The sequence below is a fragment of the Ambystoma mexicanum genome, chromosome 2q, assembly GCF_040938575.1.
Source record: "Ambystoma mexicanum isolate Mex_15411 chromosome 2q, UKY_AmexF1_1, whole genome shotgun sequence".
NCBI classification, from domain to species: Eukaryota; Metazoa; Chordata; class Amphibia; order Caudata; family Ambystomatidae; genus Ambystoma; species Ambystoma mexicanum.
The window spans coordinates 285,631,654-285,703,742 of NC_090924.1; positions in this window are offsets into that span (position 1 = coordinate 285,631,654).

The window sequence follows — 72,089 nt, forward strand, 5'->3', positions numbered from 1 at the left end:
TGCTGTGTCTGTCTCCTGTTGCCCCCCACTCCCCCTGCTCATTCCCCGTGTCTGTCTCCTGTTCTCCCCACCCCCCGCTCATGACCCGTGTCTGTGTCCGGTTCCCCCCACCCCACGCTCATGCCCCGTGTCTATTTCCTGTTGCCCACACCCCCCCGCTCATGCCCCGTGTCTGTCTCCTGTTCCCCCCACCCGCTCATGCCCTGTGTCTGTCTCCTGTTCCCCCACCCGCTCATGCCACGTGTCTCTCTCTTGTTGCCCCCACCACCCCGCTCATGCCCCGTGTCTGTCTCCTGTTCTCCCACCCCCCCGCTTATGCCCCGTGTCTGTCTCCTGTTCCTCCCACTCCCCCTGCTCATGCCACGTGTCTGTTCTCCCCACCCCCCGCTCATGCCCCGTGTCTGTTCTTCCCCCCACCCCCCACTCATGCCCCGTGTCTGTCTCCTGTTGCCCCACCCCTCGCTCATGCCCCGTGTCTCTCCTGTTGCCCCCCACCCCCTGCTCATGCCCCGTGTCTGTCTCCTGTTGCCCCCCACCCCCTGCTCATGCCCCGTGTCTGTCTCCTGTTCTCCCCACCCCACGCTCATGCTCCGTGTCTGTCTCCTGTTCCCCCTACCCCCCGCTCATGCCCCGTGTCTGTCTCCTGTTGCCCCCCACCCCCTGCTCATGCCCTGTGTCTGTCTCCTGTTGCCCCCCACCCCCGGCTCATGCCCCGTGTCTGTCTCCTGTTGCCCCCCACCCCCTGCTCATGCCCCGTGTCTGTCTCTTTTGTTCCCCCCACCCCCCGCTCATGCCCCGTGTCTGTCTTCTGTTCCCCCCACCCCCCGCTCACGCCCCGTGTCTCTCTCCTGTACCCGCCCACCCCCCGCTCATGCCCTGTGTCTGTCTCCTGTACCCCCCACCCCCAGCTCATGCCCTGTGTCTTTCTCCTGTTCCCCCACCCACTCATGCCCCGTGTCTCTCTCCTGTTGTCCCCCGCTCATGCCCCGTGTCTGTCTCCTGTTCCCCCCACCCGCTCATGCCCCGTGTCTCTCTCCTGTTGCCCCCCACCCCCTGCTCATGCCCCGTGTCTGTCTCCTGTACCCCCCACCCCCTGCTCATGCCCCGTGTCTGTCTCCTCTACCCCCGCCACCCCCCGCTCATGCCCCATGTCTCTCTCCCGTTGCCCCCCACCCCCGCTCATGCCCCGTGTCTGTCTTCTGTTCCCCCCACCCTCCGCTCATCCCCCATGTCTGTCTCCTATTCCCCCACCCACCGCTCATGCCCCGTGTCTGTCTCCTGTTGCCCCCACCCATGCCCCGTGTCTGTCTCCTGTACCCCCCCACTCCGCACTCATGCCCCATGTCTCTCTCCTGTTGCCCCCACCCCCGCTCATGCCCCGTGTCTCTCTCCTGTAGCCCCCCACCCCCCGCTCATGCCCCGTGTCTGTCTCCTGTTGCCCCCCACACCCTGCTCATGCCCCATGTCTGTCTCCTGTTCCCCCATCCCGCACTCATGCCCCGTGTCTGTCTCCTGTTCTCCCCACCCCCCTCTCATGCCCCGTGTCTGTCTCCTGTTCTCCCCACCCCCCGCTCATGCCCTGTGTCTCTCTAGTGTTGGCCCTACCCCCGCTCATGCCCTGTGTCTGTCTCCTGTTGCCCCCCACTCCCCGCACATGCCCCGTGTCTTCCTCGTGTTCCCCCCACCCCCCGCTCATGCCCCGTGTTTCCCTAGTATTACCCCCCACCCCGCCGCTCATGCCCCATGTCTCCCTCATGATCCCCCCACCCCCGCTCATGCCCCTTGTCTCTCTCCTTTCCCCCCCACCCCCGCTCATGTCCCATGTGTGCCCTGTACCCCCCGCTCATGCCCTGTGTCTCCCTCGTGTTCCTCCCCACCCCCGCTCATACCCCGTGTCTCCCTCATGTTCCTCCCCACCCGCTGCTCATGCCCCGTGTCTCTCTCGTGTTCCCCCCACCACCGCTCATGCCCCATGTTTCCTTCCTTTCCCCCCCACCCCCTGCTCATGCCCCGTTTGTACCCTGTTCCCTCTCACCCCCGCTCATGCCCATGTGTCTCCCCTGTTCCCTCCCAACCCCCGCTCATGCCCTGTTGTGTTCTTTATACACCCCGCCTTCCCTTTCCATGGTGGCCATCTTGGTAAAAGATTTTCCTTCCTAGGAAGGAAAATCTTTTTGTTTTTTTTCTACCACCCAGCGTTCCCGCTTTGAGGACATAAGCTGTTAGTGGTCTTCATCTATTGAAAAGGATGTTATGGTGACGTAGCACTAATAAAAACCTTTAAAATTTAGTTAAAAAAAAATGTTACAGGGATGTTATGGTTAAGTTGCGCTACTAAAAACCTATGAAATTCAGTGAAAAAACTTTGTCAAAGGGACGTTATGGTTCCAAGTAAAACCGAAAAAAAACCCTTGAAATTCGCCAGTAATGGTAAGCTAAGCAACCATAACTCGCACCACTACCATGCACTGCTAAGACTAACACCCAGGACATCAAAGATGACATCACAAATGTCATTGATGACATCACATGTCTGGCTCACTCTTTTTTCTTTTGCTGACATATCTAGGCCACATGGTTTTCTTCAGTAACAGTCAGAAACTAAAAATGTTATTTTATTTGTAGACGTATCCTTCAAGTAGGTTCTTACAGTAATTCCCTTAGTGTCCAGTCACATCATATGAAACATATACATACGGGAAGACACAAGCTTGAAAGACAGCAATCCTTTTTGTGCATAAAGATAATCAATAGACTTATGAGCACTTTCTGATAGTTCTGTTGTTTTTTTTTATGGCTGTACTTTCCCTGTTTATGGTCATATTTGTATACATTGTACTCACACTACTTTCCTTAGGGTCCAATCACATCAAGTGATACATATACCTAGGGTAAATAGCAGCTTTGAAACAGAGCAATCATTTATTTGCATGAAAATAATCAGTTAAATTATGAATTGTTTCTGCTACTACTTGTGCTTTTTTGCTAACTTCACTTTCCCTGTACATACCCATATTGGTATGTGTTCTTGTGTCTTTGTGTTTTGTCTACAGTAATGCAATTATGTAATACATGTGTTTTATTAGCTACTTATTACTTATTTCACAGTACACAAAAATATATTAAGAAAACAATTATCATTTCATTATTCAACATATTAACATTATGAATATTATACCTTCATCTTGTACACTGCACACAATGTTATGTTTCTGTATGAGTAGCTTAGTACACTTCTGCATACTGTGAAACATATACTAAGTAAGTAATAATGCATCACTTACTACATACTTGTACTACTACACACAAAACATTAAGAGAGCACAATTTATACAAATATGGGGATTATACAGGGAGAGTAAAATAAGTAAACATGAGGCAGTATCATGAGCCACTGTGTATAACCGACATGATTATCTTTACGCATAGAAATGATTGCTGTTTTTCAGGCCTTCTTCTTCCCCTATGTATGTGCATCATAAAATGCAATTGAATTCTAAGGAAAGTACTGTAAGAACAGAGAATAGCAACGTCTACAAATGTAATACTTATTGAATTTTAAGTTTTTAACTGTCAGTGAATAAACTCACCTGGCCTAGATTTGTCAGTGAACAAAAAAAGAAGGGGCTAGACATGTGATGTCATCAGAGATGTCATCAATCATATTTGCAATGTCATCTTTGATGGCATTGGTGTTATTCTTAGCAGTGCACAGTGGTGGCGTGAGTTATGGTTGCTTAGCTTACCATAACTGGTGAATTTCAGGGGTTTTTCGGTTTTGCTTGTAACCATAACGTCCCTTCAACAAGGTTTTTCACGGAATTTCATAGGTTTTTAGTAGTGCAACTTAACATAACGTCCCTTTAACAAAGTTTTTTCATTGAATTTCATAGGTTTTTTATTAGTGCAACTTAACCATAATGTCCCCTTACAATGTTTTTTCATTGAATTTCATAGGTTTTTATTACTGCAATTTAACCATAATATCCCCTTAACAAAGTGTTTTCATGGAATTTTATAGGTTTTTATTAGTACAACTTAACCATAATGTCTCCTTAACAATGTTTTTTCATTGAATTTCATAGGTTTTTATTACTGCAACTTAACCATAACATTCCCTTAACAAAGTGTTTTCATGGAATTTGATAGGTTTTTATTAGTGCAACCTAACCATAAAGTCCCCTTAACTAAGTTTTTTCATTGAATTTCATAGGTTTTTATTAGTCCAACTTAACCATAACATCCCTTTAACAAACTTTGTTCAGTGAATTTCATGGGTTTGTACCAGTGCATGCTATTTTCCTACAATTTACTAATATCATATTTACCCACATAGCAATAGTCTTTTGTCCGTTTTACATATTGTCACCTTAAAACATTTTCATTTCCCACCTTCTAGAATCATTGTTAACACTTTTGCAATATTTTCAACTAGTTTTGCATCCGTAGACGTCTACGAACATGACTTCATTGCAGACCTTCCGTACAGTGCCACATGACCGACCATACGCTGGCGCGCGGCATGATGACATGTCCGAGAACCCATCCGTACTTCACGATAAAATCCGTACTTCGTGGACAGTTAGGAACTGCATTTGCTACTGATCTAGGAACTTTCAACTTCAAAATGTCCCTTGCACAGCTCCAACACCTATTCCTATTCATCCATTAACAATCTAGTACACAGTACATACTTTTAACAAAACTGCTATTTATCTTACAATGGAATCAGCTAATGCAATCCCTCCTCCCCAACAGACACCACCACTTCTGTAATTAAGGAGCATGAGAAACACTGCCCTCTACCTTAGAAATAACACACACGCAACATGTTCCCCTGTCCACCTGCCCCTCCATATTAGTGTTTGGTGCCTCTTCCCTCATTTCCCTCCCCACCTTTCATTCTAAGCTCTCCGGCAAAAAAAATAAAAAATACATCCAAAAAGAAAAAAAGAAATGAAACACCTTTCACAGTTAAAACATGGACCTAAAAAAAAAACGTATAGACTCCATCTACTTTATATTTCTCAGTAAAGTACATACACTCAATAAGATTTTCCAACATTTCCATTTGCATTTTGTGTTATGCTAATGGGAATATTGTGGTGTTTATCCCCCGTTCCAGCGACTTGAATGATGTATATCTGCCTGGCAGCCCAAGTTATCAGCCCAAGCGAAGTGAGGGTGGATAACGAGGTCTCCGGACCATTATCCCCCCATTCCAGCCCCTGCAATGGGGGATGAAGGCCATTAGCACCCTAAGCTCCCAAAGCGGAAACCGGGGGTGCTAAAACAAAGATTTTTCTTCCTACACCGTCGCGGTGTAGGAAGGAAAATCCTTTTCCAGGATGGCCACCATGGAAAGGGAAGGCGGGGTTCCGTACAGGATCCCTCTTCCCTTTCCATGGCAGCCTGAAAAAGGCGAAAAGAGAACCCTATGATCATATTACCACAATTACATTTTTCTTCCCTTTCAAACCTATCCCAATTTCTAATAACTTTACCACAAAGCCAGTCCCAGGTGGACATGGCCACTTTAACCCCATGTGTTGTCCGTCGTGGTCTTGGCCAGTAGCCAGATTGTCCGGATCATTACCTTATTCCATGATCCAAACAATCTGGCCACTGCCCATGGCCATAGGCTACACCGCATTTACCAAAGGTATATCACTATTTTTTGTACCTGCATTGTGAGACTTGTCAAAAAATAAAACATGGGCACATTTGCAAAACCATGCTTTCAGGTCCTTGCCAATGTTCCTTACACAAGTTTGCTGGAAATCCACCCACATTTTTCAAAAGTGTCAAATGTATGCACATACAATAGTCATATAAACTAGCCCCCACTTGACAAAATCTATTCTGACTTTACAAAAACATTTATATCTAGATCTATGATCTTCTTGCAAACCTTTATGTAGATTTGTCAAATGGCACCTCATTTATAAGCTTTTACAATATTTTGGGACCCCCTCTAATTTTACCCCCGCTTGGCAAAATCCCAACAAACCTTGCAAAAACATTTATATCTAGATCTATTATCAATTTGCCAAAGTAAGTATAGATTTGTCAAATGGCACCTCATTTATAAGCTTTTACATTATTTTGGGACCCCCCCTCTAATTTTGCCCCCTCTTCACAGAATCCCACCAAACTTTACAAACTCATTCGGATGTCGGTCGGGAATCAAATTGCAAAATATCATGCAGTTTCATTAAAGAAGTACTCCGATCAAAAATATTATTGTCCCAAGCGTGCATGTGTATTTAAGCATACGTTGAGGATCATAAAAACTTTTCATGTGCATCTTACCGTGGTTTTCCTCACTTTTACATATGAAAAATCAGGCAGCAGGGCACGGACATTTTCTGCTAATCTTATCTGTTGGCGTATCGCCCTAACCTCAAGTGCCCTTTCGGCACTAAAGCATAGTACCTGCCCCTGAAGCTGACATCATCATTCCTAGCGATATTCTCCACCTATTTCCATGACAGTACTGTGCAGAGTTGCCAAATGCAGGCAATCATCACCTACGTCCAGACGTCAGTTGACGCAGAACCGGAATATCAACACACATCCTTTCACAGCACAGCGCGTGCCAATTCTGAATACAAAACACTATCTTTAACAAAACCGCAATACTCTGCAATTTAGAATGTGCTTTTATTTCACAATAAATGCTCTGAGAATATCCGCCAATTTCCATATTCAACCAAATCTTTTGTTTCTTTCTTTGTTCTCAATACACAAAGGTTTATCGTGAGTCACACGGTGTTCCTTTGGGTATAAGCTCATTGGATGGAGGCAATGTGATTCGCAAGGCTTCGGCATCAGCTTGTTGCTACACCACCGTAAACAATGTCAAAGTACTCCTTATTTCTGTTACCACGAAAGGGCATATGGGCCCGGGGCGGTCATCCCAAAACAACATCATGGTCATCCAACCATTGAGGTGTATCATCAACTGGTGGCTGAAGAAGCCATCAATTGGTATCTGGAAATTATGACATGTGCAATAGGGCAGGATGTGGCTATGTAGAAGACATAACAGAAATGTGTCTCATTAGCCGTTCTTAAATCTATTCTAATTGATCCATTACTTATGCACTGTGTGAAAAGTAAGGATGAACACAAACGATAAACAGTGCAAACACAGAGAAACCAACGTGCAATGTTGGAGTCAATGATGTGATTGAGAGGTTAATGCTATGCAGTGTGTTTAGCTCGCAATGGGAGGCCGATGCAGAAGTTGACTGAAGAATTCGAATAATACATAAACAGCAATTTAACGTAACATTAGCCTAGAATTGGGCATTGGTGGGACCTGTGCGTACACAGCCGTGGACTCTAAGCATTTCGGTGCTGGACTGCTCACGTGCGGTGGGAAAAATACAAGTACACACCAGTTGTTTCTGAGTCTCCTCACCAATTGGAAAAACCAACAAGCCATTGCAATGTTAGCCAGCCATCCATACCGGTCATAAAATGAAACCTTGACTCCTTTGTCTACAAATTTGTCTACAGTAAAACTTACATAATAATCAGCATTTCCATTCTCTTGGCGTAATGCGGGGTGTCTGTTCAGATCAACGATTTTTCATCAAATGAAATGAAATGTTACTGTCTAGTTTTCGAATGGTGGCCCTTATCATTTGTGAAGTTTTTGCATACATCACCCCATTCCTTTCCTTTCCTTTCGAAAACTCCCTTTATTTCCAAGGACAAAAAACAATAGGGGCTTATGCCTAGCTTGCTTTTGGTAAATGGAAGCGACAAATTAGCTCGGCAGGACGCAAGGGAGTAGGCAGCTCAAGGCATTGAACTTGAGGCCCACGGTATCGATTCCCGCGTGCACCACTGTAGCATTAGGAATATTTATGAAAAAAAAACAAATTGTTTGCTTGCATACACCATTGCCATGCAAAATTTCCAGAGATTTACTCATTTTATGAAAACACTCGGAATTCATAATCCACCTGTCAGCATTTTATATTTTGGGGACCTTGAACCTTCAGACCCTACCCCCGCACCACCTCAAAATCACCTCCCATATACCTAATATGGAGTGCTCAAACTGGCACCTCTTGCAAAAGAAAATGACAAACAGGGTACATCTGGACTGACATTTTTGGTACGCTTTATTTGGAGAATTTATACTTTTGATAGATTTGATATTCAAGTTACATATGTTTACCATTGGTCATGAACTGTGTATCAAAATTGTTGAAGATACAAATAGCTGAAAGTCATTTGTATCGGGATGCAAACTGTTCCACGAGTTGTGATTTTGGTGGACAGGGCACGTTTGCTATGTTTTGTGGCAATGTATGTGTCCCAGGAACCAAACCACAAATGATTCCATGAGTATGCATGTCCAAAACAGTAAAAATCAGATCTTTCACGGAATTGAATTCCATTTGCTGTTATGTTAGCTTGACCACCCACTTTTTGGTTCTTTTTGCAAAGGCCATTTCGTTTCGAAGCATCCCAAATTTGCCAGCGTTCTAGATTGTTGTCTGCGTATGTTCTCGTTATGCGCTAATAACACTAGTATTGTGCAAGATTTCATATCCTGTATAAAGAAATGCAATCTTGTGTGCCGGTATTTTAGGCACATATTGTGGAACATCTCCAAATCTCCTTTGTGACAGAATTCTGTGAGTCCCTTCAGATCTTTTGATAGAGTTTTATCAAACACGATCTTCTCAAGAGCTTTGTGTGCAGGTGAAGATGGACCCCAACCACTTTTTCTTGCATTCCTGCTCCTCCATTAAAGGTCCATGTTCACATTTGTGAAAATGTTGGTTTATGTCCATGAGTGAACATTGGAGCAGTGGTGCATCAATAGGCACCATTTTTCAATTCGAATTTCCAACCGCTTTTCACCAACCCTGTAATGCTGAGGTGTCTGTGACCTTCTCAGGACTGTTAGCGGACTTTCGCGGTGAAAAACACCTGTGTTTTGCTTCTTGCAGCCGTATCCCATCCCATCCTCATCACCCATCACCTCCCCAGAGATTGTTTGATAAGTTTGACAAGTGCAATGTTTTGTTTTTTAATATGTCCTACCGCAATGTCCGTAGACAGCTGTCACTGTCCATGGATCCAAGATGGCAAGCGTTCCAAAAATCAGACACACTTCACGCTTTTCACCATCCAATCAATGGTGAGTCCGATGCCTGCGGACACCCCGTTGTCTTCTAAGCAAATCGGTGTCCTGTCCAAGGAACGAACAGGGAAGTGTGTCCGCCAAGTGGACATAGATATCACAAATATTTTGAGACCCACTCTTTGGTCATTTTTAAAAAATGATTGGATGGATTTTCACCAAATGTACAAGCTGCCGCTCCTGCCGCAAATTTGCTTCAAATCCGTCCAGCTGTTTGGGCTGTAGGCGTGCGCAAAATTATTTGTCCATTCAGTCTATGGGGAAAAAAAAATTGGGACCCCCCTACAACTTTCCCCCCTTTCACCAAACCTCACCAAATTTAGCAAAAATATTCAGAGTGGGCCATATACTTTTGTTGCAAAGGTTGGTGAGGATCTGTCCAAGGGGGGGCAAAGTTATAAACCGCCCAAAAAGTGTTCTTCCTATGGGTTTGGCAACTTAACCATAACTACATGACCGCTAGCGCAGGCCATGTAATATATATATATATATATGTAGTTATGGTAAAGTTGCTCAACTCATAGGAATAACATTTTTTGGGTGGCTTATAACTTCACTCCCCCTGGACGAATCCTCACCAAACATTGCAGAAAAAGCATATGGCCCACCCTGAAGTAGTTAGGTAAGTTTGATGAGGTTTTGTCAAGAGGGGGCAAAGTTATAGGGAGTCCCCATTTTTTTTCCATAGACTGAATGGACAAAAAACTTTGCTCACGCCTATAGCTCAAACTGCTGGATGGATTTTCACCAAATTAGTGATATCTGGCTCTGTTCCGCTGACCCAATCCTGGTTGGCTCCACGGACCGGACTCTGATTGACCTGGAGGGCCGTGTCATGTTCGTGGACATCCAATGTGCCCGCTGTTTGGCAGAAGGGAAGTGTGATGTGCGTCACATTTTTCTGAAACACCTGCCATGTTGTATCGGCAGATATCTGTGGATAGCGTGGTGGCAAAAATGGCTGGAAAACATGTTTTGGGCCATCTGGTGTTGGGTAGAGGGGCTGAAAAGGGTGGGGGAGTGAAAGATGGTTCATATGATGTCTTTTCTTAGGCGGAAGAATACTGTGTTGTATCCGTGATGTCTGTGGACACCGAGGCAGTTCGCGGGTCAGTCCTCTGGCGAGCAGGATATGTGGTGACTTCAGGCAGGCTTCATTAGGGTAGGGTAGTAGAATGTAGATGATATAAGGATGTTTGTATAGGCTGTATTATGCTGTGGTGTTTGTGGCCAGGTACTAGACTGTTGGGTGCATGGCAAGAAATTGAAGTACTGGTTGAAGTACTGTAATAGCATGTGTAGAGAAGTGTAAAGGGCCATAAGCGGTTTAGGGTAGGGGAGTCAAATGTGAATGGTTGCAAGTACTGCAATAGTATGTGTATAGAAGTGGACAAGGCCTGTGGTGGTTGCCTTATGTGTGTGGGTTGTGGCCAGTGTACGGTGCATATCTGTATTATGCTGTGGTGGTTGTGACCAGCTACTAGAGTCTCGGATGCAAGAGTCTTCCCACTGGCTGCAAGTAGTGTAATATGTGTACAAAAGTGGACAGGGTGTGTGGCAGCTGGCTTATTGGACTGCCCAGTGGGTTGTGGCCCTGGGCAGATTTTGGGGTGCATGTTGTATGGCCATGCACCCAAGGGTCTGCCCACTGGCTGCAAGTAGTGTAATAGTATGTGCACAGTAGTGGACTGGGTGTGTGGCAGGTGGCTTGTTGGACTGTCCCGAGATTCTTGGGTGTATCATAGTCTATGCAGTGGGAGGTAATTGTGGCCAGCTACTCAAGAGTCCAAGAGTCTTCCCACTGGTTGAAGTACTGTAATAGTATGTGTAGATAAGTGCACAGGGCCTCAGGTGGCTGGCTTAATGCACCCAAGAGTGTGCTGACTGATGCAAATACTGGAATACTATGTGTACAGAAGTGGACAGGGTCTCAGGTGGCTGGCCTATGTATGTGGGTTGTTGCCAGTGTACAGATTGTTTGCTGCATTGCTGTATTATGCTGTGGTGATTGTGACTATCTACTAGAGTCTTGAGTGCATGGCCTTAGGCCATGCACCCAAAGGTCTGCCCACTGGCTGCAAGTAGTGTAATAGTATGTGTACAGAAGTGGACAGGGTGTGTGGAAGCTGCTTTATTGGACTGCCCAGAGGGTTTTAGTGACTGGACAGATTATTGGGTGCATGGGCAGCTGGCTTATTGCAACCAAGAGTGTGCTGACTGGTTGCACATTTTGCAATACTATGTTGACAGATGTGGACAGAGTCTCAAGCAGCTGGTGTATGTGCGTGGGTCATGGCCAGTGTACAGATTGTTGGGTGCATGGCTGTATTATGCTGTGGTAATTGAGGCCAGCTACTACACTTTTGGGTGCATAGCCGGAGGGCATGCCCCCAAGAGTCTGCCTACTGGCTGCAAGTAGTGTAACAGTATCTGTACAGAAGTGGACTGGTTGTGTGGCAGGTGGCTTATTGGAGTGGCCCAGGACTTTTGGGTGTATGATAGTCTGTGCAGTGGGTGTCAATTGTGGGCAGCTACTACAGTCTTGGGTGCATGGCCACAGGCTGGCTTATGTGTGTGGGTTATGGCCAGTGTACAGATTGTTGGGAGCATGGCTGTATTATGCTCTGGTGATTGTGACCAGCTACTAGACTCTTGGGTGCATGCCCAGAGGCCATGCACGCTAAGAGTCTGCCCACTGGCTGCAAGTAGTGTAATAGTATGTGTACAGAAGTGGACAGGGTCTGTGGCAGGTGGCTTGCTGGACTGCCCCGAGATTCTTGGGTATATGATAGTCTATGCATTAGGAGGTAATTCTGGCCTAACCAATACAGCATAATACAATAAAGTACCTAAGAATCTGCCCAGTGGCCACAAGCCACACACATAAGGCATCCACCTAAAGCCCAGTCCACTTCAGTTCACATACTATTACATTACTCGCACCCACTGCACAGACTATGATACACCCAAGAATCACAGGACAGTCCAACAAGCCACCTGCCACACACCCTGTCCAAGGGATCAGGGAATGTATTGATCTATTTAAAAGATCTTTATGAAATACTAAAAAAGTGTCTTTATTTAAAAGGGCACCAGAAAGATTTGAAGAGACTTTGAAAATAATTGCGAGTTTTAAACACAGCAGACACAAGATAACGTTGCCACTGATGAATGTCCAACATTTATGTGTATGAATTGGACAGAAACTTGTACAAGTAGGCCTCCCATAAGGATAAGAGGAAAAGCACAACGAATATACTAAAAGAAAAAGGCCCCAGTGTGAAGTTTCACACGCAGGATATGTTGTACTGTATCAACAGGAATTACATATGTTGATTCACTTGTGTTGTTTTTTAAATGATGCTTTATGTTATGTGATCATTTTATGATTGTGTTTTATGATGAATACAATTTGTATTATTATGAATTCATGACAATTGTTTGATAGATTGAGTTATTTTTCTGGCTCCTATTCAGTAGAGGCACTCTACTCACAGTATTATATTTCAAACTGCAATTGCACATTGAACGCAACAGATTGTATTTCTCTTTTTCGCGCTGGCTGAATAATGTTGTTGTTACAAAAGAGGATGTACCTGATAGCAGGGCCCCACTGTAATATGAAATTAGAAGGCATTAACAGGGTAATTCATAGAATTTCGCACAAAAGTGGCGCACGCGGCTGGCGCACAGTGTGCGTGTGCGAATGTCTGTGCCAGCCGCGTGCGCTAAAATCGATATCTGTGCACAGCGTATTCATGGATTTCAACCTCCAAAACCAGCCGTGGCGCAGAGTGGCGCAGCGACCATGCAGCTGTGCCAGTTACGCCCCCAAGAACGCCCTCGCGCAAGGAAAAGCCATCAAAATTCACAATTCATCGCAAAGGGCTGCGCTAACCCTGGACCAGTATACAGGGCTGCCAAACAGCAAACGACGAGCGGGGAACGTGTATTACTGGGGTGTGCGGGAAGTTCCACACGCGATTTCAGCAGGGTACGTGTATTACTGGGGTGCGGGGAATTTTTACATGTGATTTCAGCAGGGTACCAGTATTACTGGGGTGCGCAGGAAGTTCCACACGCGATTTCAGCAGGGTACGTGTATTTCTGGGGTGCGGGGAAGTTTAACACGCAATTTCAGCAGGGTAGGTGTCTTACTGGTGTGCGCGGGAAGTTACACACATGATTTCAGCAGGGTACGTGCATTTCTGGGGTGCGGGGAAGTTTGACATTCGATTTCAGCAGGGCACGTGTATTACAGGGGTGCGCGGGAAGTTACACACGTGATTTCAGCAGGGTACCTGTATTTCTGGGGTGCGGGGAAGTTCAACACGCGATTACAGCAGGGTACGTGTATTACAGGGGTGCGCGGGAAGTCCCACATGCGATTCCAGCAGGGTACGTGTATTTCTGGGGTGCAGGGAAGTTCAACACGCAATTACAGCAGGGTACGTGTATTACAGGGGTGCGCGGGAAGTTCCACACGCGATTCCAGCAGGGTACGTGTATTACTGGGGTGCGGGGAATTTCTACACGGGATTTCAGCAAGGTACCAGTATTACTGGGGTGCGCAGGAAGTTCCACACGCGATTTCAGCAGGATACGTGTATTTCTGGGGTGCGGGAAGTTTAACACGCAATTTCAGCAGGGTACGTGCATTTCTGGGGTGCGGGGAAGTTTGACACTCGATTTCAGCAGGGCACGTGTATTACAGGGGTGCGTGGGAAGTTACACACGTGATTTCAGCAGGGTACCTGTATTTCTGGGGTGCGGGGAAGTTCAACACGCGATTACAGCAGGGTATGTGTATTACAGGGGTGCGCGGGAAGTCCCACACGCGATTCCAGCAGGGTACGTGTATTTCTGGGGTGCAGGGAAGTTTCACACGTGATTACAGCAGGGTACGTGTATTTCTGGGGTGCGTGGAAGTGTAACACGCGATCACAGCAGGGTACCTGTATTACTGGGATGCGAGGGAAGTCCCAAACGCGATTCCAGCAGGGTACATGTATTTGTGGGGTGCGGGGAAGTTTCACACGTGATTTCAGCAGGGTACCTATATTACTGGGGTGCGCGGGAAGTTCCACACGCAATTACAGCAGGGTACGTGTATTACTGGGGTGCGGGCAAGTTTAACACGGGATAGGCCCTGTGCGAGTGGGGTACGTGTATTCCGGGGTGCAGGGGACTCCTACACGTGAATTGGCAGTGTGGGTCCTCCCAGGTGTTCCGTCTACACCCTCCACGGCCCCTGCAGTCAGACCACACCACAGCGGACTACCCTGCACCCCTGGTCATGTCCCGCAGGCAGCCCATCCACCATGGGCATGTCCACCCAGCCAAGCCACAAGTCACCTTGCACTAGTGATCACCAACGCATTACCCCCTTGGACCCCCACCACACAGCAGTGCAGGGCACCTGCCAGCAGGCACACACTCATCTCCCCCAGCACCCCCACCCCCCAGCAGTGTGGGGCACCTGCCAGCAGGCCCCCTCTCATGTCCCACCCATGTCCCCTTGCACCCCCACCCCCCAGCAGTGCAGGGCACCTGCCAGCAGGCCCCCACTCATGTCCCACTAATGTCCCCTTGCAGCACCACCCCCAGCAGTGCACGGCACCTGCCAGCAGGCCCCCACTCATGTCCCCTTGCACACCCACCGCAGCACTGAGGGGCACCTGCCAGCAGGCCCCCACTCATGTCCCCTTGCACACCCACCCCCCAGCAGTGCGGGGCACCTGCCAGCAGGCACCCACTCATGTCCCACTCATGTCCCCTTGCACCCCCACCCCCCAGCAGCGTGGTGCACCTGCCAGCAGGCCCCCACTCATGTCACACCCATGTCCCCTTGCAACCCCATCCCCCAGCAGTGCAGGGCACCTGCAAGCAGGCCCCCACTCATGTCCCCTTGCACCACCACCCCCCAGCACTGAGGTGCATCTGCCAGAAGGCCCCCACTCTTGTCCCCTTGCACACCCACCCCCAAGCAGTGCGGGGCACCTGCCAGCAGGCCCACACTCATGTCCCCTTGCACCCCCACCCCCAGCAGTGTGGGGCACCTGCCAGCAGGCCCCCACTCATGTCCCACTCATGTCCCCTTGCACCCCCACCCCCCAGCAGTGCAGGGCACCTGCCAGCAGGCCCCCACTCATGTCCCCTTGCACCCCCATCCCCCAGCACTGAGGGCCACCTGCCAGCAGGCCCCCACACATGTCTCCTTGCACTCCCAGCACTGAGGGGCACCTCCCAGCAGGCCCCCACTCATGTCCCACTCATGCCCCCCTGCACCCCCACCCCCCAGCAGTGCGGGGCATCTGCCAGTGGCCCCCACTCATGTCCCACTCATGTTCCCCTGCACCCCCACCCCCCAGCAATATGGGGCACCTGCCAGCAGGCCCCCACTCATGTCCCCTTACGCCCCCACCCCCCAACAGTGCAGGGCACTGCCATCAGGCCCCCACTCATGTCCCACTCATGTCCCCCTGCACCCCCACCTCCCAGCAGTGCGGGGCACCTGCCAGAAGGCCCCCACTCATGTCCCCTGCACCCCCACCCCCCAGCAGTGCGGGGCACCTGCCAGCAGGCCCCCACTCATGTCCCCCAGCACCCCCACCCCCCAGCAGTGCAGGTCACCTGCCAGCAGGCCCTGACACATGTCCCCCAGCCAACACATCATCACAATCTAGATCCCTGGCCCTTATTGCCAGCCTCCACATGCCAAAGACCCACCCAAGTATTGCACCCACCCACATAGAAATGCCAATTACATGACACAACCCCAATGGCAAGTATGTAAATGAAGACATGTCCCTCACACACACACAATGGGTGCAAGTGAATCTCAAAACCTATATCATGACATGCATGAAACCAATGAGATAATACCACACATCGAAGTTTGAAGAATTTTTTTTATTAAAATCAACATGAATGGAATTAAAATCAAACAAATGACAATGGAAATTAAAAAAGAAAAGCTGCATGTCTGTAAAATAATGAAAAACAACAAATCATAATCCAAAGGAAAGGTGTCCAAAGTCACAGTTCCAAAAATGAAATCCAAGGGAAAAACAAAAGTGAAAACCATTGCTCCATGGGGAAATCCAAAAAAAAAAAGTAGAATCCAACAGTCAACTATACACAGATGAACAATCCAGGGTCCATGATCCAAACTGAAGAAATTAAACCTATCAAAAACTCCTACCTAATAAAAAAAACTATATACAAAAATGTTGTCCATTGTCCAAAAGGTCCAAAATAAAGAAAAAACAAAGGAAACCTAATACTAACTAAATAACTATTTACAAGTGCAGCGGGCAAGTCCAACGGCTCACATGTTGATGTTCTGGGCCAGGGCATCATCGAACTCCTGCTCGATGTCCCGGAGGTGGTCGTCTTCCATGGCCCTGAGGGTTCGCAGGGACGATGACATCTGGAATTCCAGGTCCCTGCGAATGGCCTCGAGGCACTCGGCCCGCCTCAGGGCCCTACGCATGGAGTTCTCCGCCCTGACCATCGTGAGCCATGCCTCTTCTGCCCGCTGCCGCTCTGCATCTATCGCATGGCCTAACCGCTGCCACATGGAAGACACTTCCCGTCCAGGGTCCTCCTGCCCTCCGGCTGATGCCTGCCCCTCCGATGATGAAGGCCCCGAGCCATCATGGCTCCCACCTTGTTGTTGCTGCTGCTGTGCCACTGCCTGTGCCCTGGCTCCTGCTGCCTGCACATCCTCCTCCAGCTGGGGTGCAGTTGTTGAGGTGCCCACCCCTGCTGGACGTCCGACTCCCGACTGTGGCAGGGATGTCTCCTCCACCAGCCTGGCCGCAGGGTCAGAGGCAGCTCCACAGGGCACCCAGGTGACACATGGGTGGGAAGATGGCACGGAGGATGACTGGCGCATATGGGGTTCAGTTGAGGAGGGGGTCGGAACAAGGTCCACAAAACGGAGGAATCCGCCGGATAGCCACGTCCGCAGGGAGAGGAAGGCCAGTTGGTGTAAGCCAATCCCCTCCTTGAGAACGGGTCTGGACGTAGGTATCCCTGCTGGTGCAAGAGGATGCAGTCACAGGATCGGGGACAGGATTACACACAGGCACCTCCACGGCGGCCTGTGCTGCCTCCTGTCCCTGCCCCTGCACTGCACCACTAGCACCAGTGGAATCCCCACCTCCAGACCCCGTCTCTGTCCCTTGCATGGCCTCCTCCTCCACCAAACCCCCCACCAACCTGGATGACTCCATGCCATCTTCCTCCGTTGGGCCCTGTGGGCTCTCAGCTGCCCCTTCGGATGCCGAGGAGTCCAACTCCAACCTCCGCCTCTTGGACCTCCCCTCGGCAGCTGCGACCTGGGACGCGGCACCGGACTCCTCACTCCCCAACGAGATGACAACCTGGGAGCGGAGTCAGGCCTTGCGTCTCCGGCTGGCGGTGCGATCCCTGCCACTGTGCTCCACAGCACATTCTCCGTCCTCTTCATCAGTTGACGCTGCAGACAGGGAGAGATAGGAGACAGGCATCAGGACACTGTACAATGGACTCATACACACATGACAGTTGTACATGAGTGGCATTGTCAAACTTCAGACATGGCATCACAATCCCCAACACACATGTCATTGCAACTCACACACACAAGCTATTCCACAGCCATATTGCAACAGCCAGCACCATCCATACACATACAAACAGCATGAGCAGCCAAAGGTGAGCCAGACATCACATGAAACACAGGGAGTGCACTAGACATGCACAAACGCCACCACAATTACATGCATGTGTACACCTCCGCCAACTGTTGCAGTGATGGGATGGGCATCCATGTCACATCTGGCAATCAGTCTTCTACATATCAGTCTCACATGCATCCATGTTGCATCACTGTTGCACCCATGTCAAATACACACACATGCACATGTACACGGTGCAGATACATGCATCTGGAACCAACATCCATGTGTGACACCACAACCATGCCAACTTACATACACAGTAATCAAAACATGTGTGCTCACACATCTGCATTTGGCCTGCATGCTTACCCACACATACACCATCCATGTGTCTCACAAGTGAAAGGACTTGCATGTGTCAGCCTCACAGCCCTGTACATACACATCCATGCATGGCCCTACAAATCCACATGTACAACCTGCACACTACTGGCACACCACCACACGCACAGCTTCCAATCAGTATGCATGTACACTTACCGCTCGAATCCAGACAGGTCTGCCTCTCAAGGACCTGGATGTGGAGCGCTGGGCGTATGCGTTCCAGGACCCTCATCTGATGTTCCGACAGGTGGCCCTGGCGCCCCTTAGCATCTACTGCCTTCAATAGGCGCTGGGCCTTGTTGAGGGTCCTGGACCTAAAGTCCTCCCAGCGCTTCCTGACATGTTGGAACTCGTGGACTGCCACCCCCTCCGCGTTGATGGCAGTCATGATGTCCGTCCAGGTCCGATTCCGTCCTTCCTTGTCGTCGGCCGACCTTCCTAAGAGGGCATCATACTGCCCCAGGACTTGCTCCACCAGGACACCAACTTCGGTGGCAATGAAGCTGGTGGCCCTCTGCCTCTCTAGCTGGGGGTTGTCAGTGGTGCCAGATGGTGTAGTGCCCGACATGGCAACCCCAGAGGCAGGTGTGGGTGGGCAACTGGGCCCTGGGGCTGGGCTATGGAGCGATGGAATAGCAGTCGGGAGTCTTTGGTTCCAGCAGGGGTGGTCACAGCAACAGCACCCCGGGCTGACGTGCAGGCAGCAAATGGCAGGGCACGTGGGCAGCAGGCAATCAGGCAGCAGCAGATGGCAGGTGGGATCGTGCTCGGGGGTCTGGGGGGCAGTAATTCGGCCTTCTGGGCAGAAGCGTGGTCTTCCGTGTGTGAACGCATGGCCAGCTTGATACGGAGTGATTTAGCACGTGAAAATCTAGCACGTCAGCGTGTAATTCGAGGAAAGGCCCTTAGCGCGTAAGCGCGTCTGTGACATGCGCGCGCGGGCATTTCCCTGAACCGGGGTGCATGTTACACGTCCATGAACTGCACGTCCGAGTGTCAGCTCATGTAATTGGAGGTTAGGGCCTTAGCGCGTATACGCGGAAGTGACGTTACACGTGTGGGCCAGTTCAAAAGGCACGTGTAGGACGTCATTTCCTTGTACGTGCTTTTTGCGGAGAGCGAGTGGGTGAATTCTGTACTTCTTGTCGGTTCACACACGATTTACTTCACCGCGTTTCCAGTTCGTACTCCCTGTTACCTCTGACAGCTTTTTTCGGATTTTCTGTTGGGCCTGTTTCCTCAAACAGCGTTCACTTCTTCTTTTGTCCTGTCTCCTCAGACAGTGTACAATTCATCTTTTGGCAGGGGTGTTGCCAACGTGCACACGCGCCTATTTTTCACGCACATTTTCCAGGCAGACGGTGAGTCGCGCACGTATTTACCAACTGTGCTTGCCCCGTGTGTCGCATACCCCTTCAGAGGTCATTGTAGGCTGCGTGTAACACGCATACTTTAATTTTTGTGTTTCTGGGTGCCACAGCGTAGTGCGGGTTCATTTTTCCACGCACGTGGTCTACGAGGGGTTGCGTGCATGTTATTTTCTGTTTTTGGGGTGCCTGTGCGTTGCGTGACCCGTCATCTTTCCCCAGGGGTCACATACAGCCTTGCTAGAGCACTAGGGTACGAATTCCATCTAGTACCCTACCCCTTTGACACCCAATTGCCCAGGACAATAGTTTACTGCAACTCCCATATGCACAACAACATCAGTGCCATTGTTGGGAGGCGACCAAGCGGTAAGGGTGGCAAAGGTGGCCGAGCCTCAAGAAGTGGCCGTGGTGGGCGCGGTAGCGGATGTAGCCGGGATTTGCAGGGTACCCCTAGTCCCCCATGTGTGGAGGACCAGTCAGGGACACCCATGGCCCCCCCATAGTTGAGGGAAACGTGGCTGACACCATCTCTGCTCAGCCCTTGTTGGACCGGCCCACTGTAGCACCTGACCTGGCAGAGGGTGACTCCCAGGCTGACTTCCAGGTCGCCAAGTCTAGGCCACGTGTGGCGGTGCAAGTTGGTGTCACCAGGCCACGTGGATCAGGAGCAGCTATATCATCTGCCGCCCCGAGTTGGCAGGGTGGGGAGGCTGCAGGGGCAGCTACAGCTCCATCCACCCCAGCTCTGACTCTCCCAGCCAGGGCAGTGTTGGTCCCAGTCCATCTTGCTAACGTTCCCCCTGACTACGTAACACTTCAGCCAATGCCTGCACCAAGTCCCATGCTCAGGGTGCATTCCCACACTCCAACTACCCAGTCCACCGGTGCTCCTGCCCCTAGTGGCCAGAGCGGCGTAGGCCACTCAGGATCCCCACCACCTTCCAAAAAAAAGAGGAAGAGTGCTCGTCCACTACAGGCTGATACCCCAGACACGACTACGCAGTTCGGCACGCAAAGGAAGCCTAGCTTCAATGATGCCGAACGTGATGCACTTGTGCAGTATGTGTCCGCACATGACAGCGAAATGTTGATCACTTCAGGGTGCAAGACCACACCTGCTCGATGTCAGGCACACTGGCAGACCGTCGCGGACATCATAAGTGCCCTTGGATCAGTGAGGCGCACAGCTGGTGAGTGCTAAAAGCGCTAGAATGACCTTAAGCGCAGGGCAAAGAAAAAGCTGGCCCCAAGTCATGCTGCTACTCTGGTGACTGGAGGTGGGTCTCCACAAGAGGACATTGAACTCACTGTACATGAGTCTGTTGCTGGGACCTACGTCACAGAGGAACAGATCCAAGGTGTGGGAGATCTGCCAGATTACGAGGCATTGTCCGGTGAGTGCACATGCATGTGTGTATGATCCATGTGTATGTTGTGTGTGTGAAGGGTTCTGATTGAGTGCCAGGTGAGGGTGTGTGTGCCTGAGTGGTTTGGGTCACCCATGTGCTTCATCCAAAACATTCTGCGCCCCTGGATTTGGGTATTACAGTATCCCTTCTGCCCACAGTATACTTTTTGTGCAACATCACGCCAGTAGCCCTTGAAGTGGCATCTTGCAACAACATTGTTCAGTATTTCTCATTGTTCATTCAGGCTGATTGTTTCGATCCCCCCACTTTCACTACGCATTTCTCAGCCCTATTGTCAAACGATATGTGACATGCCTATGGTACATACCATCTGTGTGATGGCATGTGTCATGTATGTGGATTGGACATGCCACTCACAGGCCAATGTGTGATGGCTCTGCTAGCCAGCACGCAGGTAATGTGTTTCTCTTCCATCTTGGTGTCATCCGTGTCTGACATTTTCCTCCCCTTCAGACTCAGTGACAGTGCATGCATGGGAGGGTTATAGTCATGTGGGACATGTGTCAATCAAGTACTGGTTCTGTAGCTTGTGAGGCCTAATTGTGTGCCATGGTGCTAATGCCTGTTTCCATTTTTTGTCTTTCATGTTTCTGCAGGGGATGACGCACTTGATGCTGTTGAGGGTGAGGAGATGGTGCAGACCCAGGAGGGATCTCAGGCACGACCGGGCACCAGTGGGGGACTGGGTGTAGTGGTGGGTGATAACCCACTCTTGCTGCAGACCGTTCTCTCCAGGGGTGTCTCTGGGTGCACCTCCCCAGACCACTTTTCTGGGATTGATTCGGATGATGAGACCTATGTGGCTTCGCATGTAGGTGTTTCTGGGAGGGATTCTGTTCTGTCCGACCCACCTGCACCAAGAGTACAGCCCACTATGGGGATGCCAGTGTTGGTAGGTCCGCCTTTGGTGGTTACGGATGCAGGGCCACACTCCGCAACATCTGATCCTGTTCCTGGGCCAGCAGATCAGAGGGGGAATGCAGTCCTGCAGCCTCAGGCAGTGCCGACACAGCAAGGCACAGTTCGCCTTGCCCCAGACAGGTGTGGTGCCCGCCAACGTGGTGGCCGTACACCGCCAGGCAATACCGCATGGGAGAAATCCATATACGGTATGGCAAACCAACAGGCAGCAGCATCTGAGATGATGGCTCAAGCTGTGGAGAGGGTGGCCACTTCCATTGTCCCCCCAGAAAGGCAGGTGGAGCAACTACAGCAGGCAACAAACTCCATTTGCCAATCACTCAGGGAGGACATGTTGGCATCCAACAGGGACAGACGGGTGGCCCTGGACACTCTGCGGGAAGCCATTTCTTTAGAGTCCCAGGCCCAGAGGAAAGCCCTGAGGGTAGAAGTCCGTCACCTCAGGCAGACTCTTGTGGAGCTTGAGGCTTCCACTGTCACAAGGACAGAACAGCTGCTGGAGCGGGTCACACGTATGCTCTCAGCAGAGATGCAGGCAACTCAGGAGGAGGTCCGGGAATCACGTCAGGTGGTGCATGGGGATCTTTGCACCATATTCCTCCAGAACGAGACCTTCCACACGCATGCTTGCTGCCATGGAGGACCAGACTAGGGCTTTGCGTGGGCTGCCTCCCATAGCACCACCACCTCCTGTGGCGGCAGCAGCACAGGGTGATGAGAGCGACCACAGCGATTCTGAATCTCTCACGATAGCATAGCCGTGCAGGCCATGAGCCCATGGAGGTGTTTTTTTTTTCGCAACATCCACACAGGTGGGTTTTGGTGTGCACCTTGTCCTCGGATCTCCTGGGTGGCCTCCCCCACATCCCCTGGCCCCCACATGGCCATTTTTGGTTTTTGATTTTTGAGTTTTTGTTACAGTGTGTTGCCTTGTGTGGCTCCCGTGGGCATCCACTGTATTCCGGCTGGGCACATGCAGGCTTGTCCTGAGTTTGGGTTAGATGCTTGGGTTCATGAGACACACACCCCTCCTGCTTCCCGTTACTATGGGCTTGCAAAGGGTGTGCCCAAGTGACAGTAACTTACACAGTGACGTTGGACTCCCATGACATGTGTGGGCAGTCTGTAGTCAATACTTTGTATACATTCCTAGTGCATATTGTTGTAGTATTGTACACTGCATGGTGTATTGATGTGTGCTTGTGCATTCATGTCTCCCTCCTAATTTGCAGGTTCATTCCTCATGTCTTCACAAGGCAATCTACTTTGGAGATGGAGTTCATGTTGTAAGCAGTGCACTTCCAGATTTGCGTGGCACCAACACTGTACAGTTGGAAGTGGTCGATGTGCTAGCATCACCAGGTTGTAAGTCTACGTATCCTTTAACTGTTAGGCGGAAACCTGTGCAGTTCCCTCTGGGACCACTGCAAAAGATTTAGGACTACAGGCGTTGGCGTGAACCCACTTGGTAGCAGTCTACACCACACAGATTCACGTGGTAGCTGTGGCTGAGCAGTCAGACTTCTCTCAAGAAAAGTTGAGCAGTATGTGGAGTATACAACATAGGGCAATTCTTCACAGCAAGACAAGCAAACACGCAACGAGGCTTAGTGTAAAGATATTAAGGTATTTATTTATAACAAAATGTCTATGAAAAACACTAAGGCAAATCACGGCAAACAAATCAAACACAATTACTCTACGGAGTAGACGATCAATCCCCCTAGCAATATCGACAACTCTATGTTCTACTGGTACCACTTATTTTCAGACAGAGGTGTATACCTCAACCCAGATGACACTCGAATATTAGTTAGGACGGGAGAGAAAAAAATAGGCAGGTTACGAAATCAACACAGTTCGATCCTATCGGATAAAATGCAAGGCAGGAAGGCAAGAATCACAATAGATCGTAAAGTTCAGAGGCTAGGCCCACTCGGAGAGAGGCAAGGCGCGATGTCCCAAAAAGTCTCTAGTGGAGATGCATTCAAGTCTGTATTGCAAATTGTTATCGGTGGATAGAACCAGTTCAGAACAACCAGTGAGAAAAGCTTGGAGGCGACCCAACGGAACGGGGAGGATTCAGACACCTCACTCGAACTGATCGAAAGGGAAGCCAGGCGGACACGGTACCTTGTTGTGGAGGGCAGCTCCGGCGGGGGCAGTTGTTCCTGGTGGTGGATGCACGTTGGTTCTTTGCCAAGAGTAGAGATGATCTCGTCGTCGAAGAAAATGAAGTACGGTGCACCACCAGGGAAGAGACCAGCCGCGGAGTGCTCCGTCACAAGGCACCACCTTTTGGTCGCGGTTCAGGGGTAGTGGCTATCCGGTTGCCGAGGTGCTTCTGCATGGGCAATTCGACCACCGCGTCCTGAGGCGAATAAAAAGCAAAGGGGGCTGGTTGTTCCCACCAGCCAGGGGAAGAGACTCTCCGGCAGGGAGATTTCCTCTGTCGTCGGAAAGTGGTGAGTCGGTTCCGCAGGGCTCCACCGGAGATGTCGTCGTGCAGGTCGGCTCAGCGTTACCCTCGTCGGATTCTTAGGTCCTGTGGCGACTTCTGAAGATCCAGTCCCAAAAGCCCTGCTTTTATGCAGAAAACCCCCATTCATTCAGCCTAGCTGTCAATCAACACATGCTAAGTGGTGAGCGGGAAAGCTCACCACCTGGGCCAATCACTCCAGAGTGCGACCGGAGTTGGCAAGGCAACTCGGTCCAGGGTGCCTAAACCCCCTCCCACACCCTTGTGGTAACCCAGACAGAATGGCACCACTTTGGAGGGCCTCTGTACAGAGGCCCGCCAAAAGTGGAACAAAGGGCTCAACCTTTGGTTTAGGAGTCACAGAGACGAACACAGACGCCATTTTACAAACCGAGTTCTGTCAGAAAATACCACTCGATAAACCTATTTAAGATAAGTAGATCGGTGGTACGTCAGAGATTAATGAGAAAAAGTATCAATCTCCAACAATGGGACGAGTCCCATAGGGTTATGCTCGGGGACGAACATAACAAGTAGTTTCCACTGCCACCAGCCAAAACTCGACGAGGGGGGACGGGACAGTGCCCCCTCGAGTAACAGATCCAGGAGTAATCGAATTACCCCTACTAGTACGTCCACAATAAGATGGTTTGTACTAGTTCTGTTAGTAAATTTAGGTCTAGTAAAGCCAATGGTGACTTTACATGCCCGGGGAGACAGTAGTCAGTCCCCGGGTATGGAGTGTATGGTGGGGGACCCGCTAGGGCACCCCCGTGTTACGGCACGTAGGGTGCGGTGTAACACGCATAGAAAAACATATGAGACCCTATGGAGTAAAGGACCCCATAGCCCATCGAACACATTGACATTTCAACAGGAATTACATACATACATGTCCAAGAGTGGGAGAAAAGAGTCTCACTCTTGGCAGGATGGAAAAAACAAACTCCAGAAATCCAGCAAAGTTGCTGGGGGACTCACTAGGTTAGGAAATTCAGCCTAAACAGAGAATTCTCCCTAAAACTCGCCCCCCCCCAGACTAAGGGACAGGAGGATTTAATCCACTCCTGGATGAATCTCAAGCCTCTAGTCGATGACATACATCCTAGAGAGAACATCAGCATTTTGGTGGTGACATCCTGACCTGTGCTCAATGGTGAAATCAAACCCTTGTAGGCAGATTGACCATCTCAGTAGTTTTGGGTTTTCCCCTTTCATTTGCATTAACCATCTCAAGGGTTGGTGGTCAGTCTGAATGACGAAAGTAGAACCATACAAGTACGGCCTAAACTTTTTCAGAGCCCACAAGATAGCAAAGCACTCTCTTTCGATTGTTGCCCACCTTGTTTCAGGATCCTTCAGCTTGCGGCTGATGAAGCAAACGGTGTGCTCCCTACCCTTCCCATCCAGTTGACTGAGTACGGCACCTATTCCTACATTTGAAGCATCTGTCTGCACAATGAAGTGTTGGCGGTAATCAGGAGTTCTGAGTACTGGGGCTTGGCAAAGAGCCTTTTTCAGGTTTTCAAAAGCCTGATTGCACTCATCGTTCCATTTAACCTTTTTAGGGAATTTGGGCGAGGAGATGACATTCAGTGGAGAAGCTATGGTCCCATAGTTCTCTATGAAATTCCTGTAATACCCGGTGAGGCCTAGGAAGGCTCTCACCTGGGTTTGAGTAGTCAGTGTTGTCCAATTTTGCACAGCTTCAATCTTACTGAGCAAAGGCCTTATTTCTCCACCGCCTACCTCATGCCCAAGATAGACTACCTTACTCTGTCCAATTTGGCATTTACTTGCCTTTATGGTCAGATTGGCTCGTCCAAGAGCCTGCAAAACATCTCTCAGGTGGGTTACATGTTCTTCCCAGGAATTGCTGAACACTGCAATGTCATCCAAGTATGCCATGCAGAGGTCCTCCATCCCATTTAGAACCTGGTTTACCATCCGTTGAAACGTAGCAGGTGCATTCTTCAGTCCGAAAGGCATTACCTTAAACTGGTATAAGCCAACGGGGGTAGAAAATGTAGTTTTCTCCTTGGCATGGTCTGTCAGGGCTATTTGCCAATAGCCTGACGTCAAGTCAAATGTGCTGAGGAACTTGGCGGCGCCAAGTTTATCCACCAACTCATCTGTTCTTGGCAAAGGGTGGGCATCAGTCTTGGTGACTGCATTAAGAGCTCTATAGTCCACGCAGAATCTAAGCTCCTTAGATCCGGCCTTTGGTACTAACACAACTGGGCTAGACCATGGACTAGTAGAGGGCTCTATTACCCCGAGATCGAGCATCTTGCTGACCTCGCCTTTGATGTGGGTTCGTACGTTTTCTGACATGCGGTATCCTCTGCTTTTGACTGGCAGACAGTCACCAGCGATTATGTCGTGCTGGCCCCAAGGGGTCAAGCCTGGTGAAAGCGAGAACAGGGAGGCAAACTGATTGAACATAGATTTGCACTCTTCTTGTTGCTCGGGTGTCAGATTGGAGGAGAGATTCACTCCTTCAATTTTTTCATCTAAAGGTAAGCCTCTGAGGAGATCCGGAAGAGCTTCACTCTCTTCTTCTTCCTCGGATGACGCTAGAAGCAACGCTCCTACATCAGGTCGCGAGACATATGCTTTAAGTCGGTTGGTGTGAAAGACTGTCGGAGCCTCCTTGGGATTGCCCAAGTCCACCAGATAGTTAACCTCTCCGAGTTTACCCACTACTCGGAAGGGTCCCATCCACTTATCTTGCAAGGCCCTCTGCCTTGTTGGGATCATAACGAGAACTAGCTGGTCTTGAGCGAACTCAACCATGTTAGCCTTTTGATCGTGCCAGTGCTTGACCAATGCTTGTCCAGCTTTCAAGTTATCGCTTGCTTCCGTCATCATGTGCGCCATTCTCCTCCGGAGACCTATCACGTAGTCAGTCACTCTGACTGGCTTGTGGGAAGGAGCACTCTCCAACCCCTCCTTAATCAGGGCCAATGGACCTCTGACGGGATGACCATAGAGTAGTTCGAAGGGAGAGTAACCTACTCCCTCCTGAGGGACTTCTCTATAAGCAAAGAGAAGGCATGGCAGTAGAAGGTCCCACTTACGCTTAAGGGGTTCCTCTAAAGCACCTATCATGCTCTTCATGGTTCGGTTGAACCGTTCTATCAACCCATTGGTTTGTGGGTGGTAAGCTGTTGAGAACTTGTAAGTAACTCCACAGAATTTCCACATGGCTTTCATGTAGTGGGACATAAAGTTTGACCCCCTGTCAGAGATTACTTCCTTAGGAAACCCGACCCTAGTAAAAATACCAAGGAGGGCCTTAGCCACAGCCGAGCTGTAACAGTACTCATAGGAATTGCCTCAGGATACCTAGTAGCATGGTCTACTAGAACAAGTATAAACCTGTTGCCTGAGGAGGTTGGAGGATCAAGGGGACCAACAATGTCAATCCCTACTCTCTCAAATGGGACTCCCACAACTGGGAGAGGCACTAACGGTGCAACATTCTTGGATACAACCTTACCAGAGATCTGGCAGGTGTGGCAGCTCCTGCAGTGCTTTTCTACTTCGGCCCCCATCTTTGGCCAATAGAAGTAGAGCGAGAGCCTTTCCTTAGTCTTCTTGAAACTCAAGTGACCAGCCAAAGGAATCTCGTGGGCTAACTGCAAGAACTGTGGTCTGTTCTCTTGGGGTACTACAAGTCGTTTGTAGTCTCCAGGTGCAGACTCGGTCGGTTCACTGTAGAAGAGGCCATCTTCCCAGTGCAACCTGTATTTCCCAGGCTCTTGCCCTTCAGCCTGAGCTTCTACCTGGTGGCGAAGACCTTCCAGAGTTGGACATTCTCTCTGTCCCTTACTGAAGTCTGCCCTGTTGGGTCCACCTTCTGCCAGTAAAGACTGCAGCTCAGGATGGTCAACAGGTTCCAGATCTCCAATGAGTTCCTGGCCTTCCATTAGCTCTTCCTCAGAGTCTAATTCTACCACACAGGGTTGTACCTCCCTCTCAGCCTCGGCTGGAGGTAGAGTTACGGGTGTAACTTTGGACAACCGAGGGGAAGTCCGTATTGGCTGCACTGGAATGCTGGCTGCTGGTTTCGGGATAGAAGTCTTAGGTTTCCCTTTCGCTTCTGATTTCTTGGAGACAGCGGCCGACAATTCCAGTGGCGCAGGAGTGATATCTTTCTTCATCATCCCCTGGAGAGTTCCGCGCATGGTCCTCTCTCTTGCGGGTCTGGTTAGCTCCTGTAACCGTTTACTAGGAGGTCTGGGAGTATGCGATACAACTCCGAGAGTTTTCAAATCGTTACCCAACAGTACGCGTCCTGGTACCTCACTCTGTATGCTGACAGGTATCTTCACAGTCATGTTGTTACACTGGATGAGAACTGGTAATTGGGGAAGCATCTGCACAGGCCCTCCAGCTAACTTGGTGAGGCGTTTGGGTGCCTTAGCAACATCCTCGGCCTGAAAAAACAATTTATCCACCACAGTTATGCTGGCCCCAGTGTCCCTAATGGCAGGAGTCTCCTGACCATTCACCTGGACACTGTCCTTATAATACTCTTTAGTATTATCGGGGATAGAATTATAGACATCTAAATTCTGTTGTTCACACAACTCTAGAGATACTAAAGAAACGCTGGCTAAGACTCCAATGGGTTCGTCAGCTAGCAGTAGAAAGTTTCCACTTGCCATTTGGACTTCCTCCTCTGGAGCGAAGGCTAAGGAGACAAGCTGGACCCCTGAAGGTTTACCCTTACATCTGGGATCTCCTTTCACGTGATCAGTCGAGCCACAAACAAAGCATTTACCGAATGCTTTCTGGAATGATGGCTTGTTCTGACCTCCTTCCGGTTTGGCACCAGAAGACACACTATTCTGCGGTGGTTTTCCTGGTGGCTTACCCTTCTGGTTTTGTTTGGGGCCCTCTTTGGAATGTGAGTTATTCGAATTCTCTTTTGAGTCTTTTTTAGGCTGTTTTCCCTCATCCTTTTTCTGAGTTGCCCCAGAATCCTTAGGAGTAGCCCTGTTGGCAACCCACAAGTCAGCAGCCTTAGCTAGCTCCCTGGAATCCAATTCCTTCGAATCAGCCAAGTGCTGTCTGAGCTCAGGAGAACAGGCATCATAAATAGACTCCAACATAAAAAGATTTCTCATACCCTCATAAGTGTTCACTTTGTAACCCTTAATACATCCCTCTAAGTTTTTCAACCCTTCACTCACCCAGGTAGCCCAAGGGGTACCATCATGCTTTTTGAGGGTTCTAAACCTCTTAAGATACTGGGAAGAGGTCTTCCCAAATCTAGCTATTAAAGCTAGTTTCACACTTTCGTAATCCGTCTTATCCGCCTCCCCCAACTCCATTACCACATCAGTCGCAACAGGAGGGAGCCTAGAGAACAACCAGGGGAGCAACGCATTCCCTGTGATGTCCTGGAGCCCATGATTGTATTCAAACAGTTTCAACCAATCCAGCACATCCAATCTCGGTTCATACATACCCACTAATTCCTTCGGCATCCGGGGTCTTTTGGGACTGGAGCTCCTAGAGGAACCAGAGGAGAGAGAAGCATTTTCCATAGACAACTTTTTCATCTCTAACTCGTGATTAAGTTCTATTTCTCTGAGTCTTAACTCAGCTTGCTTCTGCTCAGCCTGGGCATTCATCCGTCTGAACTCGAGCTCTTGGTTTCGTTCAGATTGAGCCAAGAACCGTTTATATTCTAGTTCGAGCTTCATTTTTTCAAGTTCAAAATAAGCAGGGTTACTTGTGGGACCTGGTATGGGCCCTGTAGGCACAGATGGTAAGGCAGGTAGAGGAGCAGGGGAGACAGTTTCGTTAGCCTCTCCGTCCTCGTCAGCCTCTTCATCGCTATCATCAGAATCACGATTCAGATCAACACCATTACTGTTTTCTACAGTTGCTGGAGAGATTGGTTCCTCTGAACCAGTACCCAGACATTGGTTCGCCAGCAATCTCTCGATTAGTTCTAACTTCTTGCCTCTTACAGGAAGATTCTCTTGCCTACAGAGAGCTCGCAGACTCTCAGTATTTTCACTTGACAAAGACTCTTGACTGTAAGTTTCCATCATAGACATGTTTTTTGAAAGTTGCTTTTTGTGCAAAGTTTTGTGGTTAGTTATCCTACAGTGTGGAAAAGCACTCTAAACTGTATACTCAATACAAATCCCACCGCTGCCACCAGTGTTAGGCGGAAACCTGTGCAGTTCCCTCTGGGACCACTGCAAAAGATTTAGGACTACAGGCGTTGGCGGTGAACCCACTTGGTAGCAGTCTGCACCACACAGATTCACGTGGTAGCTGTGGCTGAGCAGTCAGACTTCTCTCAAGAAAAGTTGAGCAGTATGTGGAGTATACAACAAAGGGCAATTCTTCACAGCAAGACAAGCAAACACGCAACGAGGCTTAGTGTAAAGATATTAAGGTATTTATTTATAACAAAATGTCTATGAAAAACACTAAGGCAAATCACGGCAAACAAATCAAACACAATTACTCTACGGAGTAGACGATCAATCCCCCTAGCAATATCGACAACTCTAGGTTCTACTGGTACCACTTATTTTCAGACAGAGGTGTATACCTAAACCCAGATGACACTCGAATATTAGTTAGGACGGGAGAGAAAAAGATAGGTAGGTTACGAAATCAACACAGTTCGATCCTATCGGATAAAATGCAAGGCAGGAAGGCAAGAATCACAATAGATCGTAAAGTTCAGAGGCCAGGCCCACTCGGAGAGAGGCAAGGCGCGATGTCCCAAAAAGTCTCTAGTGGAGATGCATTCAAGTCTGTATTGCAAATTGTTATCGGTGGATAGAACCAGTTCAGAACAACGAGTGAGAAAAGCTTGGAGGCGACCCAACGGAACGGGGAGGATTAAGACACCTCACTCGAACCGATCGAAAGGGAAGCCAGGCGGACACGGTACCTTGTTGTGGAGGGCAGCTCCGGCGGGGGCAGTTGTTCCTGGTGGTGGATGCACGTTGGTTCTTTGCCAAGAGTAGAGATGATCTCGTCATCGAAGAAAAGGAAGTCCGGTGCACCACCAGGGAAGAGACCAGCCGCGGAGTGCTCCGTCACAAGGCACCACCTTTTGGTCGCGGTTCAGGGGTAGTGGCTATCCGGTTGCCGAGGTGCTTCTGCACGGGCAATTCGACCACCGCGTCCTGAGGCGAATAAAAAGCAAAGGGGGCTGGTCGGGAAGTGGTGAGTCGGTTCCGCAGGGCTCCACCGGAGGTGTCGTCGTGCAGGTCGGCTCAGCGTTACCCTCGTCGGATTCTTAGGTCCTGTGGCGACTTCTGAAGATCCAGTCCCAAAAGCCCTGCTTTTATGCAGAAAACCCCCATTCATTCAGCCTAGCTGTCAATCAATACATGCTAAGTGGTGAGCGGGAAGGCTCACCACCTGGGCCAATCACTCCAGAGTGCGACCGGAGTTGGCAAGGCAACTCGGTCCAGGGTGCCTAAACCCCCTCCCACACCCCTGTGGTAACCCAGACAGAATGGCACCACTTTGGAGGGCCTCTGTACAGAGGCCCGCCAAAAGTGGAACAAAGGGCTCAACCTTTGGTTTAGGAGTCACAGAGACGAACACAGATGCCATTTTACAAACCGAGTTCTGGCAGAAAATACCACTCGATAAACCTATTTAAGATAAGTAGATCGGTGGTACGTCAGAGATTAATGAGAAAAAGTATCAATCTCCACCAATGGGACGAGTCCCATAGGGTTATGCTCGGGGACGAACATAACAAGTAGTTTCCACTGCCACCAGCCAAAACTCGACGAGGGGGGACGGGACAGTGCCCCCTCGAGTAACAGATCCAGGAATAATCGAATTACCCCTACTAGTACGTCCACAATAAGATGGTTTGTACTAGTTCTGTTAGTAAATTTAGGTCTAGTAAAGCCAATGGTGACTTTACATGCCCGGGGAGACAGTAGTCAGTCCCCGGGTATGGAGTGTATGGTGGGGGACCCGCTAGGGCGCCCCCGTGTTACGGCACGTAGGGTGCGGTGTAACACACATAGAAAAACATATGAGACCCTATGGAGTAAAGGACCCCATAGCCCATCGAACACATTGACATTTCAAAAGGAATTACACACATACATGTCCAAGAGTGGGAGAAAAGAGTCTCACTCTTGGCAGGATGGAAAAAACAAACTCCAGAAATCCAGCAAAGCTGCTGGGGGACTCACTAGGTTAGGAAATTCAGCCTAAACAGAGAATTCTCCCCAACATTAACTTAGTACTGTCATGTGAATGCTATGTTTGGGGTGGCTAGCTGCATTGTATTGTGGTCAGTCTTTGGTCATGTGTGTTGTCAGTTCTACATTAATGGGAGCATATTGTGTGTGGCCATTTTCCATTCGGGACACTGTACTTTGTGACACTTGTGTCATGTTTTGGGGATTCCTTTGTTTGCTCTCACATAGCATGACATGCCATGGTGTGTTGGGTAGCGGTGCTGGGGAGGTGTTGGGTGACATGGCACTGTTTTCATGTTGCATCTTGCAAGGGGGTAATGATTTTAGCAGCATAGAAGTGTGTATTTTGATGACACAGCATTGGTGGTGTTTGTGTAGGTAGGTGAACAATCTCAGGCTGGTATGGTTGTGACAGTTGACTGTCACTTGACTCATCATCCTTGATAGTCAGCTGGTATGTGCCAGGGCTGTGTGCACTCCACAGGGGTGTGATTTTAGGTGAAGTAATTAGCCACCAGCTGCGTACGGGCTGCCTCACCCCGTGCCCTTTCCCCTCCCATGCGCAGCAGGCGTGCATGTGGTTGGGGATGTGGGGGCACCACCATATCCACGGGCAGGCCCCGACATGTTGCAACGTTGTGCAGGACACATGCTGCCACTATGATCCTGCACTACTGGAGGAGCGTATAACAGTTGCCCGCCAGAATGGTCAAGGGAGCCAAAGCGTGACTTGAGCACTCCGAATGTGCGCTCCACTATGCCCCAGGTTGCAATATGGGCTGTGTTGTATCTTACCTCGGGTGGCGTGGTGGGGTTCCGAATTGGCGTCATCATGTGGGTGCTCAGAGGGTAGGCACTGTCCCCTGGGGAGGTGGTGATGGGTATCATTAGTGGGGTTGTGACATTACTCAGTATCTGACATGCATGCATGTGCTGTGGCATTTATACTCACCAATCAGCCATGTATCACCATGCCGACCAGCTTCTAGGTCCCGGTTTAGGGTTGACATTCTGTAAATGAAACTGTCGTGGGTGGACCCTGGATAGTTGGCATATACTGAGGTGATGATTCCCTTGGCATCACATACTACCTGGATGTTGATGGAATGCCAGTGCTTGCGGTTTCTATAGATGTGCTCAGATGCCCTGGGGGGACGTAGAGCCACATGGGTGCCGCCAATGGCACCTAGCACTTTAGGGAAGTGTGCCACCCCGTAAAAATCCTGGATGACAGCCTGCCTTTCTGCAGGTGTTCTGGGCAGGTATATGTGCCTGCGTACTGATGGGCATGCAGTCATGATGGCCAAGACCTGGTGCAGGCAGCGTGACTGCGTGGCCTGTGACACCCCCCCCCCACTATGGCACTTGTCCGCTGAAATGATCCAGTGGCCAAGAAGTGCAGTACATTAAGGACCTTCACCAAGGGGCTGAGTGCTTTGGAGCAGAGGGTGGGTGATGTGAGGTCATCCTCCCACTCACTGACCAGGTCGAGTATTATGTGAGGTGGAAACCTGTACCTCCCATACACGTGGTCATCAGGCATCCCAAAAAGGCTGGTTCTGGGTGTAAAAATTCTGGCCCTGACTATCCTCCTCCTCCTCTTGTGGTATCCCTGCCACTGCTGCTAGGAACGGTATATTCATCCTGGCGTCTGAGGTTGTTTGTTGTTTGCACGCACTTTTATGCTGCGCGGGTCGACGTACGCCTGCTTCCTGCTTGCATACCTGTTTCCGGATTAGCGCGTCTTTATTGGCGTGTGCGTGTGGGCGTTCTGCGCATTTGCCTCCTGTACTTCCACGCCCACCACAGTAATACACGTACCCCGCTCGCCCAGGCCCAATCGCTTGTGAAACTTCCCGCGAGCCCCGAAAGTACACGTACCCCGCTTGCCCAGGCCCAATCATGTGTAAAACTTCCCGCGAGCACCTGAAGTACACGTACCCCACTCGCCCAGGCACTATCGCGTGTAAAACTTCCCACGAGCCCCTGAATTACACGTAACCCGCTCGCCCAGGCACAATCGCGTGTGAAATTTCCCGCGCACCCCCGAAATACACGCTATTTTTGACACAGCGGGTGTCCATGTTTGTTGCGTACCCCTTTGCACGTCATTTGTCCTAGAGGGCCACAGTATGGGACATTCATCGGAGCTGTATATACGGCTTTTTGTTAGCGCACATTTTTTTAATGCGCAGGGACGCTACCGCCTGCCTTCGTGTGGCAGACATGTGTTGATGTACATAGTTGACTTTTGGTTTGTGTCGTGGGATCGCCATTTCACTGCTGGGGGTGGGTGTGCAAGGGGACATGAGTGGGGGCCTGCTGGCAGGTGCCCTGCACTGCTGGGGGGTGGGTGTGCAAGGGGACATGAGTGGGGACCTGCTGGCAGGTGCCCCGCACTGCTGGGGGGTGGGTGTGCAAGGGGACATGAGTGGGGGCCTGCTGGCAGGTGCCCCGCACTGCTGGGGGGTGGGTGTGCAAGGGGACATGAGTGGGGGCCTGCTGGCAGGTGCCCCACACTGCTGGGGGGTGGATGTGCAAGGGGACATCAGTGGGGGCCTGCTGGCAAGTGCCCTGCACTGCTGGGGGTGGGAGTGCAGGGGGACATGAGTGGGACATGAGTGTGGGCCTGCTGGCAGGTGCCCCGCACTGCTGGGGGGTGGGGGTGCAAGGGGACATGAGTGGGGGCCTGCTGGCAGGTGCCCCGCACTGCTGGGGGGTGGGTGTGCAAGGGGACATGAGTGGGTACCTGCTGGCAAGTGCCCCGCACTGCTGGGGGGTGGGTGTACAAGGGGACATGAGTGGGGGCCTGCTGGCAGGTGCCCCGCACTGCCTGGGGGGTGGGTGTGCAAGGGGACATGAGTGTGGGCCTGCTGGCAGGTGCCCCGCACTGCTGGGGGGTGGGTGTGCAAGGGGACACGAGTGGGGGCCTGCTGGCAGGTGCCCTGCACTGCTGGCGGGTGGGGGCGCAGGGGGACATGAGTGGGGGCCTGCTGGCAGGTGCCCTGCACTGCTGGGGGGTGGGGTTGCAAGGGGACATGAGTAGGACATGAGTGGGGGCCTGCTGGCAGGTGCCCTGCACTGCTGAGGGGTGGGGGTGCAAGGGGACATGAGTGGGGGCCTGCTGGCAGGTGCCCCGCACTGCCGGGTGGTGGGTGTGCAAGGGGACATGAGTGGGGGCCTGCTGGCAGGTGCCCCGCACTGCTGGGGGGTGGGGGTGCAAGGGGACATGAGTGGGGGCCTACTGGCAGGTGCCCCGCACTGCCTGGGGGGGGGTGCAAGAGGACATGAGTGGGGGCCTGCTGGCAGGTGCCCCACACTGCTGGGGGGTGGATGTGCAAGGGGACATCAGTGGGGGCCTGCTGGCAAGTGCCCTGCACTGCTGGGGGTGGGAGTGCAGGGGGACATGAGTGGGACATGAGTGTGGGCCTGCTGGCAGGTGCCCCGCACTGCTGGGGGGTGGGGGTGCAAGGGGACATGAGTGGGGGCCTGCTGGCAGGTGCCCCGCACTGCTGGGGGGTGGGTGTGCAAGGGGACATGAGTGGGTACCTGCTGGCAGGTGCCCCGCACTGCTGGGGGGTGGGTGTACAAGGGGACATGAGTGGGGGCCTGCTGGCAGGTGCCCCGCACTGCCTGGGGGGTGGGTGTGCAAGGGGACATGAGAGGGGGCCTGCTGGCAGGTGCCCCGCACTGCTGGGGGGTGGGTGTGCAAGGGGACATGAGTGGGGGCCTGCTGGCAGGTGCCCTGCACTGCTGGCGGGTGGGGGCGCAGGGGGACATGAGTGGGGGCCTGCTGGCAGGTGCCCTGCACTGCTGGGGGGTGGGGTTGCAAGGGGACATGAGTAGGACATGAGTGGGGGCCTGCTGGCAGGTGCCCTGCACTGCTGAGGGGTGGGGGTGCAAGGGGACATAAGTGGGGGCCTGCTGGCAGGTGCCCCGCACTGCCGGGTGGTGGGTGTGCAAGGGGACATGAGTGGGGGCCTGCTGGCAGGTGCCCCGCACTGCTGGGGGGTGGGGGTGCAAGGGGACATGAGTGGGGGCCTGCTGGCAGGTGCCCCGCACTGCCTGGGGTGGGGGTGCAAGAGGACATGAGTGGGGGCCTGCTGGCAGGTGAACTGCACTGCTGGGGGGGTGGGGGTGCAAGGGGACATGAGTGGGACTTGAGTGGGGGCCTGCTGGCAGGTGCCCTGCACTGCTGGGGGGTGGGTGCGCAAGGGGACATGAGTGTGACCCTGGTGGCAGGTGCCCAGCACTGCTGGGGGTTGGGTGTGCAAGGGGACATCAGTGTGGGTCTGCTGGCAGGTGCCCTGCACTGCTGGGGGGTGGGGGTGCAAGGGGACATGAGTGGGACATGAGTGGGGGCCTGCTGGCAGGTGCCCTGCACTGCTGGGGGGCTGGGGGTGCAAGGGGACATGAGTGGGACATGAGTGGGGGCCTGCTGGCAGGTGCCCTGCACTGCTGGGGGGCTGGTGGTGCAAGGGGACATGAGTGGGACATGAGTGGGGCCTGCTGGCAGGTGCCCTGCACTGCTGGGGGGTGGGGTGGAGGGGGTCATGCGTTGGTGATCAGTAGTGCAAGCTGACATGTGGCTTGCCTGGGGGGCATGCCCATGGTGGATGGGCTGCCTGCGGAACATGAAGTCCCTTGTGGTGAGGGCTGCCTGCAGGGGCCATAGAGGGTGTAGAGGGAACACCTGGGAGGACCCACACTGCCAATTCACGTGTGGGACTCCCCTGCACCCCAGATATACACGTACCCCACAGAATGGGACATTCATCATAGCTGTATATTCGTGCTTTTTGTTAGCGCACATTTTGGCGCACATTTTTTTCCATCGCAGGGACGCTACCGCCCGCCTTCGTCTGGCGGACGGGTTTGGGTCAGTGCTCGTCTTTGCCCATGCGCTGGTTTGCCCTATTCGATTCCATAAATACATGTTGTAGGCGAGCGTGTGGGCGTTCCGCGCACCTGCCTCCTGTACTTCTCCCGTGACGCCCACATTTTCACGAGTTGTTCCCCATTCCGAGTGTTACGCCCCGTGTTCTGCCTACTTTTGTTATGTGCGCCGCGCTATGTACGCTTTCGCTGTGGCCTTAGCGCACGCCGTTAGATGACCTGTGCGTCGGCGTGCGCCGCGCACTTCTTCAGCGCACATCCCTGATTTTACTCGCGCACGGACTTCCATGAATAGATGTGCGCTGGTTTCCCTGCTATATTTGCACTTGCACTGCGATTTTCGCTCTTTCACTGCGAATCACACGTTTTCGCACGCTTGCGCTGAAATTTTCGACGCACATTAATTCCATGAATCGGGCTGTTAGTTTGCACCAATGCTTTCCCAAGTGAGCTGCTTTCGGTGCATGTGTGTTTCTTCTGAAAGTTCCCTTTTGCACGTGTGTGTGCCTCTTAAAGAAGCGTGTGGACAAGCAAAGCAGTCCATAGGGAGAGAAAGCTAAATGTTGCTCATCTAGTGGTGGACATTTGGTGCTAGTGGGATGTTGGGTGAGCACACAGACACCCAAAGGCCTTCTCACCCCTCTCCCGATGGGGTGTCTAGTCACAAACTGCTCCCCATGTGGCAGCGATACTGGCTCCCTCCTATGGATATGCCAGGATGTGCATGAACATTTTCTGTCAGTTTAGCAGTGGCATGCCAATGAGGTTTGGCTCTGTACAGCCTTCGCACATGATTTGGGGGTTCCTGATTGCCTCGTGTATCGAGGTGCAGTGTAGGACTTCCTACATCCGCGTCAGAACCTTCAGATCGCTCTACAAAAGTCAGGGGTCAGAGCACTCCCTTGTATATCGTTCTGTAGCATAGGGTGAAGTGCTGTCTTCTGCAGCAAGCAGTACTGCAGGTATTTGGCAGACAGCACATTGCCTTTTGTGAGCACAGTGCAAGGTGCCAGGTTGCACACATAGCAAATCATTTCACTTAGTGCTTTAAGAAACTAGCAACTGCCAGCAGTAAGCGTAATGTCTATCTAAACTCGTCCCAGTGTTCATTTGTGATGATTTTTTTTAAAGGATCTTCTTTTTATCATTCTAGTACCTTCATATACTTTAAAAAACTATATATATCACCGTTTTTATTTATATATTTATTTTATTAATTGTTTTTAGCTTGACATGCACGCCTTTTACACTATACAAAAATGAATATAAAAAGAACATATTTGTAAAAAATACAACCATTCAAATAAAATTGTTTTTGCACAAACATCACCATGATAAAACCATTCGAGCAAAGACATGTCAATGCAAATAAAATACATTAATCTGCAGCAAAACATTCTTCCATACATGATATGCAGCGGCAGTGATTACCAGAGACTTGGACCCCCAAATTGCCGAACACAGTAAATGAGAATGAGGGCTCAAGAAAATGTTATACGCTCTGTTGTGTTCTGATGCCAAGGATGGATTTTCCATCAGAATGTGCTTGGAAGTTTCAATATTACGTTTACAAAGGTGACAAACATGCTCCTCTCCTTACGGTCCAATGTATTCCATCACAGGGTGAATGTTGAAGCAAAGATAAACTACAAATGCATCAGAGGTGATTTCACAGCTTAATTAAGTATCCACGTGATAGTTCAGAAAATGACCCTTGACTTGCATATTGAATGTATCACTTCTTTTCAACCAGTCTGGAGATAGATTGTGCACGATCCAACACGAGTGTCTTGTCTTGTCTTTCAGTTTATTCAAAAAGGGGGTGATTTCAACAGCAGGAGGATGTACCAAACTAATAAGCTTAACGTGTGTACTCGCAATGGCCAGAAGTTTCCTGTAGCTGTATTTCATGGCCTAAATCGAGCATGGTCTCTAGCAAGGCCCAGTTATCAAAGCTCAGAAACAGCAGCCAAGGAAATCTTTAACAACAGTTTAGACCTTGCCATTTTCCATAGTGAGACAAGAGCGGGCTCACCCATTTCCAGTCTTAACACCGCCACAGGGATGGCAACGGGCAAGCCCAGTAGCGAGCGCCGTGTCTTTCCCTCAACCTTGTCCAGAAAATGTACATAGCATGCAGACAAGACCTCTAGGATATGGAGAATACCTGGTATAATGCACTTGCGATTCACCTCTAGCATTCCCTCAATAACCCCTCGCCTGTGTGTGGCGCTCTTGATTGCCTGCCATTTGAAGATAGTTTTAGCGATAATTTCTCAGCAGAAAAGGCTTTAGATGGTGAATTCATCAGTGGCAAACCTAGATAGATGTAGGTATTCACAGACTCCAAGAGGGCACTGCGCATAGTCCAAGGATATAGTAGTTTGGGCGATGCCCTCCTACCAACCACCATAACCTTGGTCTTGATCAGATTAATTTTGTACTTGTCAGATCAGGCCTATAGATGTAAGGTGTCCAAGTGAGTGCTGCCAACCAATGGGAGTCTGTCGCCTCTTCAGATATTGAGCAAATACATTATGGTGTTCCACAGGCAGCTTGCTTATCACCAACTCGATTCCATGTGTACACCAAGCCCCTCTGTGACCTCCTCACCACCCTGGACATCCATTTTACTAACTATGCATACAACACTCAACTCCTTATGGAGTTGTGAACTCTTACTTCTAAGAGCTCTTTAAGACAAGGTAGCAATACTTAGAGGCAGATGGGGATGCAGAAGTTACTCAAACATCAATAATCAAAACGACTCAGGAAGTTTGGCAAAGTGCGCTCGGTTTTAATATCAATTGTCTAAAACAGGGAGTAAAACGGGCATCATCCGATGTCGCACAGCTCTATCACAAAACATTTCATAAAAAACAGTTCTTTTATAACAAAAATTCTTCACTACTGACATCATACAACATGTCAAACTACAAAACTTATGAGTACCTGAGGTTGACTCTCAGTGAACATCTAAGTATATGTTCTATATAGCCACTGGTTATGATTGGATACTTAAGTCAGGTGGGCATCAAAACCCACCCCCAATAACTGGTCATCATTGTCTTCTCTGAATATATGACAATCAATTGGTTCTTCAAACTATAGGGCTCTTCATTACACAGCCCACCATGATTGGTTTGGCACCCTTCTACTCCTCTAGAATCTTCCACACACTTGCAGCACGTAGGCTACAATCTCAGGTGCATGGAAGCTCGGTGTGATCATGCCTCCCCTCCAATTAACCCACTATCCATTAACCATCCTTCAGTCCATCAGACAATTAGGCTTTTGAACTTGGCCTCGTAACTGTTGACTTTACCTGGGAAATAAAGGGAGTATAGCCTCACTGTGTCTTTTAGTTTCGGTACAGCCTGACCCAAGCTATTGGCGCCAAGTTTATCCACCAACTCATCTGTTCTTGGCAAAGGGTGGGCATCAGTCTTGGTGACTGCATTAAGAGCTCTATAGTCCACGCAGAATCTAAGCTCCTTAGATCCGGCCTTTGGTACTAACACAACTGGGCTAGACCATGGACTAGTAGAGGGCTCTATTACCCCGAGATCGAGCATCTTGCTGACCTCGCCTTTGATGTGGGTTCGTACGTTTTCTGACATGCGGTATCCTCTGCTTTTGACTGGCAGACAGTCACCAGCGAGTATGTCGTGCTGGCCCCAAGGGGTCAAGCCTGGTGAAAGCGAGAACAGGGAGGCAAACTGATTGAACATAGATTTGCACTCTTCTTGTTGCTCGGGTGTCAGATTGGAGGAGAGATTCACTCCTTCAATTTTTTCATCTAAAGGTAAGCCTCTGAGGAGATCCGGAAGAGCTTCACTCTCTTCTTCTTCCTCGGATGACGCTAGAAGCAACGCTCCTACATCAGGTCGCGAGACATATGCTTTAAGTCGGTTGGTGTGAAAGACTGTCGGAGCCTCCTTGGGATTGCCCAAGTCCACCAGATAGTTAACCTCTCCGAGTTTACCCACTACTCGGAAGGGTCCCATCCACTTATCTTGCAAGGCCCTCTGCCTTGTTGGGATCATAACGAGAACTAGCTGGTCTTGAGCGAACTCAACCATGTTAGCCTTTTGATCGTGCCAGTGCTTGACCAATGCTTGTCCAGCTTTCAAGTTATCGCTTGCTTCCGTCATGATGTGCGCCATTCTCCTCCGGAGACCTATCACGTAGTCAGTCACTCTGACTGGCTTGTGGGAAGGAGCACTCTCCAACCCCTCCTTAATCAGGGCCAATGGACCTCTGACGGGATGACCATAGAGTAGTTCGAAGGGAGAGTAACCTACTCTCTCCTGAGGGACTTCTCTATAAGCAAAGAGAAGGCATGGCAGTAGAAGGTCCCACTTACGCTTAAAGGGTTCCTCTAAAGCACCTATCATGCTCTTCATGGTTCGGTTGAACCGTTCTATCAACCCATTGGTTTGTGGGTGGTAAGCTGTTGAGAACTTGTAAGTAACTCCACAGAATTTCCACATGGCTTTCATGTAGTGGGACATAAAGTTTGACCCCCTGTCAGAGATTACTTCCTTAGGAAACCCGACCCTAGTAAAAATACCAAGGAGGGCCTTAGCCACAGCCGGAGCTGTAACAGTCCTCATAGGAATTGCCTCAGGATACCTAGTAGCATGGTCTACTACAACAAGTATAAACCTGTTGCCTGAGGAGGTTGGAGGATCAAGGGGACCAACGATGTCAATCCCTACTCTCTCAAATGGGACTCCCACAACTGGGAGAGGCACTAACGGTGCAACATTCTTGGATACAACCTTACCAGAGATCTGGCAGGTGTGGCAGCTCCTGCAGTGCTTTTCCACTTCGGCCCCCATCTTTGGCCAATAGAAGTAGAGCGAGAGCCTTTCCTTAGTCTTCTTGAAACTCAAGTGACCAGCCAAAGGAATCTCGTGGGCTAACTGCAAGAACTGTGGTCTGTTCTCTTGGGGTACTACAAGTCGTTTGTAGTCTCCAGGTGCAGACTCGGTCGGTTCACTGTAGAAGAGGCCATCTTCCCAGTGCAACCTGTATTTCCCAGGCTCTTGCCCTTCAGCCTGAGCTTCTGCCTGGTGGCGAAGACCTTCCAGAGTTGGACATTCTCTCTGTCCCTTACTGAAGTCTGCCCTGTTGGGTCCACCTTCTGCCAGTAAAGACTGCAGCTCAGGATGGTCAACAGGATCCAGATCTCCAATGAGTTCCTGGCCTTCCATTAGCTCTTCCTCAGAGTCTAATTCTACCACACAGGGTTGTACCTCCCTCTCAGCCTCGGCTGGAGGTGGAGTTACGGGTGTAACTTTGGACAACCGAGGGGAAGTCCGTATTGGCTGCACTGGAATGCTGGCTGCTGGTTTCGGGATAGAAGTCTTAGGTTTCCCTTTCGCTTCTGATTTCTTGGAGACAGCGGCCGACAATTCCAGTGGCGCAGGAGTGATATCTTTCTTCATCATCTCCTGGAGAGTTCCGCGCATGGTCCTCTCTCTTGCGGGTCTGGTTAGCTCCTGTAACCGTTTACTAGGAGGTCTGGGAGTATGCGATACAACTCCGAGAGTTTTCAAATCGTTACCCAACAGTACGCGTCCTGGTACCTCACTCTGTATGCTGACAGGTATCTTCACAGTCATGTCGGTACACTGGATGAGAACTGGTAATTGGGGAAGCATCTGCACAGGCCCTCCAGCTAACTTGGTGAGGCGTTTGGGTGCCTTAGCAACATCCTCGGCCTGAAAAAACAATTTATCCACCACAGTTATGCTGGCCCCAGTGTCCCTAATGGCAGTAGTCTCCTGACCATTCACCTGGACACTGTCCTTATAATACTCTTTAGTATTATCGGGGATAGAATTATAGACATCTAAATTCTGTTGTTCCCACAACTCTAGAGATACTAAAGAAACGCTGGCTGAGACTCCAATGGGTTCGTCAGCTAGCAATAGAAAGTTTCCACTTGCCATTTGGACTTCCTCCTCTGGAGCGAAGGCTAAGGAGACAAGCTGGACCCCTGAAGGTTTACCCTTACATCTGGGATCTCCTTTCACGTGATCAGTCGAGCCACAAACAAAGCATTTACCGAATGCTTTCTGGAATGATGGCTTGTTCTGACCTCCTTCCGGTTTGGCACCAGAAGACACACTATTCTGCGGTGGTTTTCCCGGTTGCTTACCCTTCTGGTTTTGTTTGGGGCCCTCTTTGGAATGTGAGTTATTCGAATTCTCTTTTGAGTCTTTTTTAGGCTGTTTTCCCTCATCCTTTTTCTGAGTTGCCCCAGAATCCTTAGGAGTAGCCCTGTTGGCAACCCACAAGTCAGCAGCCTTAGCTAGCTCCCTGGAATCCAATTCCTTCGAATCAGCCAAGTGCTGTCTGAGCTCAGGAGAACAGGCATCATAAATAGACTCCAACATAAAAAGATTTCTCATACCCTCATAAGTGTTCACTTTGTAACCCTTAATACATCCCTCTAAGTTTTTCAACCCTTCACTCACCCAGGTAGCCCAAGGGGTACCATCATGCTTTTTGAGGGTTCTAAACCTCTTAAGATACTGGGAAGGGGTCTTCCCAAATCTAGCTATTAAAGCTAGTTTCACACTTTCGTAATCCGTCTTATCCGCCTCCCCCAACTCTATTACCACATCAGTCGCAACAGGAGGGAGCCTAGAGAACAACCAGGGGAGCAACGCATTCCCTGTGATGTCCTGGAGCCCATGATTGTATTCAAACAGTTTCAACCAATCCAGCACATCCAATCTCGGTTCATACATACCCACTAATTCCTTCGGCATCCGGGGTCTTTTGGGACTGGAGCTCCTAGAGGAACCAGAGGAGAGAGAAGCATTTTCCATAGACAACTTTTTCATCTCTAACTCGTGATTAAGTTCTATTTCTCTGAGTCTTAACTCAGCTTGCATCTGCTCAGCCTGGGGATTCATCCGTCTGAACTCGAGCTCTTGGTTTCGTTCAGATTGAGCCAAGAACCGTTTATATTCTAGTTCGAGCTTCATTTTTTCAAGTTCAAAATAAGCAGGGTTACTTGTGGGACCTGGTATGGGCCCTGTAGGCACAGATGGTAAGGCAGGTAGAGGAGCAGGGGAGACAGTTTCGTTAGCCTCTCCGTCCTCGTCAGCCTCTTCATCGCTATCATCAGAATCACGATTCAGATCAACACCTTTACTGTTTTCTACAGTTGCTGGAGAGATTGGTTCCTCTGAACCAGTACCCAGACATTGGTTCGCCAGCAATCTCTCGATTAGTTCTAACTTCTTGCCTCTTACAGGAAGATTCTCTTGCCTACAGAGAGCTCGCAGACTCTCAGTATTTTCACTTGACAAAGACTCTTGACTGTAAGTTTCCATCGTAGACATGTTTTTTGAAAGTTGCTTTTTGTGCAAAGTTTTGTGGTTAGTTATCCTACATTGTGGAAAAGCACTCTAAACTGTATACTCAATACAAATCCCACCGCTGCCACCAGTGTTAGGCGGAAACCTGTGCAGTTCCCTCTGGGACCACTGCAAAAGATTTAGGACTACAGGCGTTGGCGGTGAACCCACTTGGTAGCAGTCTGCACCACACAGATTCACGTGGTAGCTGTGGCTGAGCAGTCAGACTTCTCTCAAGAAAAGTTGAGCAGTATGTGGAGTATACAACATAGGGCAATTCTTCACAGCAAGACAAGCAAACACGCAACGAGGCTTAGTGTAAAGATATTAAGGTATTTATTTATAACAAAATGTCTATGAAAAACACTAAGGCAAATCACGGCAAACAAATCAAACACAATTACTCTACGGAGTAGACGATCAATCCCCCTAGCAATATCGACAACTCTAGGTTCTACTGGTACCACTTATTTTCAGACAGAGGTGTATACCTCAACCCAGATGACACTCGAATATTAGTTAGGACGGGAGAGAAAAAGATAGGTAGGTTACGAAATCAACACAGTTCGATCCTATCGGATAAAATGCAAGGCAGGAAGGCAAGAATCACAATAGATCGTAAAGTTCAGAGGCCAGGCCCACTCGGAGAGAGGCAAGGCGCGATGTCCCAAAAAGTCTCTAGTGGAGATGCATTCAAGTCTGTATTGCAAATTGTTATCGGTGGATAGAACCAGTTCAGAACAACGAGTGAGAAAAGCTTGGAGGCGACCCAACGGAACTGTCACGGCTCGCTCTCTTCGCTCCCGTTCTCGCTCCCTTCGTTCCCGTCCCCGCCACTTGGGGGCATGTTCTGGGGTTTAATCCTTACTGGACATTTCCTTCGAACCCTATGTTACAGTGTTCTGATGAATTGGGAGCGTTAAAACCTTATTTTCCCAGTTACTTCCCTTCCGGATCCATTCCTGGTTTTTGGCAGCCAGCATGCTATTTAAATGAAATGACTATGTTTCCCAGAATGCCTTGGCTCACTGCTTCACCTCCTGCTTCCCAGAATGCCTGGCTCACTGCTTCATCTCCTCCCTGGCAGCCAGCATGCTACTCAAATCAAATGACTATGCTTCCCAGAATGCCTTGGCTCACTGCTTCACCTCTTGCTTCCCAGAATGCCTGGCTCACTGCTTCACCTCTTGCTTCCCAGAATGCCTGGCTCACTGCATCATCTCCTCCCTTGCAGCACAAGGCTGGGAGGAGGATAGGCAACACCTGTGGCTGCAGGTGCAGCAGGCAGCACGCCTGGGGGTGTGCTCGTTAAGCAGCTTTAAAAGCCTCAGTTTGCTTCAGTCCGGCGCTGGTCATTGTAGCAGTGTTCCTGTTGTGACTAGTCCCTGTTTCCTGTACTTGTTCTGTGCCTTGTACCTAGTTCCAGTTCCCTGTTCATAGATATTGAGCCAAGTATCTATATCCAGTTCCTTGTTCCTAGTTTCTGTGCTTTGTACCTAGTTCCAGTTCCTTGTTCATAGATATTGTGCCAAGTATCTAGTTCCAGTTCCTTGTTCCTAGTTCCATGCCTTGTACCTAGTTCCTGTTCCTAGCTTTGTGCCCAGTTACTAGTTCCTGTGTCCTGTTCCTCTGTCCTGGATTTCGGATTTATGCGCTTATTTGATTTATGCTTTCTGAATTTCCCTTTCTGTCTTCCTCTGTCTGCAGACAGCCTTTCTCTGTACTTTACTATTTGATGCAGCCCAGTTTGCCGGTGTTTTCTGTCCCTTTATGCTGTCCTGGTTACTGAAAAGCATGATGTATTACTATTTACTTTCGTAGAATTAGTTACTGCCTTTTCTCCTTGGATTGGGTGGGAAAGGTTTCCTTTTGTGATATCATTTTCCCTGCTCCTAATCCAACTTTATTGAGATTCCACTCCATGTTTTCCATTGCACTTCTGCATTCATTTTCCATTGATTATTAGGTGTGGGTTTGTTGTTACAAGTTCCAGAGTGTTCCCCTTTTAGTTTTCCTCACGATTTATTATTCCACTCCATGTTTTCCATTGCACTTCTGCATTCATTTTCCATTGATTATTAGGTGTGGGTTTTGTTGTTACAAGTTCCAGAGTGTTCCCCTTTTAGTTTTCCTCACGATTTATTATCACAATTAAGCCTTGCCTTTTACTAGGGTTTATGTATTTTGTTATCTTTAACCCTTTGCTTTTACAGCCTTCTGGGTCCCTGTTTGATCTACAGGGTTCGTGAAATTACTGACATTCAAGTGGTCTTTCCGGTCCTCGTGAGTACTGTTTATAATTGCCTTATTCAGTATTCTACAGATTGTCAGTTCACAGAATCTGTCCTTGCTTGCCCGCTACGTGGGTTTAGCGCTGTCAGTATCTGTAAGAGCATAGTGGGTAAAGAGTTTGCCGACTTTCCTTTCAGTCATAAGGAGGTCCTAAGTGTTTACCCCACATCCCTTTTCCTATATTGGTAATACTGTTTTATCTTATTGACGTTCCTGGGTTTTACATATATACACAAGACTTGGGTATTATATACACGTTGTTAGATTCAGAGTTGTTCACAGTGCAACTGTGTGCACTTTCCCTTTTGCCATAGTATGCCTTCTTCCTTTCTTAACAGGAACGGGGAGGATTAAGACACCTCACTCAAACCGATCGAAAGGAAAGCCAGGCGGACACGGTACCTTGTTGTGGAGGGCAGCTCCGGCGGGGGCAGTTGTTCCTGGTGGTGGATGCACGTTGGTTCTTTGCCAAGAGTAGAGATGATCTCGTCATCGAAGAAAAGGAAGTCCGGTGCACCACCAGGGAAGAGACCAGCCGCGGAGTGCTCCGTCACAAGGCACCACCTTTTGGTCGCGGTTCAGGGGTAGTGGCTATCCGGTTGCCGAGGTGCTTCTGCACGGGCAATTCGACCACCGCGTCCTGAGGCGAATAAAAAGCAAAGGGGGCTGGTCGGGAAGTGGTGAGTCGGTTCCGCAGGGCTCCACCGGAGGTGTCGTCGTGCAGGTCGGCTCAGCGTTACCCTCGTCGGATTCTTAGGTCCTGTGGCGACTTCTGAAGATCCAGTCCCAAAAGCCCTGCTTTTATGCAGAAAACCCCCATTCATTCAGCCTAGCTGTCAATCAATACATGCTAAGTGGTGAGCGGGAAGGCTCACCACCTGGGCCAATCACTCCAGAGTGCGACCGGAGTTGGCAAGGCAACTCGGTCCAGGGTGCCTAAACCCCCTCCCACACCCCTGTGGTAACCCAGACAGAATGGCACCACTTTGGAGGGCCTCTGTACAGAGGCCCGCCAAAAGTGGAACAAAGGGCTCAACCTTTGGTTTAGGAGTCACAGAGACGAACACAGATGCCATTTTACAAACCGAGTTCTGGCAGAAAATACCACTCGATAAACCTATTTAAGATAAGTAGATCGGTGGTACGTCAGAGATTAATGAGAAAAAGTATCAATCTCCACCAATGGGACGAGTCCCATAGGGTTATGCTCGGGGACGAACATAACAAGTAGTTTCCACTGCCACCAGCCAAAACTCGACGAGGGGGGACGGGACAGTGCCCCCTCGAGTAACAGATCCAGGAGTAATCGAATTACCCCTACTAGTACGTCCACAATAAGATGGTTTGTACTAGTTCTGTTAGTAAATTTAGGTCTAGTAAAGCCAATGGTGACTTTACATGCCCGGGGAGACAGTAGTCAGTCCCCGGGTATGGAGTGTATGGTGGGGGACCCGCTAGGGCGCCCCCGTGTTACGGCACGTAGGGTGCGGTGTAACACACATAGAAAAACATATGAGACCCTATGGAGTAAAGGACCCCATAGCCCATCGAACACATTGACATTTCAAAAGGAATTACACACATACATGTCCAAGAGTGGGAGAAAAGAGTCTCACTCTTGGCAGGATGGAAAAAACAAACTCCAGAAATCCAGCAAAGCTGCTGGGGGACTCACTAGGTTAGGAAATTCAGCCTAAACAGAGAATTCTCCCTAACATTAACTTAGTACTGTCATGTGAATGCTATGTTTGGGGTGGCTAGCTGCATTGTATTGTGGTCAGTCTTTGGTCATGTGTGTTGTCAGTTCTACATTAATGGGAGCATATTGTGTGTGGCCATTTTCCATTCGGGACACTGTACTTTGTGACACTTGTGTCATGTTTTGGGGATTCCTTTGTTTGCTCTCACATAGCATGACATGCCATGGTGTGTTGGGTAGCGGTGCTGGGGAGGTGTTGGGTAACATGGCACTGTTTTCATGTTGTATCTTGCAAGGGGGTAATGATTTTAGCAGCATAGAAGTGTGTATTTTGATGACACAGCATTGGTGGTGTTTGTGTAGGTAGGTGAACAATCTCAGGCTGGTATGGTTGTGACAGTTGACTGTCACTTGACTCATCATCCTTGATAGTCAGCTGGTATGTGCCAGGGCTGTGTGCACTCCACAGGGGTGTGATTTTAGGTGAAGTAATTAGCCACCAGCTGCGTACGGGCTGCCTCACCCCGTGCCCTTTCCCCTCCCATGCGCAGCAGGCGTGCATGTGGTTGGGGATGTGGGGGCACCACCATGTCCACGGGCAGGCCCCGACGTGTTGCAACGTTGTGCAGGACACATGCTGCCACTATGATCCTGCACTACTGGAGGAGCGTATAACAGTTGCCCGCCAGAATGGTCAAGGGAGACAAAGCGTGACTTGAGCACTCCGAATGTGCGCTCCACTATGCCCCAGGTTGCAATATGGGCTGTGTTGTATCTTACCTCGGGTGGCGTGGTGGGGTTCCGAATTGGCGTCATCATGTGGGTGCTCAGAGGGTAGGCACTGTCCCCTGGGGAGGTGGTGATGGGTATCATTAGTGGGGTTGTGACATTACTCAGTATCTGACATGCATGCATGTGCTGTGGCATTTATACTCACCAATCAGCCATGTATCGCCATGCCGACCAGCTTCTAGGTCCCGGTTTAGGGTTGACATTCTGTAAATGAAACTGTCGTGGGTGGACCCTGGATAGTTGGCATATACTGAGGTGATGATTCCCTTGGCATCACATACTACCTGGATGTTGATGGAATGCCAGTGCTTGCGGTTTCTATAGATGTGCTCAGATGCCCTGGGGGGACGTAGAGCCACATGGGTGCCGTCAATGGCACCTAGCACTTTAGGGAAGTGTGCCACCCCGTAAAAATCCTGGATGACAGCCTGCCTTTCTGCAGGTGTTCTGGGCAGGTATATGTGCCTGCGTACTGATGGGCATGCAGTCATGATGGCCAAGACCTGGTGCAGGCAGCGTGACTGCGTGGCCTGTGACACCCCCCCCCCACTATGGCACTTGTCCGCTGAAATGATCCAGTGGCCAAGAAGTGCAGTACATTAAGGACCTTCACCAAGGGGCTGAGTGCTTGGGAGCAGAGGGTGGGTGATGTGAGGTCATCCTCCCACTCACTGACCAGGTCGAGTATTATGTGAGGTGGAAACCTGTACCTCCCATACACGTGGTCATCAGGCATCCCAAAAAGGCTGGTTCTGGGTGTAAAAATTCTGGCCCTGACTATCCTCCTCCTCCTCCTGTGGTATCCCTGCCACTGCTGCTAGGAACGGTATATTCATCCTGGCGTCTGAGGTTGTTTGTTGTTTGCACGCACTTTTATGCTGCGCGGGTCGACGTACGCCTGCTTCCTGCTTGCATACCTGTTTCCGGATTAGCGCGTCTTTATTGGCGTGTGCGTGTGGGCGTTCTGCGCATTTGCCTCCTGTACTTCCACGCCCACCACAGTAATACACGTACCCCGCTCGCCCAGGCCCAATCGCTTGTGAAACTTCCCGCGAGCCCCGAAAGTACACGTACCCTGCTTGCCCAGGCCCAATCATGTATAAAACTTCCCGCGAGCACCTGAAGTACACGTACCCCACTCGCCCAGGCACTATCGCGTGTAAAACTTCCCACGAGCCCCTGAATTACACGTAACCCGCTCGCCCAGGCACAATCGCGTGTGAAATTTCCCGCGCACCCCCGAAATACACGCTATTTTTGACACAGCGGGTGTCCATGTTTGTTGCGTACCCCTTTGCACGTCATTTGTCCTAGAGGGCCACAGTATGGGACATTCATCGGAGCTGTATATACGGCTTTTTGTTAGCGCACATTTTTTTAATGCGCAGGGACGCTACCGCCTGCCTTCGTGTGGCAGACATGTGTTGATGTACATAGTTGACTTTTGGTTTGTGTCGTGGGATCGCCACTTCACTGCTGGGGGTGGGTGTGCAAGGGGACATGAGTGGGGGCCTGCTGGCAGGTGCCCTGCACTGCTGGGGGGTGGGTGTGCAAGGGGACATGAGTGGGGACCTGCTGGCAGGTGCCCCGCACTGCTGGGGGGTGGGTGTGCAAGGGGACATGAGTGGGGGCCTGCTGGCAGGTGCCCCGCACTGCTGGGGGGTGGGTGTGCAAGGGGACATGAGTGGGGGCCTGCTGGCAGGTGCCCCGCACTGCTGGAGGGTGGGTGTGCAAGGGGACATGGGTGGGGGCCTGCTGGCAGGTGCCCCACACTGCTGGGGGGTGGATGTGCAAGGGGACATCAGTGGGGGCCTGCTGGCAAGTGCCCTGCACTGCTGGGGGTGGGAGTGCAGGGGGACATGAGTGGGACATGAGTGTGGGCCTGCTGGCAGGTGCCCCGCACTGCTGGGGGGTGGGGGTGCAAGGGGACATGAGTGGGGGCCTGCTGGCAGGTGCCCCGCACTGCTGGGGGGTGGGTGTGCAAGGGGACATGAGTGGGTACCTGCTGGCAGGTGCCCCGCACTGCTGGGGGGTGGGTGTACAAGGGGACATGAGTGGGGGCCTGCTGGCAGGTGCCCAGCACTGCCTGGGGGGTGGGTGTGCAAGGTGACATGAGTGGGGGCCTGCTGGCAGGTGCCCCGCACTGCTGGGGGGTGGGTGTGCAAGGGGACATGAGTGGGGGCCTGCTGGCAGGTGCCCTGCACTGCTGGCGGGTGGGGGCGCAGGGGGACATGAGTGGGGGCCTGCTGGCAGGTGCCCTGCACTGCTGGGGGGTGGGGTTGCAAGGGGACATGAGTGGGGGCCTGCTGGCAGGTGCCCCGCACTGCCGGGTGGTGAGTGTGTAAGGGGACATGAGTGGGGGCCTGCTGGCAGGTGCCCCGCACTGCTGGGGGGTGGGAGTGCAAGGGGACATGAGTGGGGGCCTGCTGGCAGGTGCCCCGCACTGCCTGGGGTGGGGGTGCAAGAGGACATGAGTGGGGGCCTGCTGGCAGGTGCCCTGCACTGCTGGGGGGGTGGGGGTGCAAGGGGACATGAGTGGGACTTGAGTGGGGGCCTGCTGGCAGGTGCCCTGCACTGCTGGGGGGTGGGTGCGCAAGGGGACATGAGTGTGACCCTGGTGGCAGGTGCCCAGCACTGCTGGGGGTTGGGTGTGCAAGGGGACATCAGTGTGGGTCTGCTGGCAGGTGCCCTGCACTGCTGGGGGGTGGGGGTGCAAGGGGACATGAGTGGGACATGAGTGGGGGCCTGCTGGCAGGTGCCCTGCACTGCTGGGGGGCTGGGGGTGCAAGGGGACATGAGTGGGACATGAGTGGGGGCCTGCTGGCAGGTGCCCTGCACTGCTGGGGGGCTGGTGGTGCAAGGGGACATGAGTGGGACATGAGTGGGGCCTGCTGGCAGGTGCCCTGCACTGCTGGGGGGTGGGGTGGAGGGGGTCATGCGTTGGTGATCAGTAGTGCAAGCTGACATGTGGCTTGCCTGGGGGGCATGCCCATGGTGGATGGGCTGCCTGCGGAACATGAAGTCCCTTGTGGTGAGGGCTGCCTGCAGGGGCCATAGAGGGTGTAGAGGGAACACCTGGGAGGACCCACACTGCCAATTCACGTGTGGGACTCCCCTGCACCCCAGATATACACGTACCCCACAGAATGGGACATTCATCATAGCTGTATATTCGTGCTTTTTGTTAGCGCACATTTTGGCGCACATTTTTTTCCATCGCAGGGACGCTACCGCCTGCCTTCGTCTGGCGGACGGGTTTGGGTCAGTGCTCGTCTTTGCCCGTGCGCTGGTTTGCCCTATTCGATTCCATAAATACATGTTGTAGGCGAGCGTGTGGGCGTTCCGCGCACCTGCCTCCTGTACTTCTCCCGTGACGCCCACATTTTCACGAGTTGTTCCCCATTCCGAGTGTTACGCCCCGTGTTCTGCCTACTTTTGTTATGTGCGCCGCGCTATGTACGCTTTCGCTGTGGCCTTAGCGCACGCCGTTAGATGACCTGTGCCTCGGCGTGCGCCGCGCACTTCTTCAGCGCACATCCCTGATTTTACTCGCGCACGGACTTCCATGAATAGATGTGCGCTGGTTTCCCTGCGATATTTGCACTTGCACTGCGATTTTCGCTCTTTCACTGCGAATCACACGTTTTCGCACGCTTGCGCTGAAATTTTCGACGCACATTAATTCCATGAATCGGGCTGTTAGTTTGCACCAATGCTTTCCCAAGTGAGCTGCTTTCGGTGCATGCGTGTTTATTCTGAAAGTTCCCTTTTGCACGTGTGTGTGCCTCTTAAAGAAGCGTGTGGACAAGCAAAGCAGTCCATAGGGAGAGAAAGCTAAATGTTGCTCATCTAGTGGTGGACATTTGGTGCTAGTGGGATGTTGGGTGAGCACACAGACACCCAAAGGCCTTCTCACCCCTCTCCCGATGGCGTGTCTAGTCACAAACTGCTCCCCATGTGGCAGCGATACTGGCTCCCTCCTATGGATATGCCAGGATGTGCATGAACATTTTCTGTCAGTTTAGCAGTGGCATGCCAATGAGGTTTGGCTCTGTACAGCCTTCGCACATGATTTGGGGGTTCCTGATTGCCTCGTGTATCGAGGTGCAGTGTAGGACTTCCTACATCCGCGTCAGAACCTTCAGATCGCTCTACAAAAGTCAGGGGTCAGAGCACTCCCTTGTATATCGTTCTGTAGCATAGGGTGAAGTGCTGTCTTCTGCAGCAAGCAGTACTGCAGGTATTTGGCAGACAGCACATTGCCTTTTGTGAGCACAGTGCAAGGTGCCAGGTTGCACACATAGCAAATCATTTCACTTAGTGCTTTAAGAAACTAGCAACTGCCAGCAGTAAGTGTAATGTCTATCTAAACTCGTCCCAGTGTTCATTTGTGATGATTTTTTTAAAGGATCTTCTTTTTATCATTCTAGTACCTTCATATACTTTAAAAAACTATATATATCACCGTTTTTATTTATTTATATATTTATTTTATTAATTGTTTTTAGCTTGACCTGCACGCCTTTTACACTATACAAAAATGAATATAAAAAGAACATATTTGTAAAAAATACAACCATTCAAATAAAATAGTTTTTGCACAAACATCACCATGATAAAACCATTCGAGCAAAGACATGTCAATGCAAATAAAATACATTAATCTGCAGCAAAACATTCTTCCATACATGATATGCAGCGGCAGTGATTACCAGAGACTTGGACCCCCAAATTGCCGAACACAGTAAATGAGAATGAGGGCTCAAGAAAATGTTATACGCTCTGTTGTGTTCTGATGCCAAGGATGGATTTTCCATCAGAATGTGCTTGGAAGTTTCAATATTACGTTTACAAAGGTGACAAACATGCTCCTCTCCTTACGGTCCAATGTATTCCATCACAGGGTGAATGTTGAAGCAAAGATAAACTACAAATGCATCAGCGGTGATTTCACAGCTTAATTAAGTATCCACGTGGTAGTTCAGAAAATGACCCTTGACTTACATATTGAATGTATCACTTCTTTTCAACCAGTCTGGAGATAGATTGTGCACGATCCAACACGAGTGTCTTGTCTTGTCTTTCAGTTTATTCAAAAAGGGGGTGATTTCAACGGCAGGAGGATGTACCAAACTAATAAGCTTAACGTGTGTACTCGCAATGGCCAGAAGTTTCCTGTAGCTGTATTTCATGGCCTAAATCGAGCATGGTCTCTAGCAAGGCCCAGTTATCAAAGCTCAGAAACAGCAGCCAAGGAAATCTTTAACAACAGTTTAGACCTTGCCATTTTCCATAGTGAGACAAGAGCGGGCTCACCCATTTCCAGTCTTAACACCGCCACAGGGATGGCAACGGGCAAGCCCAGTAGCGAGCGCCGTGTCTTTCCCTCAACCTTGTCCAGAAAATGTACATAGCATGCAGACAAGACCTCTAGGATATGGAGAATACCTGGTATAATGCACTTGCGATTCACCTCTAGCATTCCCTCAATAACCCCTCGCCTGTGTGTGGCGCTCTTGATTGCCTGCCATTTGAAGATAGTTTTAGCGATAATTTCTCAGCAGAAAAGGCTTTAGATGGTGAATTCATCAGTGGCAAACCTAGATAGATGTAGGTATTCACAGACTCCAAGAGGGCACTGCGCATAGTCCAAGGATATAGTAGTTTGGGCGATGCCCTCCTACCAACCACCATAACCTTGGTCTTGATCAGATTAATTTTGTACTTGTCAGATCAGGCCTATAGATGTAAGGTGTCCAAGTGAGTGCTGCCAACCAATGGGAGTCTGTCGCCTCTTCAGATATTGAGCAAATACATTATGGTGTTCCACAGGCAGCTTGCTTATCACCAACTCGATTCCATGTGTACACCAAGCCCCTCTGTGACCTCCTCACCACCCTGGACATCCATTTTACTAACTATGCATACAACACTCAACTCCTTATGGAGTTGTGAACTCTTACTTCTAAGAGCTCTTTAAGACAAGGTAGCAATACTTAGAGGCAGATGGGGATGCAGAAGTTACTCAAACATCAATAATCAAAACGACTCAGGAAGTTTGGCAAAGTGCGCTCGGTTTTAATATCAATTGTCTAAAACAGGGAGTAAAACGGGCATCATCCGATGTCGCACAGCTCTATCACAAAACATTTCATAAAAAACAGTTCTTTTATAACAAAAATTCTTCACTACTGACATCATACAACATGTCAAACTACAAAACTTATGAGTACCTGAGGTTGACTCTCAGTGAACATCTAAGTATATGTTCTATATAGCCACTGGTTATGATTGGATACTTAAGTCAGGTGGGCATCAAAACCCACCCCCAATAACTGGTCATCATTGTCTTCTCTGAATATATGACAATCAATTGGTTCTTCAAACTATAGGGCTCTTCATTACACAGCCCACCATGATTGGTTTGGCACCCTTCTACTCCTCTAGAATCTTCCACACACTTGCAGCATGTAGGCTACAATCTCAGGTGCATGGAAGCTCGGTGTGATCATGCCTCCCCTCCAATTAACCCACTATCCATTAACCATCCTTCAGTCCATCAGACAATTAGGCTTTTGAACTTGGCCTCGTAACTGTTGACTTTACCTAGGAAATAAAGGGAGTATAGCCTCACTGTGTCTTTTAGTTTCGGTACAGCCTGACCCAAGCTATTTCTATCTCCCCCATGTGAATTGAAGACCACTCTTTTCGAGCCTTTGCTGCATTTAATCCTATTAAATGATGAACTGTAGAAACCTTTCGTGATTTATTTTATGCTGCTTCAAACAGAAGTGTGTTCCTTTCTCACATTCGTTGTAGCCGTCTTGACAGGCATCAGTTTCACTGTGGTCTTCATTCCTTGGTTCTGGGCCAGACCCATCTTCTCTGAAACTTGCCTTGCCATCAGTAATGTCCAACTGCGCCACTCATTTTAAAGTCTTTTTCTTGTTCAGGAGGTTTCAGGCCTGCTAAAGTGCATTGAAGAACATCCAGGTTATATACACTCCTATGTATATACATTGGTGCATCGCTGCAATCTAATTCGCTACATAGCAAGCCTTATGAATACTTTTCCCTACTTGGGTTTCAGCACTGTACCCGTGTAAACTGATTTACATATTTTCCAGCGTTTCTTTAGCATGAGCAGCGTCATCTCGAGCCCAAAATGCTGCTCATCTGTGCCATATATTCTTCAATTCCTAGAGAATACTGTCATGGTTTATTCTCTCCATCCAGCCTCTAGATACGTCAATTCCTTTTTCATATGACGTCGTCAGACTCCTTTCTTTGTTCAAATGCACATTTCTTCCAGTGCTTCATCCAAAAGAATACTATGTCTTCGTGCATTTAGGTAGGGTTTTCTCAAAGGACATCTTGTCTGAAAGGTTTTCTGCAGTACTGGTACACTAACGGGAACTGCACATGTCATTATCTCTGGTTTCCAACATCTAGGCAGCATAGGGCCAAAATTTGGAGTGAGGATGTCTGACTGTACCTACACAGTTGTGTGGAGACTACGAGTCCAAATCAGCCCGGCTTAATGACATCTATGGCCTTGTGAAAAGTTGGATGTCCTATAATTGGATGTGCTTAAATCCAGCTAAGATGGAACTAATGCTTTTTGGTTCAACACAAGCCAGCGCAAAGTTAGGCTTGGAATATCTACACATGAGCATTGAAAACAATCACATTCAAATTAGGGATAAAGTAAAAATGTTGGGTGTACATATGAATGCCTCCCTGAGCTCTGATGAACATGTTGATGGTGTAGTTGGAAGTTCACAGTGCAACCTCAAAGTGTTAAGGCATGCAAGACCACTCTTGTCTCTAAACAAATTGAGTAATGCTGGATAGGGCAACTATTATGCCTCGCCTACATTATTTTAATGCCCTCTTGGTTTATGCAAGTAATAGCAGTGTAAAGAGACTACAATTACTCCAAAATGAAGCTGTTCTCATCATTTACAATATCCCAAGAGAGAGCACTTTTCATACGCCAGGAAGAAACTCCATAGCTGAATTTATCAGCAAGAACACACTTCAATGCCCTTTCCTTGGCCCATAGATGCATTCATGGTAATGCCCCTGCTTACTTAAAGGAACAAATGAAAACTTATGTTCCTTCGAAGCAACTTATGTTCCTTCGAGGCAACTTTGTTGCAGTCCAAGTGGACGGTTGATTGTTCCTAGGACCAGCAAAACCAGAGGCTTTGTATGTTCTTTTCCTGTCCTTAATGTACATGCTTGGAACACCTTACCTGTGGCGTTTCGTTTGGAATCACGCTACTTAGTGTTCCCGGATGCAATTAAAAACAGATCTATTTGACTGACCTTTCTTTGTTCTCTAGTCGATTGGCCACCTATACCCTACTGGAAGTTTACGTTTGTGTCCCATCTTCACAAGTCCTTTTGTGTGTGTGTAGCGCCCTGATACTTGCCAGCTGTGGCATTTTATAAATAAATAAATCGAGCAAGACTGTGACATCGTACAAGAGCAATATAATGCTCTTGCTGCTGAGCTTAGGTGGAAAATTATGAGCAGTCTGCAAAAACTCCTCAAAGTCGGCCACATAAAGATTGAAGAGTGGGGCGCTGCTAACACGCAGCCTGGTTTTAGGCCAACGTTAGTAGCAAATGATTCAGATGTATTACCCATCTGCATCAATCTAACCTTTACTGAGGTGTGAGAGTAAATCACCTTGATGAAATGAAGCAGCCAAGGCTCAATGCCCAAATGTTCTAGCTTGTTTCAAATTTGGACTCTGGATACTCTCTCAAATGCCGCTTTGTAGTCTATATAACAAATATACAAACAGGGAATCTGGCATGAGTACGTCCAGTGCCCATATGCTGTGAAAGGTGCTACAACTTTTCTGAAACCTGTCTGCCGACATTTAAGTACATTGGAGGATTCTGCCCACTTCAGAAGTTGTTTCAAAAGTAAAGCAGCAAAGATCTTCCCACTGGAACCCAGCATGGCCAACAGATGAAAATTGTTAGGGTCCGACCGTTGCCCCCTTTTTGAACACTGGAATCAAGATTGATTCTTGCCAACTCCTAGAAATCTTGCCTTTTTCAACAACAAAGTCAAACAGCTCATAAAAGAGGCCGGCCCAGAGGTCTGGATTTCTTTTAATGACAGCATTAGCAAGGTTGCCAGGACCAGGGGCCCTCGAGGCCTTAATCCTTTTCATAACAATAAGAATGTCGCCTAGCTCAAAGCTGATAAACTTACCCCTATCTAACAATTTAGACCAATTCGGCATCACAGGTTCCAGTGAGTTATTCCAATACATATTTAAAATATGAGAACTGCAGGCCTCTTCACATAATCCACAGGCCTCATTAGCAGAGTCACTTGACAGAAATGAGCGAAATAGGTACCAATATTTTTACGTGTCATGTGTTTTTAATAACACCTGGATCATTTTACAGTTAGAGGAATGAAGATAACATTTTTGGCCTCACACCCAATTTTGTATCGGATGTGCAAGGCTGTAATGTGTCCTCTTTTGGTTATCTCTGTGAAGGACTTATCCTGAAACTTGAGGAGAACCATCTCCGGTTCAGGAAGCACCTCAAAGCCTTCCTCTTTGCCTCCGCTTTCTCTCCCTCTCTCCCCTGCTAAAAACACTAAACCTGGACTGAATCTGCTACCGGGCCACTCTCCGATCTCTGTCCCTGGCCCAGCCACTCTTCCCTCAACTGCCTACCTGCACTACGGGACTGTCTCTGTATCCTACAGCCCCTTGTCTCTGTATCCTACAGCCCCTTCTCCCGGCACTTACCTTGCACTTGCCACCAGCTGGCCTTATTATTTATCTTGTATTCTACTAACCATGTCCTGCACTTTTCCTTGCACTTGCCACTAGCTGGCCCTATTATTTATCTTGTATTCTACTAACCATATACGCACTTTCCCCCTCTCCCTTCCCCTTGGACATTTTCCCAGTCCCCTCTACCCTTGCACTTGCGCGATCTGAATGACACCTGGCCTAGTAGGATCGTTGTCAGTCTCCCCTTGCCCCCCCCCCCTGCCTCGTTGCGCCTTGAAACACTTGTGTATAGGCGCGTTACAAATGCCATATCATATCATATCATATCATTGGTCTTGTGCGTGGCAGCACGCATCAATTATTTTCCTTTTATGTACAGCCAGATCGAATAGGGTTGCATGAGATTGATTTGACTTCCAAGCAACCAAGTTCCGACACTGGCAAGGCCACAAATAATTCAACAAAACCCCCAAATCCAATTGATAATGTAGCAGCAGCCCAGCAGGGGAATATCCGCAAGTGGTCAGTGAGGGATTTATACGTGTGATGTTAACCTCCGATCAGGCAATTCTGTTCCCATGTGAATTAATAGAGACTTTCACGTGGGGAGCTTTCTTTGTGGATACTTCCTTAGATTGAATAGTCTCTGTCAACATGAGAGGATCACTCAAAGGCATGAAAACAATGGCAAATTTCGAGACACGACTGCGGATGGTTACATTAACAAATATGTAGGCAATGCAAGACGACGACTTGCCATTACCCTATGTTGCCTGAGAGGAAAAAAGTATGCCACTGGTATTAAGCATATGGGTAAGGTTGAATAACCCAGAAGGAGACTGCGGCCAATGTTCAAAAAAGACTTTTGCAGCACGCGATTAGACGCAAAACTTCTTCAGAATTGATCTAACCCGATTACTGTGGAACATTCTTGCGAAATTTAATAGGGGCACTAGAGGAATTCAAGAATAATAGCCTTGATTTGAAAAAGGTCTCAAGGGAGACCGAATCACGTGTCATCACAAAAGGGGACTTTGTAAAATAATAAATGACTTTTTTGAACATTGGGCGCAGTCTCCTTCCGGGTTATTCAACCTTACCCATATGCTTCAGGGGCTTTTTTCTTGGCAAAATCCAAACCCGGTGAGACGCGACCCTCTGCATTTAATGAAGCTTTTTGGAACATATTGACAACCATAAAGCATATGTCGCCATGTTAGACCAAACCGCTGCAGCCAAGAGTTTTTGAAAAACCACTGGTATTAAGGGTTGTCAGGTCAAATTTGAAGAATGCATCCTCTCACAAACAACCTCTCTTGGTAGACCTGCTAGACCATAATCCTCTATCATACTATCAATTTTTATTTTATTTTTTTATTTATTTTTTTATTTGATTTACATTTATAAAGCGCTCACACAGCCTGCAGGCATCGAGGCGCTGTTACAGGAATTGTTTCGTTTTTCTTAGTTGCGTAATTGTGTTTTTTTTTTTTTTTGTCTTAGTTACGTATTTATAACGCACTTAAACACCCAGAGGTTTCTAAGCGCGGACCCGGGGATCGAACCTGTTGTTGCTTCGTGTCGTCTTGCTTCCAAGACGCGCACGCTGCCGCTGAGCTATCCTCCCGGGACAATGTATCAACTCCTTCTCACCATTGGCCACAGTATGCATTGAAGTCCTCAGACACTATTATGCCACCACCTGGTCACTGAAAAATCCATTCAGGAAAAACGTCAGTAATGTACGACAGTAATTGGTCTGTGCATACTCCATCAGGTGAGTTGTACAGGGTGATTACCAGCATGCTGCCACCAGGTGTTGGAAAATGGTCTCATACAGCACAGAGTAAATTAGTATGCGCCTTCCTCCCTTGCTACTCTCTCTGGGAGAGGCACGACTTGGTGCCAATACAAAGACCACCTATCGGACCCCCTGCCCCTTGAGAGGGCAATGCTGATTGAGTAATTACACCATATCCATCTAAGGTGAAAATAGACAGCAACCTCATTTCTTGTAGGATAAACACATTGGCATCTAATAGGACCTTCCACTGCGCTGAGTGATTCAGAAAAGGACAAATGTCAATGGGTATTCCAGGAAGCAATGTCAACAGCGCACTTAACAGCTCTCCCAGGTCAAGTCTGGTGCATTTCCCACAAAGGGGGAACCGAAGATCCCTCAGTGGGTTCCACTACCAGGCCTCTAATGCACGATTTCAACATGGCCACATGTTGTTGACCAGTGAGAGCTGTGGAAAAGCCATGGGGCCAACAGGCACTCTCTTGCCTTCCATTGAGTACATAGGCAGAGAAGATGGCACTGGCAAGTGTTAAGCAAGAATTGATGTAGTAACCCTGTTCGAGACTACACAACACTTGTCATCTTGGTATTGGGTAACTCACCTTTTGGTATAGGCCTGTACTACACACGTTGGTAGTGTGACTGAGCAGCCAGGCATATCTCAAGAGGTGTAAATGTGAGCTGTAGAGCTGTAGCAATGGAATTCGGAAATACAAGTAACCAAGTAACACTTACACTCAAGGTTTTAGTTACAAATAGTTATTTATTTATTTAACATCAGTTTTTAATTAAGCATTCTTTTAAAAAGGGCAATACATGTAACAATCAAATATACTTTAAAATACTTTTCCAGAATCAACACAAAGCTAGTAGATACTCTTTTTACACACTTCCTACATCCTGAGGTGACTTCACTAACTATGACAGTAATGGCATGTATATATCACTAGTACACTTTGTAGATTCCGAGGTTATTAGAAAAGAACGGTTAAGGGGAGTAAAAAGGTTACACAGTTCTCAGAGCTTGTGAGCACTTACATCTTCCAATGAAGTCTAGATAACAACCTTTCCCAACAATAATAGTTTAAAACCAAGTAATCACCTCTGAGGGACAGTAAATATCAAAGTCAAGTGGAGTAGAAGAATCTGCAGGGAGCCAGGACAGCCAAAGTCAATTGGAGTACAATCTATGGAGCTGAGGCACTTCTTAGAGGGACATCTCTTTTATGCTTGGTCCGTCTGCGATTTGGGCAGCCCTCCGGAACTGTCAATGTATCTGGGGGAGTCAGGCCCTGGGAACTAGTTCTCTAAAGCGTGGTGATTAATCAGCAATGCTTGAGGAATCATTAAAGGCAGAACTTTGTCGTGTGGGTGCCGAGTAGAATGTGGTCCGCTTTTCCAGGGGCCCGACTCCCCCGGATACATTGACAGTCCCGTAGGGCTGCCCAAATCGCAGATGGACCCGGCATAAAAAAGATGTCATATGCCCCTTTCTGCCCTCGCTGAAGATGAGGACCACAAGTAGCTTTGACATTGGACTCTTGATTTCGATATACATAGGATACTCCACATGCACCATGTTTCTCGTCCTGATGAAGGCCGTTCAACCTACAGCTACCCAAAGATAGCTGTTAGGCTGAAACACTGTTGTGTTGACCTAGATTACTTGTGTTATAAACACTCCACCATTGTATAGCTTCTACACACTTGTTTGTTTATGTACCCCGATTACATTCCTAATACTCTGATTCTTCACCCCTAATAGGGAATGCAGTGTTTGTAATTGTTGGAAACTTATACCCAAAAAGTTTTTTTGGGTCATGCTACTGATGTATCATGCCATGTATTGTATTCATGTTCTATGTTGATTATCCTATGTCTCCCCAGATGCATATATAACACTTGCTACTTTTATATTAAATAAGAAATGGAGTAGCATACTTTTCTGAATTTGTTTTTGAATTGTTTCTCAGTATTGAATGTATTTTTCCACTAGCCAGGCTCCCCACATGACCTTACTAAGTTGTTTTCTATAAAGGTTTCCTGTGGCAGCAATTCAGAGGTCAGCGGCAGCTAAGGGTTCTTTTCAGATCTGCAGCACTTTGCGGTTTCAGTGTTCTGTAAACAACACCACCATGGATATTGGACACTGGTTTGGCTTCCTTCACTCCTGGTGAGGGGACTCAAGCTCTGACCATCCTGCTTCTGGAGGGTCCTGCGGAGACTCCTGGAGCTTCTGGCAGGCTTGTAGACAGACGTTGCACTCAACAATGGATTTCTCAAACCCTGGCACTCGGTTCGTGCAGCAGCAAAGAAGTACAGCCAGTTGGGGAAGATGGTTCAGTGGATTTCACCTCGAGGTTAGTTGGTCCCACTTACCCAAGGGAAGAAGTCGTACCTTCTAGTGCTTCTCTTGTAGATCAGAAAAAGGAGTTTCAGCACAGCAGCACAGCAGCAGAGCTTTCCCAGGCAATTGAGAGGTCCAGGAGGATGCAACACGCTTTGTTCACGGTTTCTCGATCGGGTGTTGTGCCCAGTGGTTGACTCTGCCTCTAGTCCCAAAACCAAAAGCTGATGATGTTAGTGCACACCTATTTCAATCATCTAGACTCCTATTTTACTAAACATTTAGAAAATGTAAGGTGCAGGGGAGGAACAGTGACCCTGACACAAGGTCACCAGAAATACTAGAAGAAAAGACAATCCAAGGTAAGGACCCTCCCGTCGCCTGCACACTTTTATACTGCTGTACAGAACGGACAACAATATAGATTACAAACTCAAAATGGTGTACACACGAGTAAAAGATGAGAAAGAATATAACATAAAACTGTGAATATGATGTTGTTTAATAACATCCATATCTTCATAAAATCAGGCAGTCTGTAAATGGCTTGATGCTTTTCAGGGTGATACCCCCTTCTTCAAAAGCAATACAGAACTGGAAGAAAATGGAGAAAACATCCTTACAGAGTGTGTATATTCCAAATGATCAGAGTAAACCAACTCATGTGATTTAAATAGGAAAGTAAAATATCCACGTGGTGAAGACTAGAGGAAGCCATCACCAGACAGTCCATTGAGCCAACTGGATGTGATGAAGTAAACAGATTTAACCAGAGTATAGGACAAATGTAGCCCATGTGTCACCTGCTAATGACATGCAGATCATGCTAAGTCCAAAGTAGAAAGCAATCTAATGCATGGCCTACCTGTCCTGATAAGAGAGACAGTTCAACAACTATAGAGCAAAAAGATGTCCCAGGAGCAAACACCTGAAAGCAAATGTATACAACCAATACCAACAGAGGTGAGTAACACATATACTGCCATGGCCAATACCCTGCCCAGCAATTGCCAAGGAGGAAGGCTACTGAGCTGGTCTACTCCAAGTGAAAACACATTCCTATTTGAAGATGTACAACAAACATTCCCAGAATCAATTGAAGAGTAGAATATGTAAGCAGAAATCTTCAATATGGCTTGTACACTCCTGTGAAGAGCAATGTGACAACTCATCAAATAATGTCCAGTCCAAAGGAGCCAATGTCTAAATAAGGTCCCTACCGAGGAAAAAACCTACAGATACCATAGCTCTGCTTACCCGGAAATAACTGATGCAAATTAAGCATTGTGAACGGCGCTGGATTATGTCCATGACCCTTGCCAGTATGTGTTTCAAATTGGTCTGCTGCTGTACCAACGTGGAGCAAAGGCCAAATACTGCATCAATAGTTACTGCTATAGAGTTCAAAGTAGGATTAAATGAGGTTTCCACGGGAGGAATATAAACAGAATTCACTGATAAGTTGGAGCAATCAAGTCACTGTGCCGTGCTGGTGACAGAAGCTGAGGCAATAAGTGCAAGATCTGGGGAAGCAGACAAGTTGGTTCACATAATATTATTACCCTAACCGCTGCACCACAGAACGAAGTTCAAGCACGGCAGCCTCCAGTGATTCACGCTGCAACTTAAGGCAAAGGTTTACCAATGAGGTATCATGATCAAATCCTGCAGAGATAGTTGGTGAGCTTGCAGCCCACAGAGTGGAAGTGTGCACACACAGGAAAGAAGCCAGTGATTTGTGGCTACTCCAGCCCCTCTGGCAAAACCTGGGAGTCTGTTCTCCTCAGGTATCTTTTAGCATGACGGCAACCATCTTTAACAGGTGGCAAGGCTCAAGATGATCTCGATGTAGAATGTCTCTGCAAGGCATAAGAGCGGGGAAGTGCAGACTATGATGGTTTTACCTTTGCGGCACAGGACATCCCAACGGTCATGACAATATTCTCACAGCAGAAGATAATTCAGGAAAATGTGTTTCATAAGCACTGTGTAGCAGTGCAAATGTACTCACAAGCTCAGAAAAGATCATACCGCCACACTCAGTCCGCCTCCTGTCACCCAACTGCTCACCAACTGTGCTTTGCAAGTGCTTTGCTCGCGCTCTGTCTTTCTTCTTCTTGCTGATAGATTTTATCCATCAGCTTTGATTATTGGATACCGAGGCTTGAGCCTCATTACTCCGTCTTCTTGGGTTGAGTATGCAGTCTTGGGTCAAGAGTCTTCGTGGACTGTGTGGACTTGTTACAGAAGGACTGGTTTCACAGGGTTTTCGCGGTGACGGGCCATGGTTAGCGGTCAAAAGGGTTTGTGGTGTTGGCAGTGAGTCTTCTGATCAGAGGGTTCGGGTTCTGATCCAGTCCTTGGCAGAAGTTCTTACTCAGTTTCCCTAGATGTTCGTCCAACATCTCGATGTCCAGTACTGTGTGAAGGTCAGTGATCCTTGTGAAGAGTGGAGCTCCAGATGCTATCCTCAGGGCCTTGTTTTGGAAGTTCGCTGGCGCTTATAGTGTAGAGGATTTTAAGGGGGCAACCCATCTAAAAAATAGTCCTATCAGGATAGTCCAAATAAGTAGAAATGAAAAGGCAGGCCAGCAGATTGAAACCTCGCTTGTCCTTGACTGCTCGCCAACTGTGCTTTGGGTTCTGGACAAAATGTTTGAAAAGAAATACTGAATGTGTGATTTGACACAATTTCGGCTGTTTGAAAAAACAAAAAGTTCGACCAAATCACGCTATCGGTGCTGGGGGCTGCGGGGGTGACCACACACCCTTGCTCACTATATTGTGAGTGGAAGTTGCAGGGGATACCTCTTCCGCTGTCCCGAAAAAGGGAAGCACCCTTTGACGCCAGTTCCCGATCACAGAAGTGAAAGGGAATAGGCGTTGCAGGACCGAGCGAGTTGGAAGAAAGGTAAGTAGGGACGTGGGGGTGGGAGGTGTGGGTGTGTTCGGGGTGTTGCTAGGGATGTGGGTAGGGGGGCAGCTAGTGATGTGGGCCAAGTCAGAAATGTTCAGGGGAGAAAAGACCAAAGGTTATTTTGAAAAACAATTCTTTGGTTTTTTCTCCCTCGAACATTCCTACCTTGGTGTTCCAGCCCCAATCCGTGCTTTGCACTCACTTCCCATTTGCTACATAATAGTATAAATTGTTTGCAGTAAGTGCCCATTGCGTGGATAAGGTGATGAGGTGGAAGCAAATGATACGCATCATTAAACTGGAAACTGCTTTTCAATTTACAAGAAAATAAATGAGTTCCTTCATGTTCGCTCCTCCTTGATATGTCCATTGTGCTGCACCGTTAAAAACGCAATAGAAATAACAATTATCACGCCACAAATCAGTTACTAAGTAGAACAACAGCATTCAAAAGTCTCTGCTCCACAGCACTCCAGCTCCAATAAGAATGTGGGGTATGGGAGCAAAACACTCATGAACAGTTCATGTTCTCAACAACTGAGGCATGTACAATACCAACCGCAGAAACATGGTTTGAAAAGAAATGAGATTTTGTGTCTTTTAGTTACACAGCGCACCATCACCAAAACAGCATTACAAATCACCTGGGTTGCAGGGACGTCATTCTCTGCTGATTGGCTGGCGATTGGCTGGCGAACCTCTGAGGGGGCGTGGCCATCTGAGGAGTTGTGACCACAGCAACCAAGCACGGTGCTGCGTGTGCCTGGTTCGTCCATTTTGCCTCACCTCACAGCAGCACGTGTGGCTCACTGGTCCTCCCTCATGGCATCGCGCTTGCAGATGAGTGAACTCCTGGGCTGCTAAAACATGGTAAGAGTCAGCAGGTCGCCGTGAGAGTGTGCTCAGTGCTGCCTGCCTGGGTGGGGATTGTGATGGGTGACCCTCACATGTGCATGGCCCCTTTAAGGGGATGTGTCCCTCCCACGTGTATTACCCCTTTAAGATGGGTCATGACTGTGTCATGGCCTGAGCTAATAAATAAAAGGAGCTCCTGCAGGCACGTGAGTCAGAACGGCTGCAGACTCCCAAAGAGGAACGACTGAGTCCGTGTCTCATTATTGATGTAGGCCGCAGGCCTACACTTGGAGGCACAGGCCTGCATGCCCTGATGCCGTGGGACCCGCATGCCAGGATGGCAGCCGATGTCCGCATGGTCAGGGGCCTGGCAGGCTGTGACCCCACCTCATGGTGCTGATGTCCCATAGCACCAGGGGTTCTGCCGGATGTCCAGGGCAGGCCCCAACCCCCACAGATAGTGTGCCTGTGTCGTGCTCACAGAGATAGCACCCAGGGGCTATCTGCCGGATGACCATGGCAGGCGACCCCCAACAATGGCGTCGAAGACGAGTCCACGTGCCCGCCTCTGCTGCCAGTGAGTGGTGGGGGGGGAGAAGAGCGTTCCACCGCAAGAACAAGGTTGGTGCGGCCCCAATAGGGGAGGATCCAGCCCACATCCCGCCCCGTGGCATGATGCCGCACCGAAAACAACAGCCGACGGAGCCCCGGCGACATCTCGCCGAGAGCCGACGGGTTGTGCTGCCCTGGCCCCAGGCATAGAGACGAAGAGAAGACCTCTGAAGAGAAATTGGCAGGTGGGTCCTCCTTGGCCGTGGCCCTCTGGGAGGAGGGTGCTCGTGCGGCCAGGGAGGGAGCCATCCTGCCCCTGTGGCACCTGGCATTCTGATGGGGAGGGAGTCAGCCCACCCGCTGCAGCGCCCGCCGCCATTAAAAAAAATAAATAAATAAGGAAATGCCCGGCAGCTGCCGCCGCCACGAGGAAGAGGGGACATCCAACCCCCGCCGTGCTGCGGAGAGGGAGGGCCTGCAAGACCCAGGCCGCAACAGTGGCGATCTCCCGCGGGGGAGAAGAAGGGCCCAACACGGCGGGTGAGCTGCGCCGGCAGCCCTCATCGAGGTCCCGGGATGCCGGGCAGCAGGATCGCCTGCTCTCGCCTCGGGCTAATGCCGGATGGGTCTCCGGCCTGCGGACGGCGGTGCTGCCTCGTGTGGTGCAGCCGCCGGACCCCCACAAGAATCCCGGGCCCGGCGGTCGCAAAAAAAAAAAAAAACAAGCAAAAAAAATACAAAAAAAAAGGGTGCCCCTGTCGGGAGCATTGCTGCGGTGCTCCGAGAAGAAGCGGTGGCCATTTCACCTGGGCGAAACACCAAGTACTCCTCGTCGGAACGAGGAAAATGAGGAGGGGTTTGCCCACGCCCTCCACGCTGTGCTGGGTCACCCACGACCATTTCCACAACAAGAAACGGGTGACTGCTGGAAAAGTGTTTGCCTCGCCTGATATGCAATCCAAGACACCAGTAATGGTGAGAGGGGGAGGGGTGTCACATCCTGGGGCCAGCAGTGTGGATATTGTACCTGCATGAGAGAGCTGATTAACAGACATGTGGCTGCCCACACCACTCCCAGCGCCACACAACCAGCACTGCCCTATTACAAGTGACCCACTACCATGGGTGCACACTCTTGCCTGGAGAAGAGAAGGTGCAGTGACATTTTGCCCCATGTCAGAGCATCAATGACGGTGTGCAGGGCCCTCTACAAATCATGGGCCCGGAGGTGAACTGTACGAGGTGCTCCGTTTGGCAGCAGAATTTGGGAGGTGGGTTCCCCGGCTCGCCGTGACACTGTCAGGTGACATGACACCGTCGATGCTCCCCGGCACCATCCCGGGGCCTATAGCAGTGCAGGAGGCGAGCTCCGACAACCATGCTACAACCGCAGGACGCTCAAGAGGACCCACGGTCAAGGGGCGTTACCATTTTGTTTCGGAAGAAACTTCCAGTTAAAGTGTTAAGAGAATGTGCGGATAAGGATGGTAGAATGATTGCCCTATTGGTTGAGATTCAGGGGGAACTGTGGACGCTTTGCAATGTATACGCTCCAACAGTGGATGATGGCTCATTTTTTAGAATGGTGGCTCAGACCCTTTTGGATTTCAATAATCCAAACATTCTTCTTGGGGGAGACTTTAATACGGTGATTGATCCTATGCTGGATAGGAGTCAGGTCAGGAGAGTGCTGCGTTGTGACCATCATCACCGAGCACTTGGATCCCTCTTGGAGGAGCATAATCTGAAAGATATGTGGCACCTGAGGAACTTAGACAAATGTCAATACAGTTTCTTTTCTAGTGCTCATGGTGTATTTTCCAGGCTTGACATGTTTTTTACTAGTGGAAAGGTGACTGACAGTATTATCTCTTGTGATATAGATAACATTGTATTGAGTGATCATGCCCCGGTAGTGATGCAAGTGAGACTTAAATTTCGGTGTGTGAGAACTTTTTCATGGAAGCTGAACACCTCAATCTTATTGGAGTCTGAGATATTGGAAAAGATTGTTTTGGAAGCAAACTATTTTGTAGTTGAGAATCGTTCAGAGGATGTCAGTGTGGCGAACACGTGGGAAGCATTTAAGTGTTGTATACGAGGTGTTTGTTTGGGGCTGTCTAGTAGTAAACGGAAAAGGGAGGAAAGAAAAAGACATGATCTGGATCTAAATATTGTAGTTGAGAATCGTTCAGAGGATGTCAGTGTGGCGAACACGTGCGAAGCATATAAGTGTTGTATGCGAGGAGTTTGTTTGGGGCTGTCTAGTAGTAAACGGAAAAGGGAGGAAAGAAAAAAACATGATCTAGATCTAAATATTGGGGAACTCTCTCGAGATCTAATGCTTGATCCTACTGACTCAGTTAAATTGGCTTTGTTGAAAAAGCTTAGAAAAGAAATGGAAGAATTTTTGACACAGAGGGCTGAACGGGGCTTGTTCTATTCTAAGTGTACTTACTTTGAAAAGGGAGAACATTGTGATAGATGGCTGGCATACCGGCTGAAGAAAAAGATTTCAGAGTCAGCAATTGCTTCTTTGGTTGACCGTGAGGGCAGAATTACATTTGATCCTGTTAAAATCAACTCAATTTTTTGAGACTTCTATGAGAATCTGCATAGCAATGAGGCGGGTGTTACTGGTAGGGGTGAGGACTTTTTTGGAAATTTAAACTTATCTAGGATTCAAGATGCTGAACGTGATCTTCTTGGTGGTATGATAACGGTTGATGAGATCAGTAGTGCCATTTCGGGGCTGAATGTGGGTAAATCCCCGGGCCCAGATGGTCTCCCATGTGAGTTTTATCGGCTCCTTCCAAATTCGGCCTTAGAACTGTTGAGAGATATGTTTATTTCTAGTAAACTGGTCGGAACGCTGCCTAAAAGTACTAACCATGCGGCGATTTCAGTATTTTTGAAATAAGGTAAGGACGGTAACCTCCCAGCTAGTTATCGTCCAATTAGCCTAATCAACACCGATAATAAGATTCTAGCCAAGGTTCTTGCAATGCGCTTGGTGCAGTATTTACCGGCTTTAATTGTCGTAGAACAGTCTGGATTTATGAAACATAGGCGTACATCTAGTAATATTAGGAAACTGATACTAACCCTGGAAATGGTGGATAAAATGGACTGTGATGCTGCTGTTTTTTCTCTTGACGCAGGGTCAGTTGGGATTACTTGTTTTCAGTACTGAGGAGGATGAACTTGGATGAGGATTTTGTTTCTTGGGTTGCTCTCCTATATGCCAATCCAACTGCAGCCATAAAGACTAATGGGGTGATGTCGGAACCTTTTTGTTTGCATTAAAAATGAAGCTGTTTTGCAAGGTGTTAATTGTTGGGGTGTCATGCAAAAGGCTTGGCTTTATGCGGATGATCTCTTGTTGGTGCTGCAGAATTTAGAAGAGTCCCTTCCCTGCCTGATGAATATTTTATCTAATTATCACGATTGTTCAGGATACAAGATTAACTGCTTGAAGTCGGAAGTCTTGCCCCGGTCCAACAGGTGTGATAAGGCTCTGGTCACGGGGCTAGGGTTTTCCTGGTGTGATGTACGCAAGCGCTATGTGGGGGTGTGGCTGACGCATCCGGTCTCCATCATGGTTGATGAAAACATGAGGGTAGTCATTCAGGATTGTAAAATGGATTTGGAAAGATGGTCGCTGCTTCATCTCTCGCTGTGGGGGAAAGTCAATGCCCTGAAAATGAATATGACGCCTAGAATTAACTTTGTCTCTAGCATGCTTCCGTTGAAAATTAAGAGTGGTTACTTGAAAGATCTGATCATCTTGTTCAGGAATTTTTGTGGGACTGAAAACCTCCTTGACTTAGTCTATGGAAGTTGCAGCTTCCAGTCCATTTGGGTGGTTTGGGTGTTCCAAATTTTAGGGCCTACCATTTGGCTTTCTCGGCTCATTCTTTTGTTCCGTTTTTGACTGATGACTTTGATAGCTGGGCGGTAGCAGAGTCGAGTACCTATGGGCCCTGGGACGGGAAGCCTTGTTGACCACTAATACAAAGATTCTTGGTGGCAGTCTGTTGGCTACGTCATTTTTGCGTAATTCATGGATTGAAGTTTTATCATTGCTGGGTCGTGACGCATTTAGGTGTAAGAGTGCCTCTATCTGGCTGAATCCCAGGATTAGAGAT